Source organism: Blastomyces gilchristii (assembly GCF_000003855.2).
Source record: "Blastomyces gilchristii SLH14081 genomic scaffold supercont1.7, whole genome shotgun sequence".
NCBI classification, from domain to species: Eukaryota; Fungi; Ascomycota; class Eurotiomycetes; order Onygenales; family Ajellomycetaceae; genus Blastomyces; species Blastomyces gilchristii.
In genome coordinates, this window is record NW_003101676.1 from 799,174 (window position 1) to 871,262 (window position 72,089).

Here is a 72,089-nt window from a genome sequence, read left to right on the forward strand (position 1 = left end):
ACCGGTACCCCGCTACATCAGACTCAATGAATTGAAGTATTCGCCACATACGAGCATCCCAGATGTTGACTGTTCCATCCTGATTACTAGTTGCAACGTGAAGCATATCAGGTGACCAAGCGCATGCGAATCCAAAATCTTGATGGCCGGATAGTGGTTGAACCGGTTTCCCACATTCGCTATCGATTATCCACGCCTCCCTCGCATCGCCGACTATAACACGCAATCGGCCATCTAGTGATGTGTCGGTGCAGTTAATTGCCCGAGCAAACTTGTGGCGCTGGACAACTTTGTTGGTCTCACAGTCGAGGACTCGAAGATATTGATCATTCGACGCGATAATTGCCTGAGGGCTACGACTCGTTCGATGCTTAGCAATATCGATATGATTTGTGATTCCGTTCTGGCTTTTAGTGATATAACCATCCACAGTACTGTGATCAGTCACGTCGCCTCTCATCGCATATTCGCCACAGAACCCCCCAACTATAGTTACGCCGTGCTTGGCTTTCATAATCGAAATTCTCACTGGCTCAAAGAAAGTCGCGGACTTGGAAGTATGAGAGAGATCAATTAGGCAATTCTTTTGTTTGTGAAACGGGGTTACAGAGTAAATCTTTGACCGATGGGCATATTGCACCGTATTCGACGATGTCACGGACATAAGATTACGCAGCTGAAAATGCGACATTGACGCTTTATATTTGGTATACATGGTTTTTGCCTTGAAGAATTCCTCTGTCTGTGGTAGCCGCTTCGAATACTAAATCATAGCTTAGTCATTTTTCCCAAACAAGAGCGAAGCGATATTGAAATTTACCCCATGTGGATCGAACACCAAATTCCGGTAACCCTTGTACCAGCTATCGCGAAGGATCCTGGCATCCGACCTCCGGACATTCATCTTTTTCTGCCAAGGAATTTTCTGAATATCGTAGGCCTTGAATTGGTGGTTTTCGGGGCGCGTTATCCTTTGGGGTCGTGGCCAATACGAGGCGTTCGCAGCTGCATCCGATATTGGAACATGAGGTCGATCCTTCAGTGCAAGCTGCTGGGGCGGTATTTTGGATCGAATAAGCCATTGCTTAATGAACATATCGATTGAAAGGTTCTTTTCGAAAGCTGGAAATTCAAGACCGTCAGCAAGTGTGTATGTATGGCCTTCGCATGGAGCGAGAGGCGCAGCAAGAAGCACGCTGGCAATATGGGAATTGAAATATTTTAAAACCAATGATGGAGGGACAAAGTATATTGACTGTTCGGAAGGGCCATGTATGTAAGTGTACTGATCCTCAGTTAAAAGGCCACCAGGGGGTGTAACTGCAGTCATTCTCTGATTGGGTGGAGTGACTTGAGGACAGGCTGAAATCCTTGGCCAGGGAAGAGATTGACAGAACACAAAGTGTGGAGAATCTTGGGTATGATCATGAGACTTCAAGAAGGTGTCCGTCATCTCAAGGCCAGAAAGGAAAGTGATTGTAGTGTCATTGACGAAAAGCGCGTTATGGGTACCACGAAATAAGAAAATTCCTTTAGAGGGGGTTGCAAGAATGGAAAATTGAGAAAAGAAATTTGACACGGCTTGCAACATGATGCTGTCAGCATTGGGGTAAAGTTCTCGTGGCTGGTTGACAGAGGGTCCAGATGAATATTCAAAAGATTTCGTGTGATCAAATGCACGATGGATGATTCGTTGGGCCTTTCCAAGAGCCTGTAGATTTACCGGAAGAAACAATGTAGAAGGCGGGCTAATAAAATGTAAATTCATACTTTCTGGTTGTGTAAACGCTCCTAAATCGAGGTTATCGTCATCATCCACCTCAGGATTAAAGGTAAAATTTGAGCCGTTAATATTGTCGAAGGTCGTAAACGATAGAGGTTGAGAATGTCCACCGGTAGCAAAGGTTGGAAGCTGGTCTTGATGAGATCCGCTATCGTGTAAATCGTTGCCAAGGGGAGACCGTGTGTTGTTGTATTCAGTAGGATCACACCAGGATAATTCATCGTCGGTTATGTAAAATTTCTCGGTATCGTTTTCCGAACAAGAGTCATCGTACACACTTCCTGTGCTGCCCAAAGCAGAAGACACCCCGGGCAATCTGTCATCGGAGAAACGGGATAGTTCAGACTCCTCAATGAGGTTACTGCGGAAAGCCGGGTTCTCCTCGTCGTCATAATAACCGTAATCATAATGCAAGTCTTGGTCGCCGCTGAGGGAATCCATTTCATCATCATCAGTGCTTTCTAAAGCGTGAGGAAAGTCTTCTGGGTATATTGGGCCGGTACTCCCGTTGGTGAGATGAGTAATGGAAGCAGAGACCATCGAGTCGCCTTCCTCTGTGAAGAAGGATGCCGTGCCAATTTGCAAACTGAAAATCGGTTGACCCGCAGCATTAGTAACGCTAGAAACAGGAAATATATCATCTGCAGTCTCATTTTCGATGCCAGCAGGCGGAGAAAATGAATCTAATAGAGGGGGTGTTTGGCTAGAAGTAGAAAGCTGATCCGGCTGAGAACCTGAAGTTTGGGAATCAGAAGTGGCTTGTTGGGGCCCTTGCTGGGGGGCAAAAGGAGAGGACAACGCTTGATCTAAGCTATAGGAAACTTCGTGAGTGTCGTGGTCCGTCGGTCTGAGAGGGGAATTCAAGCTATGAGGTAGGCTAGATAAGGAAACAGGGCCGTCCAAACTTCCGGAGTCACCATCTGGTGAGAAAGCTGCCATTTCACCTTGGACTTCACCCGGCAACGAACCCCGATCCGGGTTAGAATGAGCTTCCTGTTGATCCATACTTGTTGATCGGTTGGATGGGTTCTCTTGTTTGTTGCCGTCCGGCAGAGATGGGTCAGTCATCACAGCAGTAGCCTAGACCAGAGGAGAGTTTGTTTGATCATAAACTGTGTCACTTTTGTTGAATATTATGATTGTTCAACTGAAACTGAAGAATCACTGCAAAGAGTTTCACCAGAGAGATTTAATTCTCATTATGTGTGTGTGTGCGCGAGTGTGTGTGCATATGTATATGTATATGTGTGTGTGCGTGTGTGTGTGTATGTATGTCTCAGTAGAGATATAAATGAATCAAATATCTGTAGAAAAATAAATCAGTATCTCATATAACAAGTTTACTCTGAAAGTGTATCATATCTCTGCACTTCTTTTCAATTGTATCATAGAAATAAACTCACAGAACTCAGTTTGCAAGTTGCAGTTTTCAGTATCAGTTAAGACAGAATATAGAGATGCACTCTAGAACACAAGTATATGTTAACAAATTAATGAATCAAATTGACTGTGACAACTGATAATTTGTCAAATGAAGCAAATAAACAAGAAAAAGATCTCATATGCAGACTTGAAAAGAATGTGTAAGCAGCAGATGCAAAAACTTGATACTGAATGAATAATTAATGAAAGATGAAAAAGAAAAAAACACACAACAGAAGTAGAAAAATCAGGAAATTGAAGAATCATAGAGAAAATCAAAGAATATCAGATGTTTCATACCATGATTCTGTTTTGCTGCAAAAGATTGATGAAGACACACATAAAGAACTCTATAAAAGTGTTGTATAGTCATATCACAGATATTCAAAGTGATGAATCTTCACACAGAGCTAAACAGTTCTGTCAAATAAAAGAAATAACATAAGAAGGAAACAAACAGTGCATTATTCAGCATGGAACAGATATATTTCAAGAGTAGATACCTGCAAGAATGAGCTTCAGAGAAAAGAGCATGGATGTGAGTGAACAGCTTCTCTAGCATGTCTCTTGCAAGTAATCTTGACATTACAAGCAGTGGTTTCAGAAAAGACAGTTGCAGAAACCCAATATTCTAAAGCAAATCAAGCAGAAGCAATCCATAGAGAAAGATATAACAATGTAGATACTGAAACTGCCACTGATCTGCAGGGAAGAGAGGAGAGAGTGCACATCATTTTGCAAGCAGGATGCTAGAATATACTCACTCACATAGTTCTAGTTCACAGAAGAGGAAAAGCGGGGGTGAACAGCAGAAGAGCTTAAGGGACGTTCTCCAAAAAGAGAAAAGAAGAGAAGAGGAGAGGAGAGGGGAGGAGAAGGCAAGAAATGAACAGCGCGCAGAGGCGTGTTGGGGATGGGGAGTTGTTGTTTACGTGTGTGTTGTTGTTGGCGGAGAGAAGAAGCAGAGAAGAAGTAGACAAGAAGTAGTTAGACGGTGTCGAGGTTGAAGTTGCCCGTTAACTTTACCTCCAGTCAGTGACCGTCGAATTAGTAAGTCTATTTAGTTAAGTTCAGTGTTAGTTAAGTTACCCGCGTGGAATCCCGAAGGCACGGGGCACGGTCGGGGCTCGGGGAAATGTGCTGCATTCGGTTTAGCCCCGGTTGGGCCTGGAACCTAGTTTTGCGATTGGATCACATTGGGCAAATGCTGCTTATATCAAAGTTAACTACTTATGTCTCTTCTATACTACTCTAACTTGGTCTTTGCTCGTTTTAACCTTGAGAAAAAGAGGGAGAAAAAACATAAAAAATAAATAGAGGCAGATCAGTGTTTGGCGAGTCATGTCAAATGCTGCACCTGGCCCAACCCTCGGTACCTCCTGCAGGAAAGCCGGTCGTTGGCGCCCAATGACCCAAACAAAGCCTTTCTCCCGCCAATTCACGGGTCGAGGCAGAAGAGGCTTGCTACTTGGGGACCTCCATGCCACTGACAAAACACCTCTGATCCCTGATCGTCCCATGCGTTGGAGGTGACGTACCACAGGATCCATGGTTATTTTGGGAGATTTCCCTTTGACGCGTTTTGATCGAAGGGTGTCCCGACATGTGCTGCCGCCTGTCGGATTCGCAGACGCCAACGGGTGTTTCCGTCGATCTCGGGGAAAATATGCAAGGAGAAGGTAATTGTTACGTAGCTTCGCTGTCGATAAGTTGCGCTGACGTGCTTTTTCTGCAAAGGTCATTTATCCCTACGACTTAAAATGGATGCCGTTTTTGCACCACACTTAACACCTGGCTTGTTAAATCAACATCAAAACCATCTCCGCCAAGCCATGAGCATTTGGGCCACTTATCACCTCCCAGCAGAATGGGCTCAAATCGGAGATTCCCATCAAAACCGAGCAAACCCCGACAAACAATTTAAAAGGCCGAGCCCTGCAAGCTTTCCGAGTTCCCGGAAATCCCCTGTAAGGCTGTAACCAAACTTGGCTCTAGTTATCTGGTAACTAAGGCAGCATGAGAGGGAGGGCATTCGAGAAATTTACGGAAGGTAACTATTATCATTTCAGCTCAGGGCACGCTGTGGCCCTGTGGGGAAACGGCAAAGCGCAAATCGCTAGTCCGCTAGTTCGTATCCGTACTAGGCGTCGGCATGCAAGACATCCCATTCGCGCGCGAACCAGGTGTGAGATCTGTCATTTTTTTTTTTGCTTTTTTGTTGATCCCAGCGCTTTGGACCTGTCAACTTTCCCTGAGCCAGCCATCTCTTGGCAGTCCTTGACCCAGGGAATGTCACGCGGCAGATTTCGTTGCCGAAAGGAAATTTTATATTGTTCATGAATCAGAAGAGCCGATTTGTGAATTCCAGGTGGGGATGGAAGAATACTGTACGACAAGCTGGGTTTGGATTTTAGCAAAAGACGCTCGATTACGAAAGGGGGTCTATGCGTCTGCCACTCCACCCTGCGAACTCCATGCGAAGAGCTGTTAAACGGTTGCAGATTACTGCTAAACTAGGCCGAAGATAGCTCTCAAAACCCTCTACAATGGGGTGTTCTCAAATGCCGATTATCTCAAAAATGAGAATGTCCCATAGCGCGCTGGTCAAAAAAGGGTTACCTAAAAATGGCGAAAGGGACCTGGCATTTGATAAGGCTGTCATTTACCGGAATAACTAATAGATGTCCCGGAAGGTTACTGCACAAAATTCCCCCACATATCCAACGTCTCAACCCTGCAAGGCGCTTTATCCGGCCCAACTCCCATCTATGGCTCCCCAGTTCTGTCACGCCTGCGGCTCTATTTTAGACATATCTGCCGAACCAAGCATTCCATGCGATGTGTGTGGAAAAACAAATCCGAGAGAGCATTCCTCGCACTGAAATGCGAGAGCCAGCAGCTAATAAGGACTGTCCAAAACCCAAGACAAGTTAATGGACCGCCCGATAAGATCCACATCAAATAATTTTCCGTCAAAACTTCGTATCAAGCTGAGATCTCATACACGGGTGAATTGACGGTCAAAGACCGCGAATCGAACCGCCGAATTCAAGTGGATTGCCAGAAATGCGATTTAATGAAGGTTACTTGGAGTGAGATGCAGTTGCGAAGCGCGGATGAAGGAAGCACTATCTTCTATCGTTGCCCGAAATGTGGGAATAGGTACGCAGGATCCAATGAAGCAGAATCGACGCTCAAATCTACTTGGAATCCCGCCGGTGCTCTCCATTTTCTAGCAGACATTCGACTATCATCTCTCGCATACATACACATACATTAAAACAGAATGACCTCTGCTCTCTTCCTTCAATCGAAAAAAGGATGACGCCAAGATTGCTTAAGACGAGATGCAGATCGATCCTAGGGCAGACAGTTAAGAGAGTTGTTTATGCGGTTGCAAGTGACACTGAGGCTGGAAAGGCAAAGGGCAGCCCGACAGTTCTGAAAGAGCGTTTGGTACCAGGGCCGAGAAGCGCTGGCCCCCCGGGAAAGGAATCCTGCAGAAAAGAACCATCGCATTCTATCTTGGTATTGAGGGGCTTACCATCATGGGCATTGTACCTAAGGCTGGGTCATACGCCTGGAGAGGGAAGTGCGCGAATCTGACATGCAACCATTGTATGCGATGTCATGGATTGTGCCGGGCGGAAGTGCTACCTGCGCATCTAGGTGTGCTTATTGACTGCGAGGCGCAACCGGTTGTCAGACGTGATCAATGACAAATCCTAACTTCGTACAAAGCGAAAGGCAATTCCAAGAAAGTCTTGTCCTATCAAAATTACAATCCTGTCGCTTCGCGTTTAATCGAAACGAATTCTATTCATACGCATGGGTAGGCTGCGCCGCAGGGCGTTGCTCTAGCTAGGAGATCAATTGCAACAACAATAGTTTCTTCTGCTCATCCTTCAATGGAAGGGGTGATCCCCGTGCATCCCAGATCTGCTTTTTGGCCCATACGAGTGAAGATATAAAAGCGCCCCCGTTTCCGTAGGTACTCCACAAGATCCTCAACATACATAGATGCTTTGGGCCTCTTTTCGACCTGATATTCCCAGAACTAGTTCCTTCCGCACGCCCTCTTGAGAAACAAGTTATAGTGTGTATACAATCTTCCGCTTCGATACTTTTGTCAACGAATCGTTCTATCCCATTCAAATCCCGGCTCTTCTCCACGAAGCCTATCGACCACCACGTTCACATTGAGCTTGCTCGAACCGAACCCCTGTTCAAAGTCACGAAAAACTTCTGCTACTAGCTATGTTAATGGCACCTGAACTCGTCAATCTTGTTCTGGACTAATGCTTGTTTTGAATTCGCTCGCTCTAGTCCTCCAATATGTGTGTCGACCATATTATGGTGTGGTCCCGCGATGCGGAAACCTTTGGCAAAGTTACTGATTTACGTCACGGCAGCCCTTGCGACGAGTGTCAGGAGTAAGTTATTAAAGCTCGGCAGGCGGAGACTATGCGGGGGTGGGTACGGCGATTGGGACCAACTCTAGAAAGGGTAGACAGTGTTTCATGTACCAGGTCTATAGCCTGCTGATGAATAGCTAAGAATTTGAAGGTATGAATTGTGTGGCCTGATTAGGCAATAAGATCTTCGTGCTTCATTCAATCATATGGCATAGTCAGTCCAGTACAAAGTAAATAGAGAAGATTGATTTCGTGTTTAAGTTAGATTCTGGCTTACGAAATGGATGCACTAGTTAGTACGCTGTAGTCTTAGGCGAGCACGCCCAAGTTATACAAAGGTAATCATATATTTATAAAAATTAGAACCCCTATTGTTGATCTGCCACTTTCCCCAGGATTGGACTTCCAAACTCTGCTGAACTCTAACAACTCTATGCAAGAGTCCTGCATTGAATCAATACAAGCTTTCCCATCCCGCGCCTCTATCTAACAACTTTTTGTTCAGCTTTTGGCTTGGCTTGGATTTTTCTCCATATCATTGGGGGATGGGAAGAAGGCCTTCTCAGCCTCCACCAGGGGAATCGGCTGGATGCGTCCATGTGCACCACAGCCATCTGCACGTCCAACTGCAGGATGTTCCTGCAATGGAACGCTTATTGTCGCCTTGTAAACACGTTAAAAAGGGTTTTATACCAACCATCATTCCTTATCCAACTCTCGTTTGGTATCGTTTTTGTACTGTATATCTCCAGAAAGTTTGTCGGGCACCGCGGAATTGAATTCGACGGTTGTACCCAGGCTGACGTGCTATATGAGTCTGGCCTGCCTGCAAAAGCTTGAAAGAGGGGCTGAGATCTTGTCACCAGTAGCTTGAAGCCACAGTTCGTGGTCATTGGGGAACGATTGCGCCCATGGGCTGTTGTATGTAGTAAAAATTCACTATTCATGGGCGAAGAGGTTGAAGTCCCCTTAATATTGAGACTATGCATACCATGCATCCAGTACTGCAAGAGCGGACTATCCTGGAATTTGGATGGAGGGATCTATTTTTATAAATAGTAGCATCGGAGATTGGATAGTAAGCCAAGTAACCCATGCAGATGAAAACCTTCCCCTCTGATATGGGCAAGCAAGAATTTGCGTAATTAAATATTTTTCTATTTTATCAAGCATTTACCCTCATCTCAATTCCACCTATTATGTTGGGCGCGGTCAAATGGATTGATTTACGCTTGAGTAACGGCGTTAGTCAGATTTAAATATCAATTTCTGACTAAACGGCATAAATAGTGAAAAGATCATCATCCATCAGCGGGGAAATTTATGAATCCCACACAACGAACGATATATCGATCAGGAACAGCAACTTGCCTTGGATGGGAAATATTCGAAGCACTGACGCAAAAACTCCGCCGACAACATATTGAACATACATTTCTACGAGCTCCTGTGAGCTGCCCTGATAAAGGCTTAATTATTGCCGTGAAACAGCAGCAGTTGAAGAACCGGGCAACGAGATGGAGACATATGTTGGAGATGAAGAACGAGAAGGGTCTGTAGATGCAAATATGGAGAGCGAACCCTTTCTCACACCAACCCCCAGTAGTACACCCTGGGTTGCTCCCAAAGGTTTTGTATGGATCGAAGTTGGTACGAATCCCTCGATTCCACGCAAAACGATCACCATCGCTAACCCGCACATCAACAGCAATTTTTGCAAATGTCTTCCTATCGGGCTTTGATGGGACCATTACAGCTTCAACCTATGCTGTAATCAGCTCAGAGTTCAACGCTGCTAACAATGCCTCCTGGCTGACGACCTCCTATCTGATCACAAGTACTGCGTTCCAGCCCCTCTACGGCCGCTTCTCTGACATTTTTGGTCGGAGATCTTGCTTCTTCACATCTACCATTGCCTTTATGCTCGGTTGTTTGGGCTGTGCTCTAGCCCCAGACATCGTGTTTCTAAATCTGATGCGTGCGGTGACTGGACTGGGAGGAGGTGGGCTGATGACTATGGGTACGTAGAGCAAGCTAAAATTTCCGTTCACTTTACGCCCCTGTGTATTCATTCTTGCCTCACACATGGAACAAAATAATGCCTCTCTAGCGACGATAATAAACTCAGACATGATCCCATTCAAAGACCGAGGAATGTATCAAGCAGTCCAAAATGTCCTGCACGGGTTTGGATCAATCTGCGGTGCCTCGTTGGGCGGGTCGATTGCAGACACAATCGGATGGCGATGGTGTTTCCTACTCCAAGTGCCAGTGTCAATTCTTGCTCTCATAGTCGGTCATCTGGTAGTTAAAAACCAAACGCACTATGATAACTCGGATTATGAGACGTCGCCCAAAGCAACACTGTCCGCGATTTGGAACCGTGTCGATCTGTCAGGTGCCTTCTTGTTAATTATAGGATTGAGTATCCAACTTGTGGGACTCAACTTGGGCGGCAACGAGCTACCCTGGAGCAGTCCCTGGGTTATTTTATCCCTCGTTGCCAGTGTCCTTATCCTAGGACTCTTTTTATACGTTGAAGCAACCACATCGGCTATGCCGGTGATTCCACTACATATGCTACGAGGAAAGCTAGCGGTGTCGGCGCAAATTAGTAACATTTGCGTGGGATTGGCGGCCTATGCGGTATGTCAAGCTCCCATGTCCTCTCTATAGCCAACAAAAAAAGAATCAACTAGGCCTAACATTAAACGCAGTTCCTTTTCATGTTACCACTGTTTTTCCAAGTCGTACTGAAGGATTCCGCCTCAACCGCCGGTGCACGACTGATAATACCCTCCCTCGCCGCCCCTGCGGGCGGTGTTATATCCGGTTTCGTCATGTCGCGCTGGGGTCAGCTAGCCAATCTTGTTCGCCTTGGTGCATTGCTCATGTTCATTGGAAACGCTCTCGTCATGCTACTTGGATTCGACTCTGCCAAATGGAAGTATACCACATATATAATTCCCGCCAGTCTTGGGCAAGGGATTGTATATCCGGCTATACTGTTCACCGTTCTCGCCGCTTTCGGCCATTCTGGTATGTCTACCAGAGAATATTTCATATTTGTTGTCCATATCGCTCTTTTTCTTAAGTTCTAATGCTGATGAAACCCATCACTAGACCACGCCGTCTCGGCTTCAACAGTCTACCTGATCCGTTCCCTAGGAACCGTTTGGGGCGTCGCAATCACGTCAGCAATAACACAGAACACACTAAAGAGAAGGCTCCCTGAAGCCCTGATCGGAATACCAAACAAATGGAAAGTAATACTCTTTTCTTTTAGTTCTTCTCTATTTCTCAAACCAACCACCCTACTCCTCTCCTCGTTCTCCCAACCCCACCCTCCGGTATCATCTTTCGTTCAGCAAACCTAGCTAGAAGCACCGCAGCTGACCAAACCATCCCCACTTCCCCCCCTCTTCCAAAAACCTTTATTCTAGATCATCGAAGAAATCAGACACTCCGTTCTGACAATTGGCAAACTACCCGCAGACGCCCAGATGGCCGCACGCCAGGTCTACCATGACGGCATAAACCTTTCGTTTGCAGTCTCCGCTGGCTTCGGTTTCATCGCGACGGTTTCCGCACTCTTTGCGAGCGGAAAGGGATTGTCGCGGGCGAGCAGCGGCGACACGAGGATGGCCGCGTCCGGTTCTTAGAGGGGCTGGGGTTCGAAAGGAATTGGGGGGGATTCAAGGAGGTTACCGCGGTTACCGCACTGAGAAATGAGTTCGTTGGCTATTTTCTCGCTCACTGCACCGTGGGTAGAATAAGGTAAGTGATATTTTTCTTCTTGGAAATGCGATGCGACTTTGCTAGAATTGGAGGTTGGAGGTGAAGAGAATGGAAGCTGGTTAAGGGCGTGCTACACAGGTGGATTTACTGATGGCAAGATTTCCTGGAATGAGATGCAAGGTCAAATGTGGGCCGTTAGCTGTTGTAAAAATAAAAAATGACGGCACCACTTCTCCATTCACCTGATAGTAAGAGAACAAAAGGTAGAAAAAAAATAAATAAATTGGAGCTGCAAAGAGAACACAAGGCTGTTTAAAGAAAGAGAGAAAGAAAACAAATCATCTACAAAGTACATTACATGGCCCTAGCTGTGAATGGAGACAAGCAGAGATATAAGAACTCTCAAGGAAATGTTGTTGTCATATTAGCAAGCCACTGAAAAATTACAAAATATTGAAAGGAGAGTGATACGATGAACAAAGTAACGTCGAGTTCTAGCAAGCAGAGTAAAACCAATAGTTTTGCTGAGAAGGCAGCATGGAAAGTCGGAAGAATACAGAAAATTAAGGTGAAGTGCAAAAAGAGCGTTTGTTGGGTTATATAGAAGCTGTATGTAGGTATTAGATAAGAAAAATACAGGTATTATGATATCATATGGCTGATTGATTTAAGATGGGGAAAATAGAAAAAAGTAAAACAAAATACATGGCGAACAAAAAAAGATACAAGGAAACGCAGAGCAAAGCATGAGTGGGAGAGGGACAGGGGAGAATTTAAAATTAAAATAAAAGAGGAACATAAATAACGCCCTAAATTGCAATGAATATCATGGCTCATGCAACGGCAAGAAAGGGGGAGGGTTGAATATGAAGGCAATGCTGTGGTGGAAGAAAATCGAAGACAAGACAAGAGACATGTTAGAATGTGTTTGACATGACCTCTCGGAATATTGAAGAGGCGGAAATCCACCGGGAATGAAATTAGTATATCTTTTCTATTCTAGTAGTCATAGGGTTCGTAGACGGATTGGTGCGGTGGATAACCAGATACATTGGTCTGCGATTGCGACCATGTGGCACCCATAAGTTTGAGACGGCGTTCTAAAGCAAGGAGGGTGGAATGTTAGTTCACCAGCTGCTCTCAGACACGAGTTCCATCTGTAAAAACAAAAGAAAAGCAAGAAGTAGGAAAATACATACCCCTCTCGAAATCACCCCATCGCTTCATTGTAATCTTACTACTGTCAAACTCTCCCTCGTACTCGATTCCAGCCTTCTTCGTCTTCTCCCCCGCTGTCTTACGAGTATCACCCCAGCTAAAGTCATCGAATTTCCAGTAGGAGTATGTAGGCAGGACAAAGTTCCATATGGGCAACGAGAGCAGGTAAATGAACATCCACACGACGTAGGAGAGACGGTGGGCGGTCACAACGATCAAGACAGCCGGCAGGCCTAGAATAAGTGCCAAGAGGATAAGAGGAATGATTTGGACAGGCTTCCTGATAATAGAAATGATAACGACGTAAAAAGTGAAAGCGATCGCGGCGGGCAGGACCAGTGTTCCCACTAGTTCCATGAATACCACGAACTGCATGCTGAAGCAGAAGGTACCACAGAGATCGCGTACAAGGATAAGTTCCATGAGGTTATGTACGGTACTGTTGATCCACCGGCGGCGCTGGGATAGAAGAACGCTGAATTTATCCGGAACCGTCGTTTTGCAGACTGCTTGAGGCACGAAAACTTGTTTTCGTTTGGGGAAAGTTTTCAACATAAGCGTCGACAGGTATCGGTCCTCACCAAGTAAGAGAAGATTCTTCTTATGGAGAGTGTCGACAACATTCTCCGAGTAATGCTCTACTACGTCAGGGTTTGCAAGAATGGGCACCCAGTAATTCTGCGCTCCCTTGGGAGCTTTGATTCGATACATGCAGAAGCAACCTGGCAAGCAAGTGACACCACCGAAGACAGACTCGAACGACTTGGAAAGGTGATGGGAAATGAAATACTCGAAGACTTGTATCATCGTAACCCAACTCTCCGTTTTATTGGCGATCTTTGTCTCACCACAAAGGCCCATGATTTCTGGGTCTTGGACCATGGCCGAGATCATGTGCGTCAAGCTGTCTGGGAATACTTTTGTGTCTGCATCAACCATGAGAACGACCTCGTAGAAATCCGGAGATATGCCCGTAATCTTCCATAATCCATTGAACATCTCAAACTCGAGCTCCGTCATTCGTTCATCGAACATGACCTTTTGGAGGAACGACATCAAAATAATTTGGCTGTCACGTTTGCCTCTGTTGCCCGGCTTGCTATTCTGGGCCTCGTCGGGTGTTCCGCACTTCACAACAACCATCATTGGCACCCGCTGCTGTTTGTCGCGAGGTACAACGGATTGTTCGCCGTAGTCATAAAATCCAGTATAAATCTTGGCCATATTGTGTCTCTTTGCTCCGCTGGCAACAGCAACATAGGAGAAAGCCTGGACATCCTCGGGAAACACAGTAAAATCTTTCATCATGCTAAGAGTGATGTCAGGGGTAGTGACAGTCTCGCCTGCTCCTTTAATCAAGCCGTCGCAAATGACAACAATCGTCTTGTGGCTGTTGGGGTAATCGGTCATGGCGATAGAATCTAGTGTCGTGCGTAGGCCCTCCGCGCCTTCAGAGTAGGCTGTCACTAAACAAATTGCGTGGGCCAGAGGATACCCGAAGGGCTGCCATTCCGGTGGAGGTTGGGGAACAACCGATTCGTGAATAAACCCTGTCAGACCTGGTGGATCAGCCTCGCTAACTGCTATAGAGTATCGTCGATCTTGTGCACCAAGCATTAGACTGGTGCGACTACCAACGATACTCTGGCTGTACGGGTCGGCGCTTAGAGTTCCCCGGCTGGTGTTTTGACCCGTCTTGTACATTGGGCTCGCAAGCCCCGCATTCTGGCTAACCATGGTAGTGGGTGCAGCGCGCTGTTTTGACGCTCCGCGATCCATTGCATAAGGGCTAGTGAACCTAGACGTTGTCGGGAAAATGGCACTGCTGAGTCTGCTTCCACGTCTGCTGCCGCGATCAGGCCAAGAAGGTTCTGTTAAACGCGGGCCAGGCTGATAAATGTCGTCGGACCAATCTTCGATTTGCTTCTTCCGCATTGTCGAACTAGGGTTTACAGAGGTCTTCGCAGCGAAACGGCTGGCCAAGAACCACTGGAATGCCAAAGCAAGGACAAATTTCGCCCCAACGACAGCTAGAATAAACGCCAACGAGATATACAGAACTACCTTGGAAGCGATGCAGCCAACGGAATCCGTGTCGATGGACCCAACCTTGATGATTTCGGTCAAACATTTAGCTAGTCGTTTGTCAGGGGCAGATTGGAACATATGCGTCACGTCAACTCCTCTAACCGCCAGATTTGTCTTGAGCTCGTCGAATTGTCGGGGAACGGAAACTTGGCTTCTATCAAACCAATCCAGTAGATTCAAATCAAGAACACTTCCGGAATATACCATCAGGTTTCGAGATTGGTTCTTCAACTCCTCCCACGTGAAATATACATCTGCCGGAGCCCTTAAGCCGTGATAGAAGGTATTTCTCGCACGGCCAGAAGTATGGCATGCGTAACCAAGGTACGGTGGTTCGGTAAAATTGGGCCGGGAGGAGCCATCCTGTTTAAAAGGAACACATGGAAAGTACCAGGCCAGTTCCCCTTCGCTGTTCGTGGGCACATTTGAGTTCGGTGTCGCGGTAATAAGGCCTTTGCATGCGCCATTTACGTTTTGGAACAAAAAGCTGGCATCCAAACCACCATATGAAACAGGTGGATAAGCGACGTTCGTTCTATCGGGGATACCAAGAGCTTCCGGATGCTTGGTGTCCAGCATACTATATGCTTTTCCGTGGAAGATGATATTTCCGATATCGACCTCGTTTATTTTAAGCCGCACGGGCGGACTGCCGCAAACGACCTGAGTGAAACCGAAGTGAAGAAATCCAACGAAGGTACAAATAAGCAGGATGATACTGATAAGACCCATTTTCTCTCGCCAAGCACGTCGTTGGGCCTTCGCGGGCATCCCAAAACATTTGAGGACGAAATCAGGACACCAAAAAGTCACCATGCCGCAATATACGTTCCACAAACTTGGAGGTTTTATTGTATCTAGCTCTTCCTGGCGCCTCTTTTCTGCCTCCTTGGCAGCTTTGGATTCCTTTCGCGATAGTTTTCTATGCGTATGTTTCCCTATATCCCGTTGTGATGGATGGCGTCCTCGTAATTTCGCCGAGCGCTCTCCATTATCAGGATAGTCGGCGCCCGAATTATTCCGGTCTCCCCTAGTTAGGCTCTTTATATCTGTGCTTCCTGAGCTCATTGTGTCTGCCTCTCCATTATCATGAACTGGCTCGTTGCCAGTTGTGGAAGGAAATGTAGCCATATTTTGCGCATGTTGGCGGTAGTGATAGTTCGGGTGGTGACGATCCATGCGGGTCCGTTCCGGTCGAATCAAACTCCTTTTCCGATTCAAATTCTTTGAATTCCCTGTGCCAGGTTCATCATTTCCTGAGTTTACCCGAGGAGACGCATGAGGGTTAGCATAGTAGCCGTTATTGCTCTGTGAATTAGGCGGGGGTGTCAGGGGGCTATCTGCATATGCACCGGATTCGAGGTCAGGACGACGCCGTTGTTGGGATGAGTCTCGAAATCCAGGTGGCTGGACATCTCGTCTTGAAGATGAATCGTTTGGTCGCTGAGGTCGCTGAGGAAGCGACATGTTGGCGAGTGAAAGATTCTGTAGGGGATAAGAGAACAAAGCTATCGATTAGCTGCGATTTCCGGATCGATAGGTTTATAGATTTCAACAATCTCCGTCATTGTAAAGATATAACTAGCCAATTTCCACATACCAGTGAGCAATACCAAGGGCGTTACTCCTGATTTAAAAGGACCGAACTCGTTATACCACCGCTCCAACACCTATGCTACCCACCACGGACGCACGCAGACAAAAGTTTGACAAGATCAGTCGATAGCGAAGGTGTTGTCCAACCAGCCCTCGAACGGAGATTTCTAAGAATCGCAGAGGCGTTTAGCCAACCGATATTAACTTGGACTGGCAGAGATACTCGGTTTAGCTCGGGGCGAAAACGGGAGGGGTTTACGAGGCAATGGCCCCTGCTAGGACGTTTGTTTCTAATGGCCTGCGGCTGAAAAACGGACAGGAGCAGTGAGGAAGGGGCTTTGCGTGGAGGAGAAAAGGAATAAAAAACAACAGCAGGCGTGTATGGATATTATTATTATGGGAACGAATGGACAACACAGAGTGAGGGAGAGAGAGATGGGAGACAAAACATATATCTAAAAAAGGGAATAAAAAAGGGTCTTGAAATAATGGATTTCAGGGTATCGCACCCAGTGGGAATATATTCGACGCACAAAACGAGTGGAATCGCCCCAGCATCGAACGTCGCAGAAGATGAGGTTTTCGATGCTGACAAGGCTTCAGGAACAGAACAGCGACTGGCGGCCAGGGACAGGCGACGTTGGGATGGGATGGGAAAAGCGAGCGTTGGCTGAGCTGGAGGAGGTTTGAGGCTTTGTCCGCATTGGGCAAGGTTTTGAGGAAAGGCTATGTATGGAAACAGCGTATTGCTGTGACCAGCTGTGACAGATTGTGACAACCATGACAGTGTATGACATCGGGGGGACATCTAGCGACAGGAGCAATGTCTCAGTCGTGACCTGTATTGTACATGTACATATATGTACAGTACACGTAACGGTTTGTTCGAGCAATACGGTACGTCTATTTTTAGCGTCCCATCCCATACGACAAATGACCGGAGGCAAGTTTAAAGCCGAGCGGAGAATTTCAGCACATAGCTGAGTACCCTTTTTAGAGGCGATATTTTACTGTGCATAGTCTATACGTGCATTTCCATCTTTGAATATATATAATTATTGCTACTACTAAATCCAAGTTGCTTTCAGCCTCCAAGTTTGTCAAAGGTTGGTTGTAAGGGTACATATACGACGACATGACGACTGTAGTTTTCAAGGTTCGACTGCGCACAAACAACCCGTAACAATACAATACTAAGCAATGTTTTCTTCGTGTTTTCAATACCGAGGTACGTAGGTACGCACTTTCAAAAAAAAATAAAAAATACCGACGGGTGTATCCTCAATACCAACCTCCTGATAAAATACGACCTACAGGGCCTAGATCCTGCCTACTGCACTGCACTAGCTTTATTATTATTTACACGCCTGAACGAGCAAGTATTGTTTACCACGGTATAAATTTGGACGCCGCCACCGCCGCGACGAGCCATCCCACGGCAACTAGGACCGCTCGCTCGCTGTCCATACTGGAACCTGGTATTTTAGATTCCTCTCCAATTTCCATATCCTAATCCTCAGGAGTTGTCGGCGTCTATCTGTGATCATTATTTGCTGCCAGCCGCTGACTCCCTGCATAGGTTTACCTGCCTTTCCGATAAAACAAGCTCACCTTACCCAAAGTCTGGAGATACTGTAACCTCAGGACCAAAGAGCACACACCATGGCATGTGTGGCTGCGGCTTGGCGGGCAGGTTTGCAGCTTACCCAGATTACATTTCAAGATCTCTCTTCTTCCGGCGGGGTGTTCCAACAATAAACAAGAACAAAAACTTATTATGATTGAGTCTCCCGCCATTCTTCTGGAACGCGACACCCTTGAAATAATAATAAGGAATGTCCGTAATGATAAATCAAGAGCCAGCGCCCCGCTCACAGTACATGCATTTTACCTGCAACATAATCAGGGTCATATAAGCCATCCAATTACTTTTCAGGAAGTGTGCAATCTGTAGAGATTGACATGCTAAGTGCTGCAGGCTCTACATATACGTGTTCCTACATCCAACATTGTCCGTTTATTTGAGAATTCACTGCTGTTTTGTTTTTTTTTGTCCTTTTTTTTTTCCATGGTTCTAAACCCAAATTAAGAAACACAGTTGCCGCCCGTTGCTACCTATATATGTAAGACGATAATAATTGTGGTAAGTCAATTCCCCTGAGCTAAAGTCTTTGTTCTCTCCATTTGCCCTTTCGCTTCACTCACCAATATATGGTTGAAACACCCTCTCTCTCAACAGTCTGAGTGAGCTTATTGGAGAGAGAAGAAAGAGAGAGAGATCTATAGAATGAATGCAGAAAACTAAACTAAGCTTTTGTAATAGCTTTCTCAAGAACATACATTTGATGCTTAGGTATTGTTGACATGCGAATCGGCCACTTTTAACTACCAGTACTGAGTATAGGCTGGGCTGGCAATTGAGCTCTTTTGCCTAGTATTCTCCAGGCTATGTTATCTCACCATGAATGCTTCATTAATACCCTCAGTACTCTCAAGAGATTTCTTGAATATGATGCTAGACTTTCATATTTTGTTTTCATCTGGTCTAACTCTCTTCATCCTTCATACACTCTCTCTTTAAGTGCTCTCTATAAGAATAGAGACTGATAGCTTGTGGAAAGTTGGTTAACTATTTATAGTATTTTTAATTAAATTGTCAACATCGCTGTGCCAACTTAGTAGTAATTCAACTCTGTAGAGATTTGGCAGCTGGAAATTAACAGGCACTTACTCTGTACTTATGAGAGAGAATGATCCTTTCTTCCCTGCAATCTTCAGCGGAGGCGGGGTGAGTGGCTCGTTCAAAAAAGAATTCCTAGTCTGTGGCGGGTTCTAGGGAGTACAAGACACCACAGAACGTAACCCAAGCCCCTCTAAATTTTGCTAAACTGATTGGCGTCTTTTTTTATTTTTATTTTTATAGTTATGTTATCCTCTTATCCGTGCTCGGCTCGAGTTTTCACCTCTAAAAATATACTCAACGACGCTACTCACGCATCACTGGCCCTTTCTATTATTATTATTACATCTTCACCATTTCCAGGGCAGGCTTAGGAGCGGGTTATGAATCCGGGACTATGGGGTTGATTCGGGATAAGGGGCCCTGGTGAAGAAGAGGCTTTGGAGAAATGTGTTTCACGCATGACATGTGGTAGTGGAGCGTGAACCACTCGCAGGGTGAGACCACACTTATTAAAAAGAAATAATGTCATGATTCGACTTCCACGCCGAAAGGATTTTTCTCTGCAAAATCGTGGCCGACAAGAATTGATTTTGCCCGACCCACCATCCAGTCGTCATATGGAGTCTTTGGAGTCTCTACAGTCTACCAGGCTGTTCTCCGGACAGTTTAACGTGGTTCTTCCGATTATCCGGGAAAAACTCTGGGCTGCCTCAAGCGCGAGGAACTTCACACCAAGGCTTCATTCACTATATCCGATCGAGGTTTGAGTGGTGCAGATGTATTCGTAATATAATTATGTGACCAGGATGCAATGCAAGGCAGGTCATCGTCCAAAATCCCTTAGTAAAAATCAGGCCCATAAAAAAGGGGACTTTTGAACCAGGATTCAAGTCTTTTTTTTGTTTTGGATCATCCATGGTTCACGATACATCATATCGAGGGACGTTGCTTTGGTTTTCCTGTTTTGCCTTTGAAACCAAAGTAATCAATAATAAATTAATAATCAGCGCTTTCGGGTTCCCACGAGGGTTACAAGGGAGACTGTTCGGGCGCGTTGTATTTGAACCCCTCCAGCCATTCCTCAGCCACAGGAGAAAAAAAGAAAATACTTCCAAGAAATTCTTATTTTAGCGCCTGGGCAGGATTTGGGTCTGCTTTTGAGCGTGAGGCTGGGTTGGGTGGATGTCCCGTTTAGCGAGGGCAAGAGGAAGCAAGCTGGGTCCCCCGAAAGCCGCCACAGACGCCGCCACGATGAGGACAGGAAAAATTCTGACCGGAATTAAAGGAGTTAGTTAGTTGGCCAATTAAGTGCAGCGGCGATGAGCTTTTTCGTGTCGCGCATAGGTGTGCATTAAGTACGGAGTAGTTACTCAGTAGATGACTGAGAAAAAAAGAATCCGACACAGAGATAGACATTCATATGTCAAACCACAACCTCACAACAACTGACGTTATTACACTTGTCTCTGGGCTGGGATCTGAGATATCCGGATAATAAGAACAGTAGAAACGTGTTCTGTGTAGAGTTCAAAGTTCAAACCTGGTAAAATAATCCTGTTTTGTTATCACCAAAACTGAACCGCTGGCGGCCTGCCTGCGGAGTAAGGTACGTACCAAGCTACCCGTCATATCGCTCTGTACCCGGGGGAATGGCAGGTTTGGCTGGTTGAAATTCGCGGGGCAGGTCGCTGCGGTTAAGCTTAGAACTTAGGGGGGGGGTTTCAATCCATGCCCGTGAGCGCTGCAGGCGGTCGTATCACGAATGCACGATGCGCGCCATATAATTGGAGCAAACGTGTTCAAACAACGAGACCAAAGGGAACGATTGAAAGCCTTGACCTCAATTGAACCCACCCAGGAACCCCCTTGCCCACCAGCTGAGCCTCAGCTCGGATCACGGAGGCATTATTTTTATTCTTGCATACAAGAAAGGAGCGAAAATAGTATCATCATAATGATGGAAGCTGGCGCTGGATCTTGACATCTTGAAAGAGCCGCATCGGCCAAAGCGAACCGAAGCCCGGCCGCCATCAGTCATCTTGAACCTTCACCGTCAGCTTCATCCAATCTCGAACCCACCTCTTCAGCTCATCGTTATTACAGACTATCCCTATTGTTATCAATTTCTTTCTTGTTCTCGCCTCTCCAGAGTCTCCACTGCTGCTTTCCATTGTTCGTTCCATTGGTTTGTTTCCCCATACCTCTCACTCTTTTGTCATTGTTGTTTCATTGTCGGGCCCGCACTTCTCCAGGCTATCCCTAGTGGAGTGGATGGGATAATAACCCCCGAGATCGCAGCACAACCTCACCGACGCCGCGCTGTTCCGGACCCCCAGTGGCCAGTTGTATCGCTGTTTGCCCCCAACCTCTCGCTAGTCAACTCAATCGTCACTCGCTTCTCCACTCCCCAAATCTTGCGACTACTTCTGCACGCTCCAGGCGACTTGTTTCCTGCTTGTTGATTGCTTCTATTAGTATATTGAGAGGATTCAAGATTTATCCCTCTGTTATCCCGTATTCAGCACTGTCGAGAGTCTCGATCGTGTTGTGATTACACACCTGGGGGTCCTCAAGAGCGAAGCTTTGACGATCATCGGGTCTCCGTTGATATCATCTCTTGTACGTGCAACTGGCTGAATAAAACTGGGCCTGCGCTGTTGATCTGCTGCTCCATTGAATGTGGAATTCATCTCCTGCCACAACAAAAACTTCCAAAGAGAATAACTGCGAATATCAGGAGGACTTGGATTCCTACAGCCTGACTGCGAAGCCCCTCTGGCTCATTCTGGATCGTGAATGCTTCCGAATCCTGGCATGACCATTTGACGAGAATATCCATTCAGAGTGTAAATTTTCTCCACCTCTTGAGAGCGCTGGCTGCAGCTTTTTAACTTTTTTTCCTAACTATCTAGTTTACAGAGCTGAACGACAGGGCTGTGATAACAGATACTCCTGCCTTCCCCTCGCTTAAGCGCCTCCCTTGCGTACAAATTCCCCGACTTTGCGAACCGCCTCATTGTGGCCCAGATTCATTCCGCAAGTTGCACGCAATATCCAGTTATCCCACACACATTTCCTCTTACAGCCGCGCTCCTTTTGGAAATACTTCTTTCTGCTTGGATAACAAGAGGTCAATTGTCCAGGAGATACCTTAAGATATCATTCACAATACTGCAGGAGGAGAGCGAACGACGCCGCCAAACATGGCAACCGTAGTCGCCCCGGAACAGTCACAGCACACCCTACCTCCTCTCCTTCCAGCTCCATCAAACAGATCGCCCCCCCCTCCAGACTTCAAGCAACAAAATCTTCCTCAGCTTCCGCGCCACCCTCCACCTCCTCCACCTAATCATGATCTGAGTCAGATCCTTAATTCTGCTCCCAAGAGAAAACCTCTGAAGCCCCCCCCGCTCGAGGTTCTCGATAATGCTATTGTCCACAATTCTCCTGTCTCTCCTGTAGTCATTGATCCTCCGTCAACCCTGCCCCAAGCTTCCAGTGTCCCAATAGAAGATGATGTGAGAACCTTCCCTTCTAACTCCTGGCGACCGGACGAGTTGATGCTGGATAGTCCTGGCACAACACAGCTCCCACCACGCCAGAGCTCACTTTCACCTACGACCAACTCCACCCTCTCTTATCAAACTCTCCCGTATCGCCACAAACTTTCGGATAGCGTACCGGAATCTTTACAAAGCATCCCAGAGCGCAAGGATTCGCTACATCCTGACCAATCTCAGCAAATGACATATAAAATCAATCATAGCGGAAGCCGTGGTGGCTCATCTCGAGGTAGCCTTGAAAGCATACCCCAAGAGAATGAGTTATATCAACCATTACAGTATCACCATATGGCTTTCGAAGAGAATGTATATGATAGAAGTGTTAACCGTGGGTCAAAGAGCTCCATAAAGTCTGCCTCTGGCTCTTCCTTGGGAGGTGAGCCAGGACCAGGGGTATATTCGCAAAACTATTTGGCGCCAGCACGAGGCTCAACGCATGGACTTACAATTCCACGACCCATTTCAGCATACTCGTCTTCGTCGGATCTTGCAGCGCGAGGCCGATCTCCACAGCTCTCCCCTAATATTCATGCCCGTGGTGTCTCTGCACATTCCGCCGCGTCACCAGATACCCGACCTCTCTCTTTCGTAGACCTCCTTAACGTACCATACCCTCAGCCTGAGCCAGGCGCGGGAACCTTGGAACATGCCCATCTACGCCCGTTGGTTGGAAACAACGCATCCCTCCTTAGCCACAAGCAAACTTTTGACATGTATTTGGCCAATGTTAAGAAGACAAATGATCCTGCCGCTCAGTACGAATTTGCTGTGTTCATGATCAATTCCAGCCAAGCAACCGAGGACAGCCAAGCGCCTACTGACTCAACACAGCCGGAGAAATCCAAAGATATAACTAAGGCTAGCCTATTACGAGAAGCTAAATCAATCCTCCAACGCCTTGCTGACCGTAGTTATCCCTATGCCCAGTACTACCTGGCAGATGGCATTGCGTCCGGTCTTCTTAACAAGGGTAAACCCGACTATGATAAAGCGTTTCCGTATTTTGTTGCTGCGAGTAAGCATGGCCACGCAGAGGCTGGCTACCGTGCTGCCCTATGTTTTGAATTTGGCTGGGGAACCCGAAAAGATGCAGCCAAAGCTGTCCAATTCTATCGCCAGGCAGCATCAAAAAATCATCCGGGAGCGATGTCAAGACTCGCCCGTGCATGTTTAGATGGTGAAATGGGCCTCGTTAAACGGTACCGGGAAGGTATTACTTGGATGAAACGGGCAGCAGAATCTGCAGATCACCAATACAACTCTGCGCCCTATGAACTTGGCCTGCTCCATGAAACCGGATACGGGGATGACGTTTTCCAAGACGAAACGTACGCCGCGCAACTATTTACGAAGTCTGCGGAGCTAGACCACCCCGACGCCGCTTATCGCCTAGGAGACGCTTATGAACACGGCAAGCTTAACTGTCCTGTCGATCCAGCGCTCAGTGTGCATTTCTACACATGCGCTGCGCAATTGGGACACCCCATGGCGATGATGGCATTGTGTGCGTGGTACATGGTTGGCGCTGAGCCTTTGCTTTCAAAGGATGAAAATGAAGCATATGAATGGGCTAAGAGTGCGGCTGAACTAGGTGAGCACTCGGAAGTCCTTATTTACACCTCACTGCCCAAATCAAACTTAAACTAATTTTAATCCCCGTTGAACGCAGGTCTCCCCAAAGCACAGTATGCTGTTGGCTACTTCACTGAAATGGGCATCGGATGCCGCCGCGACCCCCTCGAAGCCAATGTTTGGTACGTCAAAGCAGCTGACAAGGGTGACGAGCGAGCGAAGCACCGCATGGCAGCAATCCGGGCAGCAGCATCTGGTGCAGATCCCAAGTCCGCGGCGTCCAAACGACGAAATAAAGGAGATCACCGAGCTGCCTCTCCAGGTGAGGGAGCATTTCTTTTCCCCCTATCTTTGACAATTAGTATACTTGAAATTCCATGAACTTTTTACTAATTTGCGAAATTTTTTCGGTATATACGCAGATGACAAAGGCAAAAACAAAAGATTCATGATCTTTTGATTTATTTTGAATTTGAATTTTGAAAAGTTCGTTTCTTGAAATCTAGTTTTCACGCCTCGCATATACGATTTCTCAGATTCATCCACGGTGCCTTTCTTGCCTCTTGAAAAATCAATCAGGTCTGACGTTGGATACCGCCGCATATATTTGATGTCGTAATATTTTGATATCTGCCCGCTCATACATATACTTTTACACTAATATCTCTCGTCAATTTATCTTCCTGGCTGTGTCCCACTATCTTGTTTTTATCATTCACTACGATACCATACTTTATTTTACTGACCATATACTAATTGAAAGCTAACTTCCCATTTTCCCGCTGGTTGTTTTTTTCTTCGTTGAGAAAAACGCCTTTCCTATGCCTCTTTCCCCTCAGGTCTATGCTCTCCTAGAACTGTATTGTGCGAATTTTCGTTCACGCATGATGCAAGATATGGCTCTATACCTCTCCGTTTATTTATCCTGCTCTGCTAGTTTCCTACTTAAACCCTTTCTTCCCCCGCCATCTCGTCGTTTTCCTTAGAAAATGGCCACACCTGTCGACATAGCGTTCAGGTAATGAAGAGGCTCTCAGGTGTTTGATACAGCGCAGAAAAAAATAAAAAATAAAAATCGAATCCGGGGTCCATATATAAAGGGGTCAACTAATCATCTCTCTTAAAAATGCTTACTTGTTATTTGAATTCTTTCGGTTTCGGTTTCCTTGCCCTCTTGGAGCTAATTGTTAATGCATTGATCTGATGACTCTTGGTTCCTTCTTTTGTTATTTCTCTTTCTGTTCCGGCATGGCTCTTGACTTATCTTTTATTTCTGTTGTTGCTCTTACATCCTCTTTTTCTTTTATTTTATTTTTTTAACTTTTACTCTGGATCGTTCATGTCTTGTTTCTTCGCTATGATTGGTTTTATTAGGTCACATACACATACACATACACATACACTTAAACAAGACAATTTAATCCTGGTTTTTAACCATATCAACACAAACCCTCCCTTAAGTCGGTTGTTCTCTAAATCGCAGACAACTTTGCAAGAGAGCCAAAGTAGACAACACCCAATATTTTCATCATGAAATCTACACTTCTGACCCGTGGCCCCTTTTGAATTACTCATCATGTGTGGCTTATACCCTTCGGCATATAGAAGCAAAACGCTGTTCCCTTCCATCTTGTGTTCGGGATTACGTATCCCTCAGGTTCGGTTTGGATGGTAAGATACACGGATGGATATCAATAGCCTTGAATGGGAGGTACACGTGGCTGGTGAGTTTGCTCAATGGTCTTCTAACATTTAATAGCTAATCACTTTTTATCTTGTAATGCACATGTACATACATAATCTATTTTCTCTTCTTAGTTGTTTTTCTCAGGTGTGTTGCTCGTTCGTTGATGGAATAAATAGTAGGCGGCTAACCAGCGCAGGATTTCCTTTCTCGGCATCCTGCCAACGCTCACGCACTACGCTACGTCAAGAAAGCTGAGGAGGTGATTTAGATTTAGAGGTATCGTTCCCGTGCAGCAAGATCTGATCTGTTGGTTGTTGATTTTGGGAAGACCTTACCTATGTTTGAGAGCGGTCCAGTACTCGCTACAGCAGGCTCAAGCTAGATTACACGCTCGCAAGAATGTTCTTGGCTCCAGGGTCACAACATACATCTATCGACTACTAGGCCGCCTGGTTAGAAAGGAAAATCCAACATTCCGATAACCCTTGGGGCTATTGCAATAAGTACGAGATTGATGCTTGCTGAATGGTCCCCCAGTTTAACCCACCAGCTAGGATAACTTGAGGGGTTAGAAACAAACCACGAAAAATTGAGGATGAAGAATTTTACATGGTCTGTATGGAATAGCTGTTCCCTGGAAGATATTACAGAAAATAAATGAGATAGATCTATTAAATGTTCTATCTAAATTCAAAGACGTTATTCTAAGCCCGCGCCCCCCGGAAAACAAATGCCAGCGCTGATTTATCAAAGGATAGAGGAGATGCCCTTTTGCCCTAAAGAAAGAAACAAAATTAAAAGCAATGAAGGGAGATCTGGAGTAGGAAAAAGGGCGCTACGTCCATATGCTGCCCAATGGGAATAACGTGACGTATACAAGGGCAAACATATCCGAGTACAGATACATCAAACCCAAGGAAGATGGGGGAGGAAGAGATCATAGAAAGGTTATTATATATAGTAGGTCGCTGATAAAAAGAAAAAAGAAACAAAATATCATCACACGTGATTTGTTAGGACTAATCCGATAGCTCTTCCTCCGGATTTTTGGAGATGGTCTTCTTCTCCCTGATCGTCTGATCCGAGTCGATCACCATGGTCAGTGAATAGCTTTCAGTTAGGGTGCTAAGAAGCCCAGCAACACCAATGAGGGCACAGCAGACAGCCCATACGATGCGCAAACTGTCCGTGTACGCCTCTTTAAGGTGCAGCTTCTCAGGCCCATCTTCCATAGCCAGAACCACCCGAACAAGCCCAGCAGCGTCTTTGCTCAATGTTGCCGCAGTGGTAGCGAATTCCGGGTATCTGAGCAAGTTCTTTCGCATCTCGTTTTGGAAAATGACACCACCCACGGCAACGCCGATTGCCTGGCCGAATGCGCGGAAGAAGCTGAAAAACGCGACTGCAGTGGCCATGTAGCCAGGTTTTGCGGATGCCTGGATTGCAAATCCAAGGGCAGGGAATAAGAGGCCCAATCCCATACCGGCGGGAAGCAGAAGAAATATCCAGGCTGCGATGCTGGTGTTGACGTCGAGAATGGTGAAGAGTCCCAAACCAAGCGTAGATAGGACGAATCCCAACCAGACTGCCCAGCGCCAATGGCCTGTTTTCGTCACGAGAATACCGGCGATGGCAGCGATAGGGGCGACGGTGAAGGTCATCGGGAAGAGGGAGATTCCGGCGACTATGGGAGTGTATTCTTTGACAGTCTCAAAATAGAGGGGCATGTAATACAGGCCACACCAAAGGACAAGGCCGTGCAAGGTTGTCTCTATGTAACTTACGATTGCTGTCCTGGTTCCAAAGATGGCTATGGGGAGAATGGGATCGTGGGCCAATTTATACTCGTAGATCATTGTCACGATGAGCCCAACGAAGCCGATGAGAAGTGGAGCCAGCGTTCGCCAAGAATCCCATTCATACATCACACCACCCCAGGTCACCGGAATTAGGAATGAGGTGGTGCTTCCAATAAAGAGAACCGTTCCGATGTAGTCGATACGGCGCAGTTTCGACAGCAGCGAAGAAGGGACAAAATTCAACTTCAAGAAGAGGAGGATCAACACGGCTCCGACACCAATGAATGGAAAATTTATATAGAAGATCCACCTCTGTAATCCAATAAATTGAGGCTATTAGCGAACTATTCCTTCCAGGCAAAAAAATAATTCTAACCGACTTTAGATGAGGAAAAAAAGCATTGGCGGGATTCAATAGACTTACCCATGAAACATTTTGGGAGAAACCACCTCCAAGAATTGGGCCAGTAACTGAACCGACACTCCACATAGCACTAATGATACCAAAATAAGTACCTCGCTCCCTCAGTGGAATAAGGTCAGTTATTACAATCTCAGTGAGAGCAATAAGCCCACCACCACCGACTCCCTGGATGGAACGTCCAACTAGCATGTTGGTGAAGTTGTTTGAAAGGCCAGCAATAAGGGTCCCCACAAAGAATAAAGTGAGTGAGACAAGTATCATTGGCTTGCGGCCGAAGATATTAGAGAATGAAGCAAAATTGGGTTGGAAGACTAATCACGGCGGTTAGTCGAGTCATTATAAAAAGGGATGTATAAAGTTTGATATTTACCCGTAGAGCACAGTAAAAAGGAAGTTCCACTCCAAAACGCTTCAATAGCGGTACCTTTTAATTGCATTGCGATTATCTATTGATGTGATTTCAGCAAGAACCTTATACATGTTGATGGAAATGGGTGGGAGTCAGCAGGTATTGTGTACAAACTTACCGGTAGAGCGACGGATATGGACGTGCCATCCAATGCGACCATCAATGTGAGTACCGCGAGAGTCATTAAAACAAGCCATGTCCGGGTAGAAGGGTGGAAAACTTTGACATCGCCAGCATTGTCAGACAACGAGGACGAGGAGGGGGTGGCGGCAGTGTTGTTCATGTTATCGGATCTTTCTTTGGAGTAATCTTCGGAATTCCCTCCTGAGGGCATAGTATTTTGGTCTGCCCTTTGAGTATGCGCTTTAGCCGTCGTAAGTTGAATAGGAAGCAGTCGTGGTTCTGGCCAATAGAGAAGAAGGAGCCAAAGGCTTTTCAGTCTTCAATTTGTCAACAAACGGAAGTTCTCGATGCTATGGCGTGTTCTTATAGTTGTCAATGGAAGTCAGTATACCGTAGAAGAGGAAGAGTGCTTGAGTCAAGAGATAGGCAATTTCAATTCCATCTGAGGTTTGTTGAGGCATATATAACATTTAGTTATACAGAAATGGGATAAACTTGAACAAGGGCTATTCTGCAAGCACGGGCTTTGCATTAGTCCGTAGACAAGCTCTTGAGACTGGCGGGATAAGTTACAATATAACGTTATGGACCAACTCCTCGTCATGGCAGCAGTTCAGATTAGGCAGACCCTTTTCTTGTTATTTCTGGGATCTTTGAACAACAATAACAATCGGGCGCATAGAAATCCCCTGACTCCGGAAACTCGGCCGAAGTTTCCACCAGCCTCGCAGCTCGAAGGCCGGAGCGGTTGAAGGATAGCTACCCCAGCGCTTCAGCATCCTTTAACAACACACAAAGACAGTTCCATTAGTTAGTCGGTCCATGAGTACCTGTTAGACCGGCATTGTTCATCAACGGCAAGGAAAGGAATTTCTTGTTAGAACCCTCCATTCTCAGTAGAGGGATCAGAAGTAGTCAACAAAATTCTCAAGAGCTATCGCATGTAACAGCTCAACGTACACCCATGAGCCATCTCATCTCCTAGAGGAACCGTCCAGAGTGTACCGGCAGGCATTCAAAACAAGTCAAACTCGTATCCAGTTTGCCAGCCAGAGTTAAAACTGGGTAAACAGCCCACTGCAACGATAAGGATCTCGACGCGATCTGATAACTTCTGATCTTCCGGCAAGGGGGGTCCCGAGCTCGGGAAGGCAGCCATATTATTTTGGCTTTGAGCTTGTCCATCGCGGGTCAATTTCTGTGGCCGATTTAAGTTGCCCCGATCCCATAACCCGTACGGCGCAATATTCGTCCGATTTGTACAGAGTACTGAGGCGGTGGTTTTTCAACTCAACCCGGGTCGTTTGGTTTCATATTCTCTTTTATTTGAATGAATGCAGCTGAATTACTCACGCTTTTATTAGCTTTGTTCAAGGATTCCAGTTGTGTATTCATTCTCAAACTCAGATGCTTTTCATGTTAATTTGTAGAAAGAAAGTGTTTAAAATGTTTAAAACAGTTTTTATAACTTAATTTTTTCTCTTAAAGTAGTTTTCAATTTATAAAAGTATGTTTCAGATGATTTTCTTCAGTAGTATTAAATACTTTTTGTATTTTGAAGTATATTTTTACAAAATTGTTATTCTGTTTCTTATTCTTATTATTATTTATTATTATTTTTCAATTATAGATGTTTACAGTCAGAGACTATAATATCTATCTGAGAACTAAAGTTCTCAGAATTTTTTAGTATTGTTAACTAGCTAACTAATATACATTTATCAATTTCAGATATGCAAAATTAGAAAATTTTAGCTCAGAATATAAAAACTCTTTATAAATTGTAATATTTTCAACATCTTTTCAATAACTTGAAATTATTTAAAAGATATAATAAAAGAAACAGTTTTAAAAATAGACAAAATTAAAAATAATGATAAAAAAGAAAATAAAAGAAAATAATAATAGAAACTTTAAAAATAGTAATTGATTATTTAAATAAATTACATCTTAATTTCTTATATTTTTTCATATTTATAAAATTCTGAATTTAATTATTGTTTTATAATAACTTCAATTTCTGATAAAAAAAATCTATTAAATACTTAATTTCTATCTCAGTTGAAAATAGAAATTTTATATTTAATTAATTTAAATTATATTATTCTTTTAATTGATTATTATTATTATTATTAATATTTAATTATAAACAAGTTTTAATTACTCACTTACATTTGCTTATTCAGCTTAAGAAACATACTGTTTAATTTCTCAGATAAATATAATAAAATATATAAATAGCTGTATATAACTTGTATAAATAAATTTCATATAATTTACAGCTGTTAATAAAAAACAATTATATAAAAAAAAAACACTGTAAGAGTGTTATAAAGTTAATATAAAAGCTTTAAGTAAAATGAAATTAAATATTAAACAGCTTATATAAAGATTTTAAAACTATAATATATATAATTAGTAATTAAAATACATTATTGTAAGAGATCTACACTGAATAGATCAGTATAAGATTTATGAATCTGATATAATAAAGAGAAAAATGTTAGAGAAGAAAAAGAAAGAGAAAGTGTAAGAATCAGTGATTAAAGTGAATATTTATACATATATGTGATAATGTACATAGTGAAGCTTCAGAGCAGAAGAATCTATACATGTTTATAGTGATTGAGAATTAGTGATTGAGAATAACTGAGAATCAGAGTGTATATATTCAAGAATGAAGCAGTTGAAATCTGTAAAGTGTAACAGAATAGTCTATATAATTGATCAGGCACAGTCTGTCACATTAGTTCTCTCTTTTCAGAAGCAGTTCTCATCAGTTAAGAGTCACTGTTTCAGATAATACAGAACTCAGAGTTCAGATCAGATAATTATATCTGACTCATTTTATAAGATATTGTCAGCTGCAGCTGCAGGGTCTCTTATTAAGAATATTCTTAATCTTTTATTCAAGTTTGTTATCTTCTTCTACAATTCCTGATGATTGTCAGTTAAAAGTCAGTTAAGAAGAGAACAGATCAGTAATAGTACAGCAGAGTAAGCTTATATAAAACACATTATAAATCTCTGATAAAGTATTAAGACAGTAGTTATAACTGTCTAGAATCTCTGTCACTGTGTATTTCATATAATAATAGTTCAATGTACAGAATGAGTGTGTGATCTGTATATTCTTAAGATTCAATCATATCAGATCTTCTATCTTATATTACTCAGTGAGATCTCAGTAAATATTGATTCAGTTCTCTTAATCTTGTTTAGTACTTGTTATAAAAGCTTCTACTCAGTCACAGATATCTCAGAGTTTTGTTACTATAATATCAGTAATCTGAATCAGACTGCAGAGATTCAGTGTGAACTGTATAATTTCTAGAAGATTTAATACTTTTATATAATAATTATATATAAGAAAGAATAAGTTTATATCTGTTAAGACAGTATCTTGATCATTGATAGTAATCTCTGTATATAGAAGAAGATTATATCAATCATCTTATAAGTGATTACAGAACTTATAAAGATAATTCTTTACAGTCTGAATTGTCTGTTCTGATATATTATCAGTCTCAGAGTGATAGATAGTTAATAAACAGTGTATAATCTTGAGAACTTGACAGATTCTTGTTCAGAGAGTGCTTACAAATTAATGACTCTGATCTGATACTATAGATCTTAGCAATTCATACATCTGATAGAATGAGCTTCTTAGAAAAGCTTTAATAACTTGTTCAGTATTTATCTTATTACAGAGTTTCAATATTATATTCTTACTTAATCACTTTATAATGACCAGAATGTTTCTACAGTTCTTACTCTCAGAGAGATCAACAGTGAAGTCAATTATTACATCTTACTAGATTCTATCAGAAATATCAAGTAGTTTCAGCAGGCCTTTTCTACAGTTCTTTTACAAAATGATAGAGAAACAATGATTACAGTTTCAGATGAAATATCTGATACTGTTTAATATCTCAGATCAGTAGAACTTCTGAGAGACTATTCAATACAGTTATTCATAACCTGAATGACTGATCATATAAAAGTCATGTATCTCTTGTATTATCTGAGTGTATAAGAATTCAGAGTGAGAGACTCAGCATTATTCACAGAATTATAAAGTGTTATTATCATTGATTGAACATTCTAAGATATCAGTTCTTATATGTAGTTCTGAGAGGAATTAAGATGCTTCTTAATATACTACTTCAGTGAGTACTTGAAGAAGTTCATTAGTTTGAGCTGTTACATACTATAATTCATTCAGTGTAGATTTAGAAGAAGTTGAGATATTAGTATCAGTATCAGTGTCAGTGACAGTTCAGAGAGAGAGTGTTCTAATCAGAGAAGTATGTATAGTATCATGAGTTGTTTTATCTTGATTAACTAATATCTTCAAATTTAGAAGCTGATGTTCTTGATTCATTCAACAGATATCTGTTATATCAGAAGACATATCTTACTCTTATTATAAGAGAACATCTGTCATTGAGTTCTAACTGCTGAGATGATAGTGTATTATAAAATGAAAGTAGCTTAAGAACTCAGATCATTGTATCTGTTATTCAGTAAGTGTACAGATAGTTATAAAGTACTTGAGATTCTTATAATCTGTGATTATCTCAAATTCAGAGATACTTCAGAGTTCAGAGTTGTATTCTTCTAGACAGTGTATAATTGTAAGAAGTTTCTTATTATAGATCTCATAGTTATATTCAGTAAGACTCAGTTTCTTAGACATGAAGACATATGATTATAAGATATTTTCATCATTATATTACAATATAGCTTTCTCTGTAACATAGTCAGAGAAGTCAGCTTCAATAACTATTTCATAATTGAGATTAAATATTATTAGTAGAGAGATATTAATGAATATCTTCTTTATCTATATAAATACAGCTTTAGCATCTGCTGATCACTGAAATACTGAGTTCTTTCTGATAAGTTCTGTAAGTGATCTTATAATATCTGAGAAGTTTTGTATAAATTATTAATAAAAGTTGATAAATCTGATGAAGCTTTATACATCTTTCACAGTATATGAAGCTTCTTATTCAAGAATGATGAAGACTTTCTCAGAATTCATTCAAATTTCCTTATCAGCTTCTATGATAAAATCTAGATATTTAATACTCTTGACTTCAAAGTTACACTTGTTAATATCTATTGATAGTTCTGCTTCTTATAATTATTATAATACTCTTTACATATATTCTTGATATTCTTCTCTGAACTCATCAGTGAAGATGAGAATGTTATTGAGATATACAGATACAAATTCATTAAGGAAATTCTGAAGTGCTCAGTTAATATACTTCTGAAATGTACTGAGAGTATTGATCAGTTCAAAGAGTGTAACTATTCATTCAAAGAGATTATAACATGTTCAGAATGCTGTAAGTCATTCATCTTCTTCAGTGATACAGATTTTATAAAACACAGTAATAATATCAAGTTTTATAAATTATTGAGCTTATTCAATGTGAGCTAGAGTTTTATTAATAAGAGATAAAGAATAGCAGTTCTTCTTCATTAATCTGTTCAATTCTCAATAGTTCACACAGAATTAAAGTTCTTTATCTAATTTCTTTGCAAAGAGAATAAAAGCTGCAGTGAAAGAGTTACTAATATATATGAATCTCTTATTTAACAGATTATTAAGTGTCTTCTGAAGAAGAAGAAGTTTATCTCAGAACATGTTATAAAGAGAGCCTTATAATGATTCAGAGTTCTTATCATTCTTCTTTTTCAACTTGATACTGTGATTCACTTCTGAACCTTGTAAGAGAGATAGATTTGTAGCATTATTATCTTGTCAGAAGATATCTAGATATTCATGATATTATTAAGTGAGTTTTGTATGAGAATCTGTTATTATAACACAGAATACCTTTTCTAGAGCCTTTTTAATATTGATCAGACTGATAGAATAAATTGATATATAATTCTGCTATCAGTAATTCTTTTAGTAACTTCTTTTTCTGAGCATTTTATAGATGTTGACAGAGATCTGTGTCAGATTCATAGTCTTGTGAATATTATCTTCATGAACTCTATTATTATTAGAGAATATTAAGCTTCTGTTTCAAGCATTTAATAAGATATCTTATTCAGATAGTCAGATCAGTTCTAACATAAAATTATAATCAAGATTATCAACTTTATATGCATAGATATCTTCATATTGATGTTCTTTAATATCTATGTTCAACTTTATCATGTAACAGATATAAATGTCTCTTGAGTCATCAAATTCTGTGAGAAGTTGAGATTTTAATAAGGAAATACACTGAAGATTATAATGTCTTACAACTGAAGATTTAATCATAATATAATAACATAGATCACTGTCTATCATGACTTTCATATTATATATGTTATTGATCACAGTAGATACAAGAATTGCATTCATTATTATTTTCTCTTCAAATCATTGTCATCTGATCTCTTCAAGCTTCTGTTTGCAAATTTGAACAGAAGCTAATCTTTTCCCTGTTTTATCAAGATATTCTCATAGTTATCTTCTGAATCCTTCTCTAATATACTGTGATTAATATGAACAGGTGCTGATTTATTCTTTGAGTAAGAAGGCACATAGGCTGATTGATAGTTGAAAGTAATATGCTCTGATCAGTTACAGTTGATGCATACTTCTCATTAACATTGATTAGTGACTTCTTCAGAAGTGATCTCAGAGACTTAAAAGCCTGTTCAGATGGCGGAGACTCTTGCTTATATATAGATATTCAAGTCTACTCAGTTCATAGCATCTGTATCATTGTTATTGTTTCTTGATACAGGTGTATAAGTGACTGAGTTATTTCTCAGTGCAGGTGTATAAGTGTAATATCTTCTATTACTGTTCTGTATACTCTTGAGCTTGATAAGACAGTCATTCAATATCTGAAGCTGTGTGCAGAAGCCTTTATAAGTTGAGTCTTTATTTACACTTATAAGAGTTTGTAAGAGTTTGAAAGTTAATGTCTTCTTAAGTATACTAATCTTCATTCAATTCTCTCAAGATTGATCATCTGCTTCTAAGATTTTAATGTCAAAGTCAGAGATGAATGTTGTAAGAGAAGTGTTTCTCTGTTAAATACTCTATAATTAATCTAATACTTTCTATTGTATAACAGTGTCTCAGAACAGAATATCAAGATATTTAATAATATTATCAGACATTTGTAATGCTGATTCACATGCTTTCATTCATGAATAAAACTTCTATTTCATACAATTCTTCAATTGTTCATTGATATACTAATCTTGATTGATTAGTGAACTGATGACATTTTCATTCACACTCAGTTTCATAAGCATTTTCATTCTTTATAATGAGTAGAGAGTGAGATTGAAAGTATTAAAATATGTAAGAGTATCTAAGTGTTCTTTCAGTGCTTTTATATTTGATTCTGTAGATATTAGAATTGCATAAGTTTCTTGTTAAGTTAATTGTTGAAATATTGAAGTTGTTAAGTTGTATATATATCAGCTATCTATTGCTGTTGTAATTTCAACATTACTCAGAGTCACTGTGATATTACTTCTATACTCATGTTTGAGAGTTCTCTTATATTGTTATTAAACATGTTGTTCATTGAGTATATGATATCTATGAAATCTTGAAGAAGTGTAATTGTATGAATATCTTATATATCTGAGTGTCAGAACTCTCAGGTCTTTCACTGATATTCTCTTTATAAGATCTTATTATGAGATCAGAGTAACTGATAAGCAAGCTTCTATCTGAGAACTCAGTGTCTGCTTAACTGTGTTTCTCTTTCTTATACATTGTTACATGTTCAGATATCTCTTGATGAATAATTGTTTCTAATGAGAAGATAATACATGAATAATCATTTCTAATAAGAAGACAATGAATGTTTTTCTAGTGTTAGAGGCCTACGCTGAATAGATCAGTATAATATTTATAGATCTTATATAACAAAGAGAAAAATGTTAGAGAAGAAAAAGAAAGAGAAAGTGTGAGAATCAGTGATCAAAGTGAATATTTATACATGTATGTGATGATGTATGCAGTGAAGCTTCAGAGTGGAAGAATCTATACATGTTTGTAGCAGCTGAGGATCAGTGATTGAGAATGGCTGAGAATCAGAGCATACGCGTTCAAGAATGAAGTGGTTGAAATCTGTGAAGTGTAACAGAATAGTCTATATAATTGATCGGGCGCAGCCCGCCACAATTATAATTTACTTCAATTAATTTTCAAATTATCTATAATACAATTGAAACAGTTAAAATGACTAAATATAAGTAGAGAATAGTTAAAAAATGAAGAGAAATAACTCAGAAATGATGAAATTACGGTTAATAATAATACAGAATAAGCTTAATAAGCTTAGAAAGCTCTGAAAACTCTGAAAACTTAAGTAATTTATCAATCTACTTACACTCATCTTTCAGCAGTTATATTAATAGCTTATTAACATATAAATATCTGAATGTAGATTACAGCTGCTGATAGAATAAATAATTAAGAAAAATAATAAAATTATTATACAACTGTGTGAGATAAAGCTTAAAAAAATATAATACTATATAAGAAGAAATTTAAATCTCAGTGTATAATTTAGAAGAATATATAACTACTGAATAATAATGCAGCTGCTTCTGAATATGCTTACAAATGTAAAGAGATCATAGCAGTCACTAATTAATCTAGTATAATGTATATAAGAAGTCAGTGTATATCTGTAATTATACACTGACTTAAGCAATCTTTGAATCACATCTGATAGCATGTCTAAAAACTAGTAAGAAGTGCAGACTTCTTCAGAGTGTGATAATTCTGTCTATGAAGTGATTTATAGTTATCATGTCAGAGTGATTCTAAACATCTCAAAAGATAGTACATAAAGAAGTAATGAGTGAAAGAGCATCTAATTGATACTGCTCTGCTTGTTAGAAGAAAACTTCACACTTAGATAAATATCACATATGTGAACATGATAAGAATGTGAGAAAAAGAAGATGAGAGTAATGAATCAGATTCAAAGAAGTTCACTCTCTATTCAGAAGAATAAAAGAAGAGTAGTTATTATCAGAGTTATACAATGATAACAGAAATAATATAATGATATAATAATAGATACTGTATAATTAATAAGAAATTACTGAAATAAATATCTTCTCTAGTTAATATGAACAATAATACTCTTCTCTGCTACCTGAATCAGAAGATATGCAGAATTTTTCAGAGAGTTTACTTAAAGCAGTAAGAAAAGCAGCTGAGACTACTGAACTGAAATCAAAACTCTGTATGTATATGAGAATTCTAAAGAAAATTATAGTCTTGTATACACAGTGACAGACTGAAGTAAAAGTTAAATAACAATTGACATTCACTGCAGAGTAAGCATTCATTATAAAGAGCTTTACTAATACAATCACTATTATTAATAAAAATAGAAAAAATCAGATCATAGATCTGCAGTGAGAGATTGAATATTTATGTAGATAGATAACTGTATTAAATCTGAAGATCTTATCATAATTATTCATAATCTCTTTAAAAATGTACACATTATCTTAGATCACTACACATGATGAGAATTCAAGCATAAGATATATCAAGCTAAGTAATCTACTAAAGTTATTAAGCTTTAATAATGACTGAAAAAATAATACTATAATCAGCTAACTAAGTCAGATACAATTATATTATTAAATCAAGTATGAACTTATAGACAGATAGTTAACAGAATTTTAATAAGTCTTAAAATCTGTTATATTTCTATATGAAAAAGTAAAGTCATTATAAATAGCTGATAAAAAGATGAATCTCACAGACTTAAAGTAATAATCATTTTTATAAATATGAAATAAGTTTTTCAAATGAATGATGCATAACTTTGAGAAAGTAAATATATAAGATAAGTATTATAAATACTTCACTGAGTGTAAATAAGTGAGTAATCTTATATTATACTTTACACACTTCAGCTTACACTATCTTATATTAAATAAGAAGCTTTTAATATCTTTCTATTTATAGATCTTCATTGTAATCTTATAGCTGAGTTAAGAGCAGAATGAAAATGCTTAATCTCATAATTAGATATAGTAAAAGAAGTATATAACATTCTCATTGTACAGAAATAAGTGAGTCAGCTATGATAGAAAATACTGCAATTAAGTATATCTTAGCAGAGAATAGATAATCAGACTTCGAATAACACAAGTTACACACTTAGATGCAATAGATCTAGATTTGAATACTATTACTAGTCAGCATAGCTTAGTTAATAAGACTGGTAATCAAGGCCGTATACATTAGAGATGTATGAGTTTGAATCTCATCACTGACATCTGCTACTTCTTACTCATGAAAGCTCTCATGTAATAGAGACTGAGTTTAATTAGTAAGGCTTGATACAGGGTAGAACTCTCTACTGCAAGTCAAGTCACTAGTTAAGCAAGATTCTGTGAACACTCATCAGAGCTGATATAAAATGTTAATATCTCACTATTCTACTGTGCATCTGTCAAGGTTTTAATAATATAGAATCAAGTCTAATGTAGTAATTATACACTACTTAAGCTAGTTTCTAACTAGAGCTGTCATCAGAGCCTAGCTCTCTCTTTAATACAGAGAATAATTATGAAAATTATCTGACTAGCAGATCTAGATATATATCTGAACTCTAGACAGAGTATTTTGATAGACTAGAGTCTATAAGCTCACTATCAAGTTTTAATACTGATAGGAAGAACTGCAGTCATTGAGTCTATAATTAGTCTCTAATACATAGTGAGGTCATGATAGCTGATTAATAGATCTATGAATATTTAACAGAGCTGAGATTAGACTGACCGGCAGGATTATAAATTTCACATTTGATCTTATTTAGTCTGATCTCATACATTTCTTGATATGAGTCTCATCAGAATCAAGCATTAAAAAAATCTGAAAATGAATCATTTCTGAAAGAAATGATGTGAAAAATGACCAGATTTAATACAAGAACAGTGAAATGAGAGTAATTTCTCAGAATAAACTGTGAAAGATGATTATTCTTTCAAAATCAGAATAAGACTGAGACTGAAGATTAAATTCAGTCTCATTCAGTTCATTTAGTGATTACTTATATAATCAGAATTTGATAATAATTATTGATAACACTTATAAAAAAACTAAATACATTCTTATATAAGTTTATTCTTTACTTTCTTATAAAAACTACACTTCTCTGATATACTGTGATCAGAGATATTAAACTATCTGATAATTTTATATTTTATAATCATGAGTTTCTTGATTATTTCTTCTTATAATTGTTTCTGATAATAGTGATAAATATTTTAGCTTGAGTTAAACTTTCACTTCATTCTTATCTCTATTAATGAAATTATCAGAATATCATATGTCATCAGTGTAATAGTTAAATATATACTCTTAATAATTTTTCATAACTCTAGAATTGATTTAGTGTATAAATTTATTGAATTATCTTGAAAATAGTAGTTAAATTCAGTTTTATAAATATATAATTTTGTCTGATTTTCAGTTGCAATCAATATATATAAGTTCTGTTTTAAAGTTAGTATTATAGTTCTATATAATATGAAGTGTTATCAAAGATTATTACTTACTAAAGAATTATATTTCACTGTCTTCATATCTCTAACATCTGCTTATTCAAATCTCTGATAGTTGATATTATAGTAGTCTCAGACTAATTTAACATATAAGTCTTATTTCTTCTCTATTCAATCTTGAGAAGTGTAGATGTTAACTTGATAAAAGAGATCTAGTAGAGCTGCTATAGTATAGTACTCTGTAAAAGATTGTTCAGTTTTTCTATAATAATATACTAGTTTATCTCTTACAGTAATAATAGTCTGTGCTATAACATCATTTCAGACTGAATTTCTTTTTAAGTGATTTAACTACTTCTCAAGATAAGTAAATAAACTGTTATATACTTATCAGACTGACTGTAACATTGATGTAAAAGTGATTGAGACTATCTTTATTATCTTATAAAACTGAAACAGTAAATTAATTATATATTGTAACTGAGTTCACTTCATATCAGAAAGTTTTAATATCTGAATCTTTTTCTAATCAGAGTATTATACTCAATGATCAATTATCTAATATAATTAAAGAGTCTGAATAATTATCTTATATATTGAACTTCACTGTATTCTAATATTCTGTATTATATTCAGTGATGTAACTGATTTGTTTATTTATTAGATATTATAAAATCATTATTATTATTTAGAGAAGATATAAATTGTATTAACAATGTTTTAAATCTGTGATATTTAAATTATTAGTCAATCTATTCAAAATTAATAGTAGTATTATTAAAAAGCAATATTAAAAAGTGTTATTAAAAAATATTATCTTTTGTAAAGTGAATATAAAAGTTACTTTAGTAATCACTTTCATCTTATTCTCATTTCAAGAATCAGCTATTTCATTATTCATTATCTCAATATTAAAATTCTTTATCAGTGTTTATATTACAAGTTGAATCACATAAGCAATACAGAGAATATGATCTTGTTTATTATTTCAGAAATACACAGTTAATTTTTACTTCAAGCTCTTTATTATAGTGTAGTTATTTACAGTATTATCAGTTATAATTGTAAGAAGACTGAGACTAATATCTCAATAGTTGTTTTTAATCACTGTTATTAATATCTCTACTATATAATCCTCAGTATAACTACTGATTAATAATTCAAATTCAATTAATATCTCTTAATAAGTTCAGTTCTTATCAATGTAATAACATGTAACTCTTATAAATATAAGATTATTTATACTAGTTTATACATTCACTGTGAGAGATACTCTTTGATGATTCTTTGACTCTGATTCTAGATATTGTATATTAACTTTATAATATATCTTGAGATCGAATTAAAGACATAATCAGTGTGAAATATGAAGATTTGAATTAAGTATTTGAAGAAGTGTTCAGAATTCAGAGTTTTTAATTAATTAAAGAGAAAGATTCAGAGATATATATATATAAAGTAATTATTCACAGAAGTTATCAGATAAGAGTTGTAAAATCAGAATACTAATACATGATTATTTTTACATAATGTTCTTCAAATTAGAAAGTTAGTATTATTAAAAATTATTATTTGATAGAGTAACTTATCAGCTCAGTAGTAATTTTCTAACTATTTTTCTTTTATTATCTATATTCTAATAACTTCAGATATCAAAAAATTTCATCAGAATTATAATTAGTTTATAATAAATGTTTCTGAATAAAGTTACAGTGATTATAATAGAGAGATAACTCTTCAGTAATTTATAATACAATCTACTAATAATTATTCTATAGTTTATCTTAATATTTATGTTGAGTTTTTCATAAATTTCATGACTTGAAATCAGATGTGAGAAATGAAGTGATTATTCATTATAATTAAAAGAGAGTATTCTATATTAAATTATAAATAATATAGACTTTGTAATTCACAGTAATTTCTTAAAGAGTTTATAAATCTTTAATAGAAATAAAAGAAGTGAAAGAAGTGAATTCAGAAGATATAATAAAAATTTAAGAAAGATAATAATTTATTTTTAATAAAGATAATAACTGATCACTGATATATATAGACTGGTCAGCAGAACTATAAATTTCATATTTAATCTCATTTAATCTGATCTCATTTAATCTGATCTCATACATTTCTTGACGTGAGTCTCACCAGAACCAAGCCTTAAAAAATCTGAAAATGAACCATTTCTGAGAGAAATGATGTGAAAAATGATCAGATTTAATTCAAGAACAGTGAAATGAGAGTAATTTCTCAGAATAAACTGTGAAAGATAATCATTCTTTCAAAATCAGAATGAGACTGAGACTGAAGATCAAAATCAGTCTCATTCAGTTTATTCAGTGATTGCTTATATAATCAGAATTTAGTAATGATTATTGATAATGCTTATGAAACAACTAAATATATTCTTGTACAAGTTTATTCTTTACTTTCTTATGAAAACTACACTTCTGTGATATACTGTGATCAGAGATATTAAACTGTCTGATAATTTCATATTTTATAATCATGAGTTTCTTGATTATTTCTTCTTGTAATTGTCTCTGATGATAGTGATAAATATCTTAACTTGAGTTGAATGTTCACTTCATTCTCATCTCTGTTAATGAAATTATCAGAATATCATATATCATCAGTGCAACAGTTGAATATGTACTCTTAATAATTTTTCATAACTCTAGAATTGATTTGATATGTAAATTTATTAAATTATCTTGAAGATAGCAGTCAAATTCAGTTTTATAAGTATATAGTTTTATCTGATTTTCAGTTGCAATCAATGTATGCAAGTTCTGTTTCAAAGTTAGTATTATAGTTCTATATAATATGAAGTGTTATTAAAAATTGTTATTTACTAGAGAATTATATTTCACTGTCTTCATATCTCAAATATCTGCTTATTCAAATCTCTGATAGTTGACATTGTAGTAGTCTCAGACTAATTTAACATATGAGTCTCATTTCTTCTCTGTTCAATCTTGAGAAGTGTAGATATTAACTTGATAAAAGAGATCTAGTAGAGCTGCTATAGCATAGTACTCTGTAAAAGATTGTTCAGTTTTACTGTAGTAATATATCAGTTTATTTCTTACAGTAATAATAGTCTGTGCTATAGCATTATCTCAGACTGAATTTCTTTTTAAGTGATTCAACTGCTTCTTAAGATGAGTAAATAAACTGTTATATACTCATCAGACTGACTGCAGTATTGATGTATGAGTGATTGAGACTGTCTTTATTATCTTATAAAACTGAAACAGTAAATCAATCACATATTTCAACTAAGTTCACTTTATATTAGAAAGTTTCAATATCTGAATCTTTTTCTAATCAGAGTATTACACTCAATGATCAATTATCTGATATAATTGAAGAGTCTGAACAGTCATCTTATATATTAAACTTCATTGTATTCTAACATTCTGTATTATATTCAGTGATGTGACTGATTTGTTTGTTTATTGAATATCATGAAATTATTATTATTATTTAGAGAAGGTACAAATTGCATTAGCAATGTTTCAAATCTGTGATATTTAAATTATTAGTCAATCTATTCAAAATTAACAGTAGTGTTATCAAAAAATGTTATTAAAAAGTAATATTAAAAAGTGTTGTTAAAATACATTATCTTTTGTAAAGTGAATATAAAAGTTACTTAAGTAATCACTTTCATCTTATTCTTATTTCAAGAATCAGTCATCTTATTATTCTTTATTTTAATATTAAGATTCTTTATCAGTGTTTGTATTACAAGTTGAATCACATGAGTAATACAGAGAATATAACCTTGTTTATCATTTCAGAAATGCAAAGTCAATTTTTGCTCTAAGCTCTTTATTATAGTGTAGTTATTTACAGCATTATCAGTTGTAATTATAAGAAGATTGAGACTAATATTTTAATAGTCATTTTTAATCATAGTTATTAATATCTCTGTTATATAATTTTCAGTATAACTACTGATCAATAATTCAAATTCAATTAATATCTTTTAATAAGTTCAGTTCTTATCAATGTAATAACATATAACTTCTATAAATATAAGATTATTTATACTACTTTATACATTCACTGAAAGAGACACTTTTCAATGATTCTTCAACTCTGATTTTATATATTATATATTGACTTTGTAGTATATCTCAAGATTGAACTGAAGACAGAATCAATGTAGGATATGAAGATTTGAATTAAGCATTTAAAGAAGTATTCAGAATTCAGAGTTTTCAATTAATTGAAGAGAAAGATTCAGAGATATATATATACAAAGTAATTATTCATGAAAGTTATCAGATGAGAGTTGTAGAATCAGAGTACTAATATATAATTATTTTCACATGATTTTCTTCAAATTAGAAAGTTAGTATTATCAAAAATTATTATCTGATAGAGTAACTTATCAGCTCAGTAGTAATTTTCTGATTATTTTTCTTTTATTATCTACATTCTGATGACTTCAGATGTTAGAAAATTTCTTCAGAGTTATAATCAGTTTATAATAAATATTTCTGAATGAAGTTGTAGTGATTATAGCAGAGAGATAACTCTTCAGTAATCTGTGATACAATCTATTAATAATTATTTCATAATTCATCTCAGTGTTTATATTGAGTTTTTCATAAATTTTATGACCTGAAATCTGATGTGAAGAATGAAGTGATTATTTATTATAATTGAAAGAGAGCATTCTGTGTTGAATTGTAAATAATATAGACTTTGTAATTCACAGTGATTTCTTGAAGAGTTTGTAAATCTTCAATAGAAGTAAAAGAAGTGAAAGAAGTGAATTCAGAAGATATAATAATAATTTGAGAAAGATAATAATTTATTTTCAATAACTGATCACTGATGTGTATAAGAAGAATTAATATAAGAGAAAATAATCTTCTTTCTTAACTTAGTTATAATTTTAGTACTAACTCAGATTGAATATCATCAATGTATAAAAGTAAATAAACAATCTTAATTAATCTCTGTTATATTTCTTAAAATATATTAATATTATAAAAGAGAGTATTATCAAATTACATTATCAGATAATATTATTAAAAATATATTAATATTATAAATATCAATGTTGAAAAAATGTTGATACTTATACATTATAGTGACATGATAGTTGAATATATATATATATATTATTTCTGACATTGATAATTGATTACAACTTGTACAATAATTTTTGAAAACTTAAAATTAATTTCAATTATTAACTAATAGTTATAAACTTATAACTAACTAATATAAAAAGAAAAAAACTTTTTCTACTTATTATCTTTCTTCTCTTTCTCATTCTTCTCATTATTTTTCATAATTTACTTCTTATTCTTATTCTTCTTCTTCTTCTTATCTGAGATGATAATCATCTTAAAATCTCTCTCTGCTACCTTCTCAGAGAAGGGTTCTCACTGCTCTCTCTTAGCCAGGTCAATCTACATCTTAAAATCTCACATTTTCTGATCTGCTGTCTCAGGTTTCATCTCAGCAGTAAGCAGATTGACATGCTCAGAGAGCAGAGCTGTCTTCTCAATATTCTGAATTATGAAGTGTATTCAAGACCTGAACAAGGTCTTAATTTCCTTCTTCTCTGTCAGCTTCTGCTAATCAATTAGAGAATAGAAGTGTTATCAAAAATTGTTATCTCTTAATAAAAAACTTACTAGTTTTGACTTCTTTGTCTTCTACTTCAATATCTTCTCAATCTTCTTCTATCACTGTTTATTTATAATAACACTCTTCTTCTTTCTCTCTCTCTTTATCTTGATCTTAAATTATTCTCAGAACTTCTTCTAGTCTTATCACTACTGTATAAGGCTTTTCACTGTCTTCTTTTTCAATCTCTCACAGACAGTGTCATCTAAATTATTTCTATACTTAGTTCAGTCTAAATCTATCAGAAGTATTACTTAAAATTGTTATCATTCTACTCTTTTATAGAGTCTCTTCAAGATATTATAATATATCTTACAATCTGTCTTTTCATGCTTAAACACCTTCTTCTTCTCTCTTTTCAATCTGTGACAGTGCTCACGCGCCTTGATGATCCGCAGGACTGCAGAATATTTGAAGAAGAATGACATAATTAATTTTAATAAGCATTGAGAGAGAGTGAATACAGAGAAGATAGCTAGTAATGATATAATAATAATGATAATAATGATGATAATGATAATAATAGTGATAATAATGATAATGATGATGATAATAATAATAATGAAAGAGAGAGTGCATCAGAATATATTATTGACTTATCAAATATAAAGAGATAAAGAAACTATTAACAGTTTTCAGAGATGTACAGAAATGACTACAGTATTATATAGCAATATTATCTTCATTCAATGCATGCACTATTGATATTCTTTGTATATATTTATCATATAATCTATATCAGAAATACATGCAGAAAACAGATCTTTATTACTAAAGAGAATGATTGCAGCAATTCTCTATTTTTATATTATAAAGATAAGTTATTCTCATTTCTTTCTTCTCTCATTTCTCTTCTTCTTCAACTCATCACTAAGTTCAAGCTGATATGAAAACTATTAAAACACTCTTAGAAATCCTCAAATTGAAGAGTATAGACTAATCAAATTTTAAATGCAGATGAATTAAATTACATTTAATAATACTAATTATTCATTTCTCTCTTAATAAAACAACAGTTGTATCTTTCTCTCTCTCTCTCAAATGAAACATGATCTGTGAAAAGTGAGTACTATGTCAGATCATAATGATCAACACAGTCTCAGCACACAGAACTGTATACATGCAGTGTGTGCTGAACTGAGAGACTGTATGAGTTACAAATTAACAGCAGCATCTCAGAAAGAGCTGTGCAGTGTGAGAAAGCTACAACTCTCAGTTACATACACAGAGAGTGAATTATCATAGTAAGTGCATATGCATTGTATAAAAGTAACACTTTTTAATAACACTCAGTCTCTGATATCATGAAAATAGAGTCTCTTCATGAGATTCATTTTTATCAGAAGTTAAGAGATCTTATATTTCTCAAGATCATCTTCACATACCTTGTCTGTGAAATCAATGAAGAAAATCATTGATTTCAGTGTTTTATTCTTGATATTATTTAAGTGACAGCAGAGTTCACTCTGATCACACTTTTTAAGTGTATATTTTCTAATTATTCACATTTATACAGATATATACTGATTATTTATTAAATGATATTAAGACAATAACTCATCACAGCTGTGTTATTCTCACTATAAGAAATACACAGTTAATGATGAATATTGTAAAGACTCTGAGAAGTGAGTATTTTAAGAATACTACAGCTCTGTAATCTTGATTTTTTTTATTTTTATTTTTTATTATTTTCTTTTTCTTTTATTTTTTTTTTTCTTTTTCTTTTTTTTTTTTTATTATGATTTTTTCTTGTTTTTATTTTATTTTTTGTTTTTTGTTTTTTTTTTGTATTTTATATTTTTTTCATAATTAAAATTATATGAATTATAATCTGTGTTCAGAAAAGTAACAATATTTAGTAATACTCTCTATTAAATTTTCAACAAATGAGCACTATGTTATGATATTATATAAGTGAGAAATAATTTCATGATCTCATTTAATATCATTCTCAATAATGAAATCAGAATGAAAATGTAACTAAGAATTCAAACATATTCTTTATCATTATTATTATTATTCTTCAATTATAGATGTATGCAGTCAGAGACTATAACATCTATCTGAGAACTTTTAGTTCTCAGAGTTTTTCCTATATCTGTAAAGTTAACTATTATACATTCATCAATTTCAGATATGCAAAATCAGAAAATTTCAGCCTAGAATACAAAAACTGTTTACAAATTGCAGTGTTTTAACATCTTCTGATACTTTGAAATCATTTGACAATATCATGACAAAGGAAAAGAGAACACAGTCTTAAAGATAGACATATTAAATAGATAGACAGAAAGAAATTGAAAGAAAAAGATAAAGTAAAGAAAGACTGTAATAAAACAAATTATTAAAAGATAGTATATAGCTGTTTTAACAGACTATATCTGGTTGATTTCCTCCTCTTCATATTCAGATAATTCTGAATTTAGTCATTTTCTTGTATCTGCTTGAGTTTCTGATAGAAAGTCTATTAAGTATTTAATTCCTGTCTCAGTTGAGAATAAGAATCTCATATTTAATTGATTTAGATCATACTTCTCTTTCAATCTGGCTCTGAGACTATTGTATAATGCACAGTGTATTACAATATGCTCAGAATTCTCATTTGTATTGCAGAATGAGCATTCTATTGAGTCAAATCTATCATCAAATCTTTGTATATAAGATTTGAAATAGCCATGTTCTAGTTTCAGCTGTATTATAGATGAGAATATTTTCTTTTTACATTTAATTGAACAAGATTTTCACTTGAGTTTTGTTTCAAATCTTGAATAATGTATACTCTTCTTTTGTTTCTACCAGCTTTCATTTCACTTGTCTAAACAAGATTCTTTTATTTTTCTCTTTATAAAAGATCAGGACATAATTTTTTGAATAGATCTACTTAATTCTGCACTCTTTTTTACAGCTGAATCAGTCAATTCATTGTCATGAATATTCATATGAGCAGGAACTTAGTGCAGATGAATTATCAGCTTTGATATTCTTCTATTTTGAATTTTCAAAACAGAGTTTAAGATCAGTTCAAGATTCATTTAATCATTATGAATCTGACTATTTCTAAGTCTTTTTAAAGCAGCTTGACTATCAGAGAATATTCATGCCTCTTTCAAACAATTTCCTCTTTTATGAGATTTTATTTCAATGAGTTTGAAAGCTTTCACTATTATAAATAGTTCAGCATCAAAGACTTCACATTCACAGTCTAGATTTCAGAAATCTGAGATAAAATTGATATTATCTTCAGTATAAGCAATGCCTGCGCCTAATCTATTCAAGTTCTCATTTTTTGAGCTATCTGAATAAATCAGAATAGAGTCTTTTATATTGATTGTAGAAATTCTCTTCAAATGCTGTTCATATTCTTTCTCTTTTGATAGTTCACTTATTTGTAAGTTTATAAGAGATTCAAGCTTTTCTCTTCAGAGAGATAACTTCTCATGATCAACTTTTTCAACATTTCAAGAAGAAAATTGATTTTTAATCAGAGAGCATAGTCTGTACAGTTGAGAAGACATTTTCTTTGAAGAATTATTTTCATTTCAATCAAGAAATCTATTTCAATCCAGTTCATTTCCAGAGTTAATTGATAGAAATGAAGAAGAGACTCTTTCTCTGATTATATGATTTGAGCTCATCTTTACAACTCTCAGAGCATAGTTCATACAGGCCTTTTCAAATCTAATAGCAGGAGAAGAAATTGAAGCTTCAATTTTCATTGCTTTAATAGAAGATGATTTGAATGCTCTTAGAATTCTTCTCAAGACTCTGTTTTGCAGACTTTGAAAGAGTTCAGTGAAATTCTCTTGATTATTTCATCAAACTTGAACTTTATAATCAGCTACTGATGTAATACAGGCTATATATAACTGTCTCATAGTCTGGAAGAATAGACCTCTCTCTGTAATTAATAGTCTGATTATGTTGTTCAATAGTCTTTCTGCCTTGACAGTTCTTTGTTGTATGTGATATTTAAAATTCAACTTGAAGTTTAATTATACTTCTAATCATTTGATATTTACACTGAGTTTAATCTCTCTATTTAAAAGAGTTAGAGATAGTTCTTTCTCATTGAATCTAGAAAAGAAATGAATTAACTCAGTTTTATTCATATTAAATTGAATTTGATTGATATCTGCTCTAATAAAGATTTTCTTTACAGCTTCTTCAATTACTTTTAAATTCTCTTTGATAGTTTTTGAGCTGTAGACTAGATCAATATCATTCATATAACTTAGAGATTGCACTATTCTCATATTTCTATTTTTGAATAGATATGCAGTGTATATTGCAAATAAAATGAGTGAGATTAAAGATCTCTGTAGTACTTCTATTTTTATCTCAGTCTTGTCTTATTTCATTTCATCAAAGAAGAGTTGTATAATTCTTTTAGATATAAAACAGTTAACTCATTTTATTAGAGAAAGTGACAGTTTTAATATCTTCAATATCTGAATTAACTTTGACTTTGAAACATGATTAAATACTTCTTTTATATTAATAAAAACTGCAGTTGAGACCAGACTCTCATACTTTGCTATTTGAATATTATGAATAACTGAGAGAACAGTGTCAATTGCAGAACACTGTTTTCTATCTCTCATTTATTCACTGAATAAAAGAGAATCACTTATAGAGCTTATAAAAGATAGTTGAGTAGCTATTATCTTTTCTAAAACCTTTTCTAAGCAGTTCAATAGAGATATTACTCTATATAACTTAGGAATTGAAGTTTTTCTATTAGATTTTACAAGAATCACTTCAGTGACTTCTCTTCAGCATTCAGAATGATATTCATTTTTCAAGAGATTGAAACAGAGCTCAAAATATTCATTCTTTAAGTAGAAATATGTATTTTGAATAATTAAGTGATTAATTGAATCAGAACCTGCAGCAGTTTTAACAGAACTTGAGAAGATAGCTGACTCTAATTCATCTTGTATAAGATCAGGCCATTCTCAGTCATTTTCATCAATGTAGTTGAGAAGTGATATATTCTCTTTCTCTGAATCTGAATCTGAATCTGGTGAGTTCTGAAAGAGAATTCTCATAAAAGCTTAATATTTTTTCTCAAAAGAGTTTGCTGTATATGATTCATTCTGAAACTCATATTCTAAGGCTGGAAGTTTTGCTACACTTCTTGTTTTAGTATAGTTAAAAGCTTTAAAAACTTTCTTTTCTTATGCTTCTTCAAGAAATTTATTCCAGCAGTCTGTTTTAGCTCTTTTAATATCTGAAAAATATTCATTTCTGACAGCTTTGAACTCTTTATCAGATATTACATCATTCTTTCAATCTCTTCTAGCAGTAGCTAATTCTTTTCTTTTAGATGAGATATTCTCATTTTATCAAGATTTTAAATACTCAGAAGATTTTCTCTTTGAAATATTATCTCTAGCACTTGTTAGAATAATAGATGTAATAAGCTTCACTCTATTCTTAAGCATTTCATTTGAGATATCTTGACCAGAATTCTAATATAGCTCATTCTGTCTTTCAGATTTTAACAGTTTTATGCTTTCTTTAACTGCTTTTCAATCAGCTTTTTCAAAGTTATACTGATTAGAGAGAAGAGGATTTTCACTCATTTATTTTTCACTCAGTTCAATATTAAATTGAATAATCTCATGACCTGATTCTGATGTCTCATTTGAATTAATAAACCAGTTTACAAGTCTTCTTTTCACTAGATTTTGTGATATGAAGATTAGATCTATAATAGACTTCTGTTTCATGCCTTTTCTAAAGAATGTTTGTTGATCAGACTTATTAACCAAATCTATTGAATGCTCAAAGATTCATTTAATCAGATTATCAGCTCTCACTACTCTCTTGCATTCTGAATTTTATCAGAGATGATGTGCATTGAAATCTTCTGCAATTATAGAGTTTCTTGATAAAGTTATGTTCAGAAATTCTCTATTAATTGTTCAGATATTGTTATTTTTCTTCAATGACTTTTCATTATAGATATTTATGAGCTGTATAGTATTAAACTCATTTTCTTTATCTATAATATCACTCACCAGAATATCAGAGTCAGACATGATATCAAATCTTAGATTAAATTGATATCTTAATCTCTTTCTTTCATAGATCACTACTCTTGACTTTATCTCAGACTTTTGAGATAGAAAGCAGTAGTAGCTTGAATGAGAAATAATGTAATTTTACTCAGCATCAAAATTCAGTTCCTGAAGTAGTATAAAATAAACTTTTTATTCAAATGCAATTTGAAGATAAGAATAAATACAATTTGAGTTTCTATTTACATTATTTTGAATAAATATGATTTTTGAAGAGTTTTTAAACTTTTTTTATTATTTTTATTATATATTCAAACTAAAAGAGAGTAGAGATAGAGTAGAATCTAGTCACTATCATCAGATAGTAGATTATAACTATTTTGAAAAGTAGGGATCTCAACTGCTTGCATTATATCTGGTTTATCATCAGAGTCATTTCTCAATTCTCTAATCTTAACAGAAGTTTGAGAATTCAAATTCTGTTTACATTTAGCAGAAGAATTAAAGTTTGAAGATTTAGATAGTTGAGAGTTTCTTCTTTTTAAGCTTGCAGTTGTAAGTCTACTGAACTTGACTCTTCTCTTCAGTTCTAGATTGACTTTAAGCTTCATCTTTTCTTCAGTTCTTTTGAGTTCTAGAAGTAAACATACATTCTTTTGAGCTAGATGCATGTTTTTCTTTGTAATTAGAGTACTTAAGCAGAGTGTGTTGACATATTTCATCTCTTTTTGAGCATGTTTCACATTTATACTCACTAGTTTTGTGATCTCTGACACAGAATGCACATTTTGAGTCTCTAAAATATGAGATTATAAAGTGTTCATATCTTTGACAGTTTGAACACTGTGTTTGAGCTTTGAGATTCATTCTTGAGTCTTTGTATTCATGAACTCTCATTTTCAAATCTGCTACTCTTACTTCAGAGATCTTTGACTGTTTAAGTGTTTTTATATATACTAGAACAGAGGCATTTCTCCTCCTTTATCTGAACTCAATTGAATTTAGTCATACAGGCTTCTTTCTTAGTTGAATAGAGTTGTATTCTTTCAATTCATTTTTAAGAAGTAGTATTTCTTCTTCACAGTTAAAAATTTCAACTGGAATATTATAAAGAATGAATTTATCTCACTTTTCATCTCTCTTAGATAGAATTATTGTATTTAGCAAAGATTCTACTGCTGACTTTCAGAGATTCTTATTCTAAATAAGGAATTCAGCACTGAATTCAGGCATTGTAGTCACAATGATGAAGTTTTCAAAGAATAATGACTCAATTGAAGCTATAACTGATTTTTGAACTTCAATATCAGTCATTAACTAAGAAAAGAACTGCTGATTAATTTCATTTCTGATTCTGAAAATGAGATTTGAGTTTAGCTTGTTTCTTTACAGAATGTCCTGGTTTGAGACTTTGAGAATAAGTCTTCTATTTCTGAAGATTTGAAAGTTTTTCTCTTTTTACATTTTCTTTTTCACTTTTCTATGAATAGAGATATGAACAGTATTCTTCTCAGTTTTCTCAGGATTTTGAGCAGGTTTTGAGACAGCAGGTTTAGAGATAGCAGATTCAGCTGCTTGAGTATATGTTTTCTTCTGATTCAAAAAAGAAGAAGAAGTAGAAAAAAAAGAAGAAGAGCAAGATGAAGAGTTAGTGATTATACAAGGAATTTTCAATGTTTTTTGAACTGTGTTTGAGATTTCAAGTTTGAACTTGATTATCTTCTGTAGTTGTCTAGTCTGAGCATGAAGAATTAATAAAACTTCTTCATTCATCTCACTCAGACACTGCTTTTCAAGAATCTTGCTTGCTTTTTCAAGTTTCTGTATTTCAAGAACTTGTTATTTCTCTATTTCTTCTTTCTTTCTTCTCTTCAGAATTTCAATCTCAGGAATAGCATTTGAGAAAGCATCTTTTTCCACATTAACTAAGTGTATTTTTGAACTCATTATTCTCACTCAATGAAAAGTTGATCAGACTGTTTCAAAAGAAGAATAAAAGACTTTTATGTATAAAACACCTGATTTTTTTCACACTAGTTCAGTAACTAGGTTAGATTTTTGAAGAGAATCTAATAAACTAAAATTGATTTTTGAGATAAATCAATAAAATCTTTACAATCTCTTTCTTGAAATACAGTGAGGAAGAGTATGATATCAATTAATAATGAATCAGATGATATGATAGTTTTTAAGAGAAAAACTGACAAAAAATAAATCAATTTTTTGCAGAGAAATTGATTAAAACTATTCAATTTTATTCTAAATCATTCAATTCTTCTCACACAACAAGTGTGCAACTCAAATCAGTTAATAAAGAGTATAAAAAAGAATTAAGTATTAATGAAAGCTCTTCAGTTACTGAAAAAGTAATTCTTACTTAAAAGAATATGAAATTATGACAGAAAACAGCTCTGTTTTTTATTCTTTGTCAGAATATTGTATAAAACTCAGAGAAAAACACCTTACTTTTTCAAGAGAAGTAAAAAACTATTTCTAAGATCTTTTTTTTGCATTAATCACTGCAGAAGAATGAGATAGAAACTGCTAAGATATGCACTACTGTATACTCTTTATCAAGACTTTTCCTCTTCAGAGTCTTAATATTATAGAGAATATAAGTCTGTTTCTATATAATAATATAAATATTGTCAGCGGGATGTAGAGGAACTGGTTATTTATATCTTAAAATAGAAGACTTTGTCAATGATTATATCAATATAGAGTTAATTCTCAAATTCAATAGAAATCTAGTGTTGCTGTTCTCAATCTCTTGCAGAATCTATTGAATATTGAGATATTAAAGCTAGATTTAATATATCTCACTGTACAGGGATCAAAGGCTCAGTCAGACCTTGAGATATACTGATTTTATAGTTGTTAATATGCTGTTGACTCATTGTCTGCTGATTATGTTTGAATGCTGTTGCTGAGGTATCTTTTTGTATTGTTCTGCCGGGGATGAGCCAGATTGAGAGGGATAGTACAAGGGTGAGACTTGGTGTTGAAGTCTAGATACACTGACAACAGACTGTGGAGATTGCACTTCAGAAGAGTCTGTTGATTATATGCTTGATATTATCACTGAGGTATCTTTTTGTATTTTTCTGCTGAGGATGGGCCAGATTGGGAAGGATGGTATGAGGGTGAGACTTGGCATTGGTGTTTTGGAACATCAAAGATGGACAGGGTTTTCACGGAGGTCGCTCCTCAGATATCTCCACAACTACAGGTCGGGGATCTTCCAAAATCGAGAAGATTGGTGCATATGGCTAGGTCTCTTCACCTTACAATTTGTATGGCACTTTGGCCCGGGGTTGTGGTGTGGTAGGGGAGAACGGGGGATAATCCCACACAGGAGTTTCGAACAACGTCCGGTTCACGTTTGGCTGAATAACTCCACCACCACACAGGGTATGCGGTCGGCGATGGGGTCAGAATGCTCGTATGATCGAGGGCTTTTCGATGGATCTATCGGCGGGTTCTTATTCGAAAAATCGAGCGAGTTCGTGGTGGAGCGGTTGATTAGCACAGATGTATGAGTTGCTGAGATATAATATCTTCTATCACTGTTCTGTATACTCTTGAGCTTGATAAGACAGTTGTTCAATGTTCAGAGCTGTGTGTAGAAATCTTTATAAGTCTGATCTTTGTCTACACTTATAAGAATCTATAAGAGTTCAAGAGTTAATGTCTTCTTGAGCATACTAATCTTTATTCAATTCTTTCAAGATTGATCACCTGCTTCTAGAATCTTGATGTTGAAGTCAGAAATGAATGTTGTAAGAGAAGTATTTCTCTATCAGATACTCTGTAATCAATCTAACACTTTCTATTGCATGACAGTGTCTCAGAACAGAATATCAAGATATTTAATAATATTATCAAATGTTCACAACACTGATTCACATGCTTTCATTCATGAATAAAACTTCTGTTTCATGCAATTCTTCAATCATTCATTAATATATCAATCTTGATTGATTAATGAACTGATAGCATCTCTATCTACACTCAGTTTCATGAGTATTTTCATTCTTCATGATAAGTAGAGAGTGAGATCAGAAGCATTGAAATATATAAGAGTATCTAAGCATTCTTTCAGCACTTTTATATTCAATTTTATAGATATTAAAATTGCATGAGTTTCTTATTATGATAATTATTAAATCTCTTCATATTGATATTATTAAGTTACATGCATATCAGCTATTTATTATTATTGTAATTTCAATATTACTCAGAGTCACTGTGATATCACATCTATGCTCACATTCAAGAGTTTCATATTATCATTAGACATGATTATATTGATTGTTGAATGTGTAATTGTATGAATATCTCATATGTCTGAGATTAGAACTCTCAGATCTTTCACTGATATTCTCTTTATAAGATCTTATTACAGAGTCAGAGTGACTGGTGAGTAAGCTTCTATCCGAGAACTCAGTGTCTACTTAACTGTTTGACTGTTTCTCTATTTCTTACACATTGTTATGTGTTCAGATATATCAGTGAGTAATCATTTCTAATAAGAAGATAATGAACATTATTCTAGTGTAAGAGGCCTACACTAAATAGATTGATATTATATTGATAGGTCTTATATAATAAAGAGAATAATGTTAGAGAAGGAAAAGAGAGAGAAAGTATAAGAATTAGTGATTGAAGTGAATATTTATACATGTATGTGATGATGTATGTGATGAAGCTTCAGAGCGGAAGAATCTATACGCGTTTATAACGGCCGAGGATCGGTGATTGAGAATGACTGAGAATCAGAGTGTACGCATTTGAGAATGAAGCAGTTGAAATCTGTAAAGTGTAACAGAATAGTCTATATAATTGATCGGGCGCAGCCCGCCACATATAGATAATTTATCTTTATATTTATAAGAATCTTCTTAACTCTTACAGATATACTGAAGAGTGAAAATAAGAAGTTATTTTATAAATAAAGAATGAAAAGATTATTAAGAAGAGAGAGCTGTGAGAACTTTCTTATTTCAGAAGCTTACAGAGTTTTTATAAGATTAAAACAGATATTCATAAATACAGTGATACTGTTTCACTTTAATTTCTTACTCTTAATCAGATTGAAGACAGATATCTTCTTTTTTATAATTTCAGAAATAGTCTTATAACTATAGTTAAATAAGAACTGAGTTTCAGTGATCTTTTTCTTATGAAAGATATAATCTACAGAGATTAACTGTAATATTTATAATTAGAAGCTTCTTATAATAGTGAAATTCTTCTATCACTGATATCACTACTTTGAGAGTCTCATAATAGTGATTACTATTAGAACTGATTATAATAGCTTATAATAGTTTACTTCAATCAAGAAACTCTTACAATAATAGATTCACTGAGCTCAGAAACTGAGTGAGTTCTGATTTAAGATAGAGTATATTAAGAGAACTAAGAACTCAGCAGATAGACTCTCTCACAGATCTGACTATATTAAGAAAATCAGAGTAATGAATACAGAGAGATTAGAGAAGATAGAAAAGCTTTATAAAATACTTAAACTGAGTGTTGTAAAGAGATTGACTGAAGAGTCTCTTAATTTTCTATAAGAGAAGAAGAAGAAGAGAGAGAGAACAAGTCTATATAACTTCTCTTTATAACACTGAGAGTTAACACTCTGAGAATCTCTATAAAGATTTTCAGAGAGAGTATCTATAATCTGAAGAGTTTGTAAACTTTGAGAAGTATTATAAAAGATCTGATATTAGAGAAAACAGAGTATAAGTCTTTATAAGATCTTTTATTCAGATTATCAGAACTGTGACTGAAGATTGAATATACTCAGTATATTCAGAAACTACTTACAGCAGAGATTAACTCTGTATAAATAAAGAGTTAAAGAGACTTAAATAATCTCTTATAAAGAGAGAGCTGAATTTATATATCTATGAATAAGTTTCTATGTATAGAACTTATTAAAAGATATCATGACTCTTCTCTAGCAAATTATTTTACAGATAATAGAACTTATAAGTTACTTATAAGAAAATACTTCTGACTGAAGATATAAGAGCTTGTGAAGAAGATAGTAAATTCTTATACTATTTATCAGAGTTCATGAGTAGTGTGATTCAGATTATATAAAGAACTTACTTATTTACTCATCTTATAAAAACCTTGAGAATAGCTAGAAATAAACACTCTTATAGATCTCTCTAAAAGTAAGAATATATATAATATCTACTGTAACAGTATACTGATAATAATAGATCACTTTATTAAGATAACACACTTTATACTCACTTACAAGAACTTAAAGTTAAAGAATTTAACTTATATCTTCATCTGTAATATAATCTGATTGTATGAATTATCTGTAAATATTATCTCAGATAGAGAATTAATCTTTATAAGAGAGTTCTGATCTGATCTGATAACTATACTAAAAATCTTGTAAGATCTAAGTATAGCTTTTCATTAATAGATAGATAATTAGATAGAATATCTGATAAGTATATTAAAACAGTATCTGTAGTACTTTGTCAATTATAATCAGAATAACTGAGTGTATTAATTATCACTCACAGAGTTTATATATAATAACTTAAAGTATGTTAGTACAGATAAAACTCTCTTTGAAATACTCACTAAGACTTATTTACAGATGATCTTGATAAATCTATGAGAGTATACTATAGAGTATAGTAATATTTGTAAATAAGCTAAGAGAATTCAGAATATTTAAGAAAAAGTCTGTAAATTCTTGAGAAAGACTTAAGAGTATTAAAAGAGATACTATAACTCTAAGTATATTATAAAGACTTTCAAGAAAGATGATAGAGTCTAACTAAGTCTGAAAAATATTATTATATAAAGATCTAGTAAGAAGCTAAATCTCTTATAAACAGAGTTTTATAAGATTATAAAGAAAGTTAGTTTATAATTCTACAGATTAAAATTATTATTTAAGTTACAGATATATAATATTTTTTATATCTCTTTACTCTGTAAATATAAAAAATTCTTAAAAGAGAACTCTATAACTCATCACTCTATTTATAAAGCATTAGAGAGTGAAAGAGAATATCAGATTAAAGAAATTATTAACTCAGAGAAGTAAGATTATAAGCTCTGATTTACAATTCAGTGATAAAAGTATTCTAATAAGATAAATAAGTTTACTTAAAAATTATTCAAGTAGATAAGATATCTATGAAAACTGAGATATAACTTTTATACTATAAATTCTGATAAGTCAGAATAATGTAATCTTTGCTAAGAATCTGATTATAATAAAGATATTAACATTGTTATTTATAAATTTTAGTTTATAAAGATGATGAGTTTCTACTGAGATGAACAGTTCACAGTGTATATAAAGAGAAGAAGAAATCATATTATTATTAAAGTTAAAAAATAAAGAAAAATAAAAATCAGACTGTGAACACAATTTAGTGACTAATAAAAAAAATAAAGAAAACTCATACTTATATTCTTATCACTTATAATACTTAATCTCTCTATAACTATCAATTCTCTTCTTCAAAGAAGTAGAAAGTATTATATCTGTAGTACAGATAATTATTATATTTACTATAAAGATTATCAGAAATGTACAGACTTTAAGAGAGCTGAATATCAGAGTGTATACAGTTGCAGCAGAGTCTTAAAAGCTGATCATCTGCATATATTATCAGATATCTCTTATAAAGCTATATTCACTCTCTCAGTTATGCTGAAGTATTCAGTCTGAAACTTATTAAGATATAGAGAGAGAACTTATCTACTCAGATTAACTTCTGTTATAAATTCATAGTATTTATATTGTCTTAATTATTTGAATTTTACAGATATCTGAAAACTCATCTTCTATTAATAATGAGATTGTGAAAATGCACTGTGATATGAGAAGTATTGATAGAAAATCTAGATATATTTACATATATCTGATCAGAGATTATACAGATAGAGAGAGAATAATTATAGATCTGCAGAGCTTTAGAGAATACTGACAGCACTGAAAGCTTTACAGAGACTATTAGCTAGAGTCTGTAAGAAATTACTTACAGAGAGACTTATAGTAAAGAGTAGAACTATACTGCTAAGAGTCAGAAGCTGATCTGAGAAAGACACAGAGTGAACTACTGATCTAAAGATTGAATACAGTGACAGAGCTGAGAGAAATGAAGACACTGTTGTAAGTAACAGTGTCTCTACTTCATTAACTAACAGAAAGTGATTAGAGATATTACAGAGATACTTATAAGTTATAAGAAGCTCAGCAGCAGTCAGATATTATTCATAAAAATATTAAAATTAAAAATATTTTTATTCTTGAAAAGTTCTTGAATTAATATATAGATATTATTAGAAACACTCTCTCTCTATTATCTGAGTGAAAACACTTTATAAATAAATGAGAATACTTACAGTTTATGAAAATGAGAGCTGTTATAGAAAAAGAGAAAAGAAGATAAAGTTTTACAGACAGATCTGAGATATTTATACTACTCTAGAGAGAATTATTTATACTATAAGTAATTCTGTAAAATAGTCAGATCACTCTAGTAAATAAAGAATAATTATAAATCACAGATCTAAATCTTTCTATACAAGTATAAAGAGTGATTACAAACTGTGACTATCTTGATTCTACAATTCTACAGAGTTAATGAAAGAATGAGAAATTTCTTACAACTCTACAGTGTCAAAGAATGATAATTTATAAAAATAAATGAAAGATTAAATCATAAATACTTCTCTTTAATAAGAGTAATCTTATAGAAAGTGATTTATCTGTGAGATAAATCTATATAATGATTATACAACAATCTTACAGAAATAATTAAGAGTCAACTAAAACTCTCTGAAATAAAAGATATAAGATGAATCTGTATAATAATCAGAGAAAGATCTGCAGACTATAAAGAATTTCATGAAATAAGAAACTGAGTAATAGACTCTTTTTTCTTCATAGTAACAAGAGATTTTTCCTCACTGAGATTTTTTATAGATGTGAAGAGTCTTTAGTGAGTATTACTACAGTACTGAGCCTGATTCTATAAAATCACTCAGTGAAAGACTTCATGAATAAAGCTTTAGAGAGAAGAGAGTATATAAGAAATTCTACTTCTTGTAAATTCTTTATCTCTATTTCTATCTCTCATGTAACTAATAGAGTTGGTGACTCTTGACTATGCATTATTATTATTATTATTCTTCAATTATAGATGTATGCAGTCAGAGACTATGACATCTACCTGAGAACTTTTAGTTCTCAGGGTTTTTCTAATATCTATAGAGTTAACTATTATACATTTACCAATTTCAGATAAGCAAAATCAGAAAATTTCAGCCTAGAATATAAAAACTCTTTATAAATTGCAGTATTTTAACACCTTCTGATACTTTGAAACCATTTGGAAATATCATGACAAAGGAAAAGAGAACAAAGTCTTAAAGATAGACACTTGACTATACATAACTATATAGACTGAAGTTCATGACTATCATTTATAACTCAGCTTGAATACTATTATACATTTAATCTCTACATTTATCTTTCTACTGTGAATACTTCTAGTAGCTATCAGTACATATCACATCAAGCTGTAAATATTCAAATAATTGCCTGCAAGTACTTATTCTTACATTATTACATAGATAACAGCTTCTTCGTCTTTTATATTATATAGTCAGACTTGTAAGTCAATTTCAAAGATAAACTCATAAAAGCTTTTATAAATTGTAGTTCAGTAGATAGTCTTAAGTAGTTATAGCTTAAGAAAGTTTCTTTTCAGTTTACATATATCTCTAGACTGGCCGCCGGGATCATGAATTTCACATTTAATCTCATTTAGTCTGGTTTCATACATTTCTTAGCATGAATTCTGCTGGGACTAATCATTAAAAAAACATGCAAAGTGACTATATATCAAATCTCAAAATGAAACTATGACTTAGAAAAAATAAGAAAGTGATCTCATTTAATCTCATTTAGTCTCATTCTTGACATTGTGATTCGGAAGAATGTACGATCATCGGATAATAACGCGGCCGCTTCTGAACTTGCTTATGAATGTAAAGAGGTCATAGCAGCCATCAATTAATTTAGTGTACTGTATATAAGAAGCCAGCGTACGCCTGTAATCATACACTGTCTCAAGCAATCTTTGAATCACATCTGATAGCATGTCTAAAAATCAGTGAGAAGTGCAGACTTCTTCAGGGCATGATAATTTCATCTATGAAGTGATTCATAGTTATCATGTCAGTGTGATTCTAAAAACACCTCAAAAGATAGTGTATGAAGAGCAGTGAGTGAAAGAGCATCTGATTAATACTGCTTCACTTATTAGGGGAAAACTTCACACTCAGGCAAATGCCATGTATGTGAATGAATGAGATGTGAGAAAGAGAAGAGAAGCAGTGAACCAGATTCAAAGAAGTCTGCTCCCTACTCAAAAGAAGGATAAAAAGAGAGAGTGATCATCATCAGAGTCATACAATGATAACAGAAATCATATAATGATATAATAATAGACATTATACAATCAATAATAAATCACTGAAATGAACATTTCTTCTAGTCAATATGAACACTCTTCTCTACTACCTGAACTGAAAGATATACAGAATCTCTCAGACAATTTACTTAAAGCAGTAAGAAAAGCAGCTGAAACTGCTGAACTGAAATCAAAGCTCTGTACACATACAAGAATTCTAAATGAAATTAAGGCCTTGTATATACAGTGACAGGCTGAGATGAAAGTCAAACAACAATTGACATTCACTGCAGATTAAGCATTCACTATGAAGAGCTTTGCTAATATAATCATCATCATTAATAAGAATAGAGAAAACCAGGTCTTAGACCTATAGTAGAAAATTGAATGTTTACACAGACAGACAATCATACTGAATCTGAAGATCTTATCATGATTATTCACAATCTCTTCAGAAGTATACATATTATCTGAGATCACTGTGCAGAATGAGAATCTGAGTATGAAATATATCAAGTCAGAAGATCTGCTGAAGCTATTAAGCTTTAATAGTAACTGAAAAAATGATGCTGCAATCAGTTGACTAAGTCAGATATAATTATATTATTGAATTGAATATAAACTTATAGACAGATATTTAACAGAATTTTAACAAGTTCTAAAATCTGCTACATTTCTATATAAAAAAGTGAAGTTATTATAAATAACTGATAAAAAGATGAATCTCACAGACTCAGAGTAATATTCATTCTCATGAATATAAAATGAGTTTTTCAAATAAATCTTGCATAACTTTGAGAAAGTGAATATATAAGATAAGTGTTATAAACACTTCACTGAGTGTAGATAAGTAAGTGATTTTATATTATACTTCACATACTTCAGCTTACACTATCTTACATTGAATGAAGAGCTTTTAACATCTTTCTGTTTACAGATCTTTATTCATAATCTTACATCTGAGTTAAGAGTGAAATGAAAATACTTAATCTTGTAATCAGATATGATAGAAGAAGTATACAATATTCTTATTATACAGAAACAAGTGAGTCAATTGTAATAGAAAATACTATAATTAAGTATATCTCAGTGAAGAATGAGTAATCAGACTTCTATAATACAAGTCACACACTCAGATGTAATAAATCTAGATTTGAATGCTATTACTAAAGTACTGAATTCTCTGAAAAAGAAATTCTCTGAGTGAAAATCTTAATATTGTGAGTATTAAGCTTGTTTCAACTGCAGATATTAAAATCATGATATAAAGAATTACATACAGTGTGTATAGTTAAGAGAAGTAAGAGAGTTAAAAAACTAACAGAATCAATGAGCTCAGAGATACTCACTGATATTCTATAAAAAGTCTTCAAAGTGAAAGAGATGTCTGTGTTAGATAACTCTCTGAATTCTATGAATATCAGAAGAAAGCAGGCTTCTGAATAAAGTGTGAGTGAGAATGAAGTAAACACTCATCTCAATATCTTAAGACCTGAAATGTTAATGTATAAGAAGTACTTAAGTAAGAATTGAGAGATGACTGTAAAAGTGTTAGTGAATATAGAAGCTTCTATACAATATATTAATAATTATATAATCTGAAGACTGAAAGAGATCTGTTAAGTGAAGAATCTCTGATATATAAAATTATCTAATAACTAATATTTAATATCATCTGCAAGAGTAAGAGTTTTCTTACACTTTGAAGAATGATCTTGCTATATTTAGATATAAGAGCTGCAGAATGTGAAATATGATCTTATTCTCAGACTTAATTAATTTCAAAGATTTAATTCACAGATTCAATGATATACATATTATATACAGTTAACTGATAAGAAGAAAATGATTCATACAATTCTATCAACTGATATGAGAAGAACATTTCATATCTCTGATATGAAAGAGTTAAATCTGCTTATATATTAATAAGTAAAGAGAATAATTTACAAGACCTTATCTGAAAGCATTCTGTATGTCATACAGAATCTGAAAGTGAAGAAAACTAAGATAAAGAATATATAAGAGAATAAGTGTATAAAGAAGCTTCTGAAGAAGTATGAAAAGATCTTCTGAACAGATCTTTCACTGAAATTACTACTGAAATGAGAATTTGTATATGAGATTGATATGAAGAACACAAAATCAGTCAATCAGAATGTATATTCTCTATTATAAACATATCTTGAAGAACAGAAGTGTCAGATCACAGACCTTCTAGAACATGATCTTATATAACTCTCATTAAGTGTGTGAGACTTTCCAGTTCTATTTATAAAAAAGATGAGTGAAGAGTAGTGAATGTGTATTAATCATTGAGCACTCAATAAGCTTATAATCAAGAATGAATATTCACTGTTATGAATTCAATAACAGTTGAATACAGTTGAAAATATCTGATATCTATTAAAGATTAATCTTCTCTCAGAATACTGACAGATCTGTGTAAATGAACTGTCAGTACTGTGAACTGTGTTTAATATATAATAAGAGAAGTTCAAATTCCTAGTAATATTATTCAGTCTGATAAATGTATCTATCATCTTTTAAATAATAATGAATATAATTCTTTATAAACAGAATAAAATCTTATATCTCATATATCTTAATAACATTCTAGTCTTTTCAAACTCATATAATGAATATCTGAAGCATCTCAATGAAGTGCTTATAACTCTGACAGAGTATAAGCTCTATATCAAATTAACAAAGTGTGTGTTTGAAATGAAAGAGTTGAAGTTTATAGAATATATAGTGAGTGATAACTGTATATACCTCATTCTGAAGAAATTGAATGTCATAGCAAATTTGACTATGACTGAGAAATGTATATTATATACAATAGTTTCTTGAGTTAGTCTCATATTACTACAGAATTATCAAGAATTTCATATAAATATCTGCATCACTCTCAGATCTCTTAAGAGAAATAAATACAAATCTGTAAAAGAAGAGGTTTCATTTCAATTATCTAAAATACTATGTGTGAGAAGACTTTTCTCACACTGAGAAAATGTGTAATAACATTCTTCAGTGCTTTATTCAATCAGATTGTGATAAACTTTCTATATTAAGATAGATACATTTAAATGACCTATCAGAGACACTCTTCTACAGATAGATAAGAACAGCAAGCTGTATCTGATAATATACAATGATAGAAAACTATCAGATACTGAGCTCAATTACTCAGTATATGAAAAGAAATTGCTAGTGATTAAGCACATGCTGATATTATGAAATAGATATATTAATAACAGATATATAACAACAGTAATCACAGATTATGAAAGTCTTATCTATCTATAATTGATGATGACTGATGCAATCAGTCACAGATCTGATTTCATAAGTGAGAGTTCTGTGAATCAGATATAAGAGAAGTTCATATTAAATACACTGAGAAAATGCAAGAAATCAGAATGAGTGAATACAATAATCTCTCACTTAAAGAATAGTAAGATGTTCAATAATAAGTATTTTATAAAAGTAGTAGAAGAGATACTTCTGAACTTCAAGCTGAGAAAATTGAAAAATGATATTATGTTTTACTATAATCTAGAATATGTGAAAGCTCTCTATCTAGAACATTTATTTAGATATAACTTGATAACTTATATACACAAGAAATTCAGTCACTTAGAAAGTTCTGAACTTATAAGTGTACTCAAATCAAGAGTGTACTGATCAAGCATGACTGAGAATATTCAGATATACAGTTACAAGTGTCTGAATTATCAGGTTGTGAAAGAATCTAAAAAAGAGTTAGAACATGAGAAAGTATAATATCAGATAAAGTGTATAATACAACTGTTCAAATAATGAGAGATGAATCTCATAGACATATTACTGTAAATATTAAATGAAAATTATTGAATAATCACTGCTATTGACTACACTACTGACTGATCAGTTATGAAAGCAGTTTCAGAGACAATAGAGAAGATAGTAATGAAGTTTCTACATAATGAGATCTATATTAACTATAAAATACTGTGTGAGATTCTAACTGATAATGATGTGAATCTCATAGAAGAAGTGATAAGGCATTTCATGAGTCAGTTACAGATGAGACATTGTAGAATAACATCATATCATTTATAAATAAATGAAAAAGTGAAACACTTGAATGAAATCTTGAATAACATGCTGATAAAATATCTAGTAAGCAAGCCTATGAGATTATGAGATGAATATCTCAGTCAGGTGCTATTAGCCACGCGAATTCGGCAGCATGCAGTCTTCAAGTGTTCATCATTCTATCTATTGTATGAATTGCATCCGCGCATTCTGAAGAATGCTTCAGAAAAGATGAGAAAGAGAACAGCAGTTATGAATACAGCAGTTATAAACACAGAACCAAGATTGAAAGAGATCAGCTACACATATGCAAAAGCTAATAAGTTACTTCTGAATCAAGCAATTCAATCAAAAAGAATATGAGACTCACTAGTTAAGAAATCAAGTCTCAAGATAGAAATATGAGTTCTTGTACATAATGAGAGTTTTGAGAAGTTTCAATCTAGATGATTTAGACTCTATAAAATACTCAAATCACATTCTCTGAAAACATATGCATTGAAAGAATCAAAGAAACAGATCTTATATAACTTAATAAATGATTCATATCTTATAAAGATAAAGATGCAAGATCTGAGTAGATTATAATCATCTACAGCACTATTATCAGTGTTGAAAAAGAAGAGACTTATAATTAAAAAGTCTCATAAAGTAAGAGAAATCATGAATACTTATGAATCAGATAATCTTACTTATTCTCATCTTTTCATAATTATAAGAAAAGAATGAGAAGTAATGAAGAAATCAGATAAATGCTATACTTTAATAAGTGATGAGACTGTAGTCAGTTGTATGATAATGTACTGCAGACAGCAGATGCAATACAGTAAAGAGTAGTCTCAAAGTGACAGACTTGTATATGAGTCAGATCACAGAAGAAAAAGAAATTCAGAGTTGAATTTAACTATTTATATCAGTTCAATTGCAGAGATAACAGAGGATGAAGCATCTGAAACATCTGTGAATACATGAAATCAAGTCATCTCAATCTCTGAGAATGCTCAGAGATCAGATGAAATTAGTTTTAATGAGCTGTTCACTGTAGTAATCTGAGTGAGTGAAGAGAGACAGTGTAATATATGAGATAGAATTATAAAAGATGAAACCTGCTGAATCTAGTCACTGAATGCTGTATTATATAGAGATTGTGTAAGAGTAGTAACTAACAGATAAAGAAAAAGTGTAAGAAAAGAGAAGAAATAATGAATTGATTACTAACTGTAAGAGTCAGCTGTAAAAGATAAATGTTATTATACATATTTTATTCATTTTATTCATTTTCATACATCACATATTTAATCTATTTCTAATGCCATGTCACCTGAAAAAAACATCAAAAACAAAGAAAATCTCAAAACTTGAGATTTGTAAGAAATTTGAGAGCTGTAAGTCACTCTTGTAATAACACTGTATATATCTCTGATTTCTCTACTACTCTATGTATGATATTAATGTCATTTATCACAAGATTGACTGAAAGGTCAATATAGAAATGTGTATGTGTATATATAAAAAAATTGAAGAAGAGTATAAGACCTGCAGAATCAGAAGCCAGAGCAGAAAGAGTGAAGATGAAAGAAATAGAAGAAGAAGAAGATGCAGAACTGAATGAATAATGATGAGAGTTACTTAGAACTGAACACTTATAACTCAGTATATGCATAATCTTCTCTACAGAGAAGAGAGAGAAAGCACTGAGAAAAGCTTGAGAGTGAAAGAGAGTAGTGCTCAGTGATGTTATCATTTTCAATTAAAATGACCTCTGACATCAGAGTAACTAAGAACTATTATTAGCATATGAAACTGTAAAAACAGAGATAATAATAACTGAATGAATATCTGCTGATCTTAGAATTGTACATATAATTACAATATGCACAAGGCTTCTCAGAAAGAGAGAGAAGAACACAGAGAAATACAGAAAGCAGAACACAGTATATGAACAGCTCATTTCCATGATAACATTCTAGACAAGATGTATAAGCCTCATGCTCATGAGTGTAAAAAAGTATAACATTTGTATTTCTAAAAAAGTATAACATTTGTATTTCTGTTTCTGAAAACACAGATATCTTTTGCCTGCATTATAAAGTCAGATAACAGATATCAAAGAATAGACTGATACAGATCTATTATTTCAAAGAAATTTATCAGAGCAGATATACTCATAATATTAAACTTTACAGTTGTAAAAAGTTTCTTGATATCTGTAAATATCATGATTTTATATATAATAAAACTCATAACAATTTTCTCTAAGAACAGAAAAATCAGTGTCAGAAAGAAAAGATGAAAAAGAAAAAGACTTATAATCTTGATACTATTAAGAGAGAGAGTGATTCTCTGATATAAATAAATAATTATCTCACTATGAATATTTAAAATAAACATAATAATCAGTGTCTGTGACTGAGCTTCAGATAGTTATATTATACACAGTCTTTATACAATAAATTATTTTAGAAGTTGATAAGAAGAACAGAAGTGTACACACTGAGAAATATAGTTTATTAAGTCTATGTAACATCTTCTTAAAACAGAGAGAGCTGATAATGAAAGCAGAGATAATAGAAGCAGAGAGAGCAGAAGTAGCAGAGATGAGAATTACAGAAACAGAGATAGTGAAAGTGAGAGAATCAGAAACAGGGATAAGAATAGAAGATTGAGAGAGAGTGACAGAGAAAGAAACAGCAGCAGAAGAAGTAGAGAGAGACATGAGAGACTCAGTCATACATGACATGAACAATTTCTTTATTATCATGTTCTTCAAGTTTTTGATCAATAGTTCAATATTGAGATGTTCACTATCATTGATGAATATGAATCTGTCAATACATGAAGATTCTATATAAATAAAAACAAACATCAGTATCTGTGTTCATGCAAAATTATGTCAGAAAACATAATCAGAAGCCTGCTGAGAAGAAAAATAATCAAGAATATATAAGAAGATGAAGAAGATATATTATTCATAATAATATATTCTGATAATTGTTAGAAGATAAACAAGTCCTGATCACATTTCATAATGCATTACACTTACTGCTAATGAACTGCCTGATATATGCACTATAAGAATACTTATTATAAGAATAAGAGATCATCATCAGAAACACATATAATGTAATAGATGAACAACAGATAGAAGATGTTGAATGAGAGAAGAGACAGGAATCTTGAATAAGATAATAGCATTTGATAATAACGACAATGATGAAGAAGATGATTAAAGAATGAGAAAAGTTGATGAATAAGTGATGTAATATAGTCAAAGTTTCTTTGTAAGAGTGTACACAGAATACTAGCTGAATCTGAAATAGATCATATAATTGTGAACACTAGTGACGCGCTAATTCGCATGAAGCTAGAGTGTATATCATAATCATGTGAGTGTGACTGAATCTGATGAGAGAGAATGTGATTTGAAAGAATATACAATCATTGAATAATAACACAGCTGCTTCTGAACTTGCTTATGAATGTAAAGAGGCCATAGCAGCCATCAATTAATTTAGTGTACTGTATATAAGAAGCCAGCGTACGCCTGTAATCGTACACTGACTCAAGCAACCTTTGAATCACAACATAAAGTTACTATTTTTAGACATTTTAAGGTTCTTTTTAGCTCATTTTTAATTTCTTAAAAAGTAACACTTTGAGATAACACTCAAATGAGATGTAAAGTCATTTAAAGCAATAAAAATAATTTAAATTAAGAAGTGAAAATCATAGTCTCATTTAAAAAATGTGATAAGAGTAGACAGTAAGTCTCACTGAGACAGTATGAGACTACTATCTAATCTTAAAACTGTGTAATGAAATCAGTTGAATTGATAATGAGACTATCAAATATTCTGGTTCTGATCTCAGACACGGTCACATAGTCAGTCTATATATCTCTGAAGATTATATCTAGAGACTCAGTTCAAGAGTGTTTACAGATAGTAAGTATTTCTTATAGAAAAATAGCTAGATTCTGCAGAAAATAGTTAAGAATATTCTTTACTAAGATTAATTTATTTATAAGTTTGAAAAGTTTCTCTATCACAAATACAGAGAATAATATTATATGAGTAATTAATAAATTCTCTGAGACTTCTTTTATAGAGATTATTTATGATTCAGATAGCTGCTTCTGAGTATCTATAGTAGAGTTTACAGAAGTTAAAGTATATAAGTTTCTAATTCTTTCAGTTATAACAGATGATTACTGACTAACAGAGCTTGAAATGTAAGAATAAGTACTTACAGATAATTATTCAGATGTTTATAGCTTGACATGATATGTACTGATAGCTACTAGAAGTATTTATAATAGATATATAAATGTAGAGATTAAATATATAAAAGTATTTAAGCTGAGTTATAAATAGTATTCACAAACTCTAGTCTATATAGTTGTATATAGTCAAGAGCTGCTAACTCTATTGATTATATAAGAGATAGAAATAGAAGTAAAGAATTCATAAGAAGCAGAATTTCTTACAGTAATAAGATTAATTAAATTTATAATAAAACTATTAAATATTCTAATTCTGATCTCAGATATGATTACATAGTCAGTTCAGCTGTGAGTAAGTACTAGTTCTATATTTATTACTCTTTTTAACTTGTGATTCAAAGGTTGCTTGAGTCAGTGTATGATTACAGGCGTACATTGATGTAAGAATAAGTGCTCGCAGACGATTATTCAGGTGTTTGCAGCTTGATGTGATATGTACTGTTAACTACTGAAAGTATTCACAGTTAGACTGACCGTGTGACCATGTCTGAGACCAGGACCAGAATTTTTGATAGTTTCATTATCAATTCAACTGATCTCATTACATGGTTTTAACATTAGATAGTAGTCTCATACTGTCTCAGTGAGACTTACTGTCTACTCTTATCACATTTTTCAAATGAGATCATGATTTTCACTTCTCAATTTAAATTATTTTTATTGCTTTAAATGACTTTAAATCTCATTTGAGTGTTATCAAAAAGCAGTACTTTTTAAAAAATTAAAAATAGTCTAAAAAAAATCTTAAAATGTCTAAAAATAGTAACTTTATGCCAAGAATGAGACTAAATAGAATCAAATAAGATCACTTTCTCATTTTTTTCAAGTCATGATTTCATTTTGAGATTTAATATATAGTCACTTTGCATGTTTTTTAATGACTAGTCTCAGCGAAATTCATGTCAAGAAATGTATGAGATCAGATCAAATGAGATCAAATGTGAATTCATGATCTCAGCGGTCAGTCTTTCACAGTAGAAAGATAAAATGTAAGCATTAAATATATAATAGTATTCAAGCTGAGTTATAAATAGTATTCATGAACTTCAGTCTATATAGTTATGTGTAGTCAAGAGCCACTAACTCTATTAATTATATAAGAGATAGAAATAGAGATAAAGAATCTGTAAGAAGCAGAATTTCTTACATATCTTCTTCTCTCTAAGACTTTGTTTATAAAGTCTTTCACTGAGTGATTTCATGAAATCAGACTCAGCACTGTAGTGATACTCACTAAAAACTCTTTATATTTATAAAAAATCTCAGTGAGGAAAAATTCCTTGTTACTATGAAGAGAAAAGAGTCTATTACTTAGTTTCTTATTTTATAAGATTCTTTATAATCTGCAGATCTTTCTCTGACTATTATACAGATTTATCTCATATCTTTTCTATAGAAGAGTTTCAGTTGACTCTTAATTATTTCTGTGAGATTCTTATATAATCATCACACAGATTCATTTCACATCTTTCAATCTGAAGAGTTTCAGTTAATCTTCAATCATTTTTCTGTGAGATTTTTATATGACTGT

At 35.2% G+C, this 72,089-nt stretch overlaps 7 protein-coding genes across 13 annotated transcripts in view; 3 read left to right on the forward strand and 4 right to left on the reverse strand.

The window, feature by feature from the left end:
* The window catches only part of BDBG_04153 (WD repeat protein), a 5,884-nt gene extending 1,663 nt beyond the window's left edge, over positions 1 to 4,221 (reverse strand). The window contains exons 1-5 of one of the 3 annotated variants that reach the window (XM_031721558.1): positions 3,974 to 4,012; positions 3,187 to 3,247; positions 1,771 to 3,087; positions 821 to 1,122; positions 1 to 763 (exon numbers count right to left, since the gene is read on the reverse strand). The exon at positions 1 to 763 is cut by the window's left edge and continues 1,663 nt beyond it. In XM_031721558.1, coding sequence (XP_031578158.1) covers positions 1 to 763; positions 821 to 1,122; positions 1,771 to 2,851 — 2,146 coding nt within the window. In that variant the 5' untranslated portion in view covers positions 2,852 to 3,087; positions 3,187 to 3,247; positions 3,974 to 4,012. Of the gene's footprint in view, positions 764 to 820; positions 1,123 to 1,770; positions 3,088 to 3,186; positions 3,248 to 3,969 lie in introns of all 3 variants that reach the window. The other 2 variants (XM_031721557.1, XM_002625238.2) reach the window with 2 other exon arrangements.
* Positions 4,222 to 8,658: 4,437 nt separating this feature from the next.
* Positions 8,659 to 17,074, reverse strand: BDBG_04157 (chitin synthase 4). The gene is made up of 4 exons (XM_002625242.2): positions 16,265 to 17,074; positions 12,558 to 16,149; positions 10,894 to 12,458; positions 8,659 to 10,784 (listed from the first exon to the last, which is right to left on the reverse strand). The coding sequence occupies exons 2-3, from the start codon at positions 16,129 to 16,131 to the stop codon at positions 12,358 to 12,360; spliced, it is 3,675 nt and encodes a 1,224-aa protein (XP_002625288.1). The 5' UTR covers positions 16,132 to 16,149; positions 16,265 to 17,074; the 3' UTR covers positions 8,659 to 10,784; positions 10,894 to 12,357.
* BDBG_04156 (MFS drug transporter) lies at positions 8,776 to 12,034 on the forward strand (the record flags this gene model as incomplete). Of its 3 annotated transcripts, XM_002625241.1 has the most annotated exons (6): positions 9,138 to 9,270; positions 9,329 to 9,640; positions 9,731 to 10,266; positions 10,338 to 10,659; positions 10,744 to 10,886; positions 11,064 to 11,282. In XM_002625241.1, 6 exons carry the CDS (start codon positions 9,138 to 9,140, stop codon positions 11,280 to 11,282), a joined length of 1,665 nt encoding a protein of 554 aa, XP_002625287.1. The 3 variants fall into 3 exon arrangements, with proteins under 3 accessions (XP_031578159.1, XP_031578160.1, XP_002625287.1); XM_031721559.1 differs by having other exon boundaries at positions 8,776 to 9,270; positions 10,744 to 12,034; XM_031721560.1 differs by having other exon boundaries at positions 8,781 to 9,270; positions 9,329 to 10,266; positions 10,744 to 12,034.
* A 3,592-nt stretch (positions 17,075 to 20,666) lies between the features above and the next one.
* On the forward strand, positions 20,667 to 25,527 carry BDBG_04161. Of its 2 annotated transcripts, none has more exons than XM_031721562.1 (4): positions 20,667 to 21,789; positions 21,856 to 24,097; positions 24,176 to 24,400; positions 24,501 to 25,527. In XM_031721562.1, exons 2-4 carry the CDS (start codon positions 22,147 to 22,149, stop codon positions 24,536 to 24,538), a joined length of 2,214 nt encoding a protein of 737 aa, XP_031578162.1. In that variant the 5' UTR covers positions 20,667 to 21,789; positions 21,856 to 22,146; the 3' UTR covers positions 24,539 to 25,527. The 2 variants fall into 2 exon arrangements, with proteins under 2 accessions (XP_031578162.1, XP_002625292.1); XM_002625246.2 differs by having other exon boundaries at positions 21,863 to 24,097.
* On the reverse strand, positions 21,190 to 21,633 carry BDBG_04160 (uncharacterized protein; the record flags this gene model as incomplete). The annotated part of the gene is made up of 2 exons (XM_031721561.1): positions 21,190 to 21,411; positions 21,503 to 21,633. The coding sequence occupies 2 exons, from the start codon at positions 21,631 to 21,633 to the stop codon at positions 21,249 to 21,251; spliced, it is 294 nt and encodes a 97-aa protein (XP_031578161.1). The 3' UTR covers positions 21,190 to 21,248.
* Positions 25,528 to 26,401: 874 nt separating the features above from the next.
* BDBG_04162 lies at positions 26,402 to 29,939 on the reverse strand. Of its 2 annotated transcripts, XM_031721563.1 has the most exons (5): positions 29,094 to 29,939; positions 28,516 to 29,031; positions 28,359 to 28,434; positions 27,989 to 28,299; positions 26,402 to 27,876 (listed from the first exon to the last, which is right to left on the reverse strand). In XM_031721563.1, the coding sequence occupies exons 2-5, from the start codon at positions 28,729 to 28,731 to the stop codon at positions 26,785 to 26,787; spliced, it is 1,695 nt and encodes a 564-aa protein (XP_031578163.1). In that variant the 5' UTR covers positions 28,732 to 29,031; positions 29,094 to 29,939; the 3' UTR covers positions 26,402 to 26,784. The 2 variants fall into 2 exon arrangements, with proteins under 2 accessions (XP_031578163.1, XP_002625293.1); XM_002625247.2 differs by having other exon boundaries at positions 28,516 to 29,939.
* Positions 29,940 to 54,834: 24,895 nt separating this feature from the next.
* BDBG_04163 (uncharacterized protein) lies at positions 54,835 to 55,260 on the forward strand (the record flags this gene model as incomplete). Its single annotated transcript, XM_002625248.1, has 1 exon — positions 54,835 to 55,260. The coding sequence occupies one exon, from the start codon at positions 54,835 to 54,837 to the stop codon at positions 55,258 to 55,260; it is 426 nt and encodes a 141-aa protein (XP_002625294.1).
* Positions 55,261 to 72,089: the final 16,829 nt, after the last annotated feature.

Excerpts from the sequence above, each read along its gene's own strand:
- BDBG_04157 (XM_002625242.2), bottom strand. The coding sequence starts at position 16,131 with ATGTCGCTTCCTCAGCGACCTCAGCGACCAAACGATTCATCTTCAAGA. Across the intron at positions 12,459-12,557 it reads ATGGGGTGATTTCGAGAGGG|AACGCCGTCTCAAACTTATG; the intron begins GTATGTATTTTC and ends TCCTTGCTTTAG.
- BDBG_04161 (XM_031721562.1), top strand. The coding sequence starts at position 22,147 with ATGGCAACCGTAGTCGCCCCGGAACAGTCACAGCACACCCTACCTCCT. Across the intron at positions 24,098-24,175 it reads TAAGAGTGCGGCTGAACTAG|GTCTCCCCAAAGCACAGTAT; the intron begins GTGAGCACTCGG and ends CGTTGAACGCAG. Across the intron at positions 24,401-24,500 it reads TCACCGAGCTGCCTCTCCAG|ATGACAAAGGCAAAAACAAA; the intron begins GTGAGGGAGCAT and ends GTATATACGCAG.
- BDBG_04162 (XM_031721563.1), bottom strand. The coding sequence starts at position 28,731 with ATGCCCTCAGGAGGGAATTCCGAAGATTACTCCAAAGAAAGATCCGAT. Across the intron at positions 28,300-28,358 it reads CTTTTTACTGTGCTCTACGG|TCTTCCAACCCAATTTTGCT; the intron begins GTAAATATCAAA and ends CGCCGTGATTAG. Across the intron at positions 27,877-27,988 it reads TCTCCCAAAATGTTTCATGG|AGGTGGATCTTCTATATAAA; the intron begins GTAAGTCTATTG and ends ATTGGATTACAG.